Here is a 63,232-nt window from a genome sequence, read left to right on the forward strand (position 1 = left end):
TGCCCTCTGCTTCCCCTTCTGCCTGGTGGGCATCGCCAGCTCAGAAAAGACCTCAGGTGAGCTGAGGGGTTAAAAAAGAATATCTCTGAGGGGTGCCTGGGTGGCTCAGCCAGTTAAGTGACTTTTGATGTCAGCTCGGGTCATGATGTCATAGTCATGAGATTGAGCCCTGCATCAGGCTCTGCATGGAGACTGTTTAATATTCTCTCCCTCTCTGTCCCTGGCCCTCCCCCACTTGCACGTGCGTGCTCTCTCTCTCCCTCTCAAAAAAAAAAAAGAGGACCCCTGAGACCCATAGCCTGTGGGGGAGAGGGAGGCATAGGGTGGGGGGCTGGCTGCATAGGGCTACCTGGTCACTCCCACCTCTGGAGGAAACAAGAACTGTTCATCTATGGTCTCCATGTAGTCTGGGGAAGATCTGGGGCCAGACCTCACAGATGTCTGTTTGGTTTAATTCAGTCCTCACCAAATTTAATTTTTATTACCAAGCAATGCATGGGTTTGTCTTAAAAAGACAAATAATATGTAAATATATGAAGTTAAAAAGTGAGTCCCCTATTTTAGCCAGCCTGAGCAATCCTGCCCTCCAGAATCCTACTCCTAGAATTCTGACAAGAGGAAATAGATTTTCATATTGCTTTTAAAAGGAAATCAGGGGCAGCTGGGTGGTTCAGTTGGTTGAGTGACTGATTTCGACTCAGGTCACGATCTTGCGGTTTGTAAGTTCGAGCCCCACATTTGGCTCTGTGCTGACAGCTCAGAGCCTGGAGCCTGCTTCAGATTCTGTGTCCCCCTCTCTCTCTCTGCCCCTCCCCTATTCGTGCTCTGTCTCTGTCTCTATCTCTCTCAAAAGTAAACATTCAAAAAATTTTTTTAAATAAAAAGGAGATCAGGTTCTGAAACTTGGCTATACACTGGAGTCACCTAGGGGCTACGTGGGTCCCATACTCCCAGATTCTGATTTAATTAGTCTTGGGTAAAGCATGGGCATTGGGATTTCTTTAAAGTTCCCCAAGAGGAATCTGATGTTCCACCAACATTGAGGATTGCTGCCCTAATGAAAGACCTTGAATTCCCTTCCTAGAATGGTTTCTTTCCAATCCTAGCGAAGAATGGGTTCTGCCTGGAGCATGTCATATCAATTGAAGATTCACAAAATGGTACCATGGAGCAGAGTTGACCCATGAGCTCATTGTCTTAGGGGTGCACCCTTGTTGGGAGTGTACATATCCAAGTAATGTGTATTGCATCCCATGAACACTGGGATCCCGTGTGTCCACCGCCAAATAATGGGTGAGGATGTGTGTGTTGGGGCGGGGGGGAAGAGGTATACATACCCATGTTTGATAAATCACTTCATGTGATAACCAGAGTCAGATGTGAAAGGAGTTAAAATAACAGGTGATTTAGTAAAATACGTCCATGTCTTTATTTTTTCGTTACTCATGGATAGTGAATATTATTTAAATACCTTTTCCCTAGTTATAAAAATGATACTGTTCATTGTCATTTAAATGATACTAAAAATAACTAGAATATAAAAATCACTTGAAATTCTACCACCCAGGAAAACTACTACAAATACAGTGGTAAACAACTTACTAATCATCATTGCACGGTTTTATCGGTATATTTCACATCAACGGGACCATTCTAGATCTTCTTTCATTTGATTTTTGTGTCACAAGATTATAGACTTCTCTCCATGTTGATATATATAGACCAGCACTATTCTCATCCACGACTGCGTGTAACCCATCAGTCCCCGGTTGGTGAACACTGATATTTTATCCAAACTATGGTTGTTGGCAATTATAAACAAGGCCACAGCACATATCTTGAGTGAAGTTATGAGAAGATGTAGCATGCAGAGTCCGGGATTTGAAATTGGAACTGGCTTTAAACCCCAGGCCTCGACTGCTGGGTTTCATGATTTTTGGAAGATTACCAAACATCTCTGCACCTCCATTTCTTCATTTGTGGGGGAGGGACAGTAATATCTGCTCTGTGAGGTCATTTAAATCGTGCAACCCGTGGCAAGCACTTAGCGGGGGGCTTGCTGTAGAAGACATGCTTCTAAAAGAAAAATATGTATCACCTCTTTAAAAGGACACCTACGTGATAGTCCCTGTCTCTCCTCACCCCTGCAGCCCATCTCGAGCGAGAGGCTCCCCAGGAACTGCTCCAAACTCTGCCTGCCCTGTGCCGCCTCCCCCCCGTCGAGGGCCCCTGCCGAGGCCGTTTCTACCGCTATTTCTACAACTCTACAGCCCATGAATGTGAGCACTTCACCTACGGTGGCTGTCGGGGCAATGCCAACAACTTTGAGACCACAGAGATGTGTCTGAGGGTCTGCAAACCCCCCGGTGAGTCCTCTTACAGAAACGGCAGAAGCAGAGGTGGCCATCGGGTGGTGGTGCTCGTGGGAAGGGAGACGGTAGGACGAGACCGGTGGTGGTGATGCGATGGTGATGTTGCCACGGGAGGCGATGACGTCAGGAACGACCAGCACGTGTCATGAAGAGGTGCTGGTGGCAGTGGAGGGAGGGCAGTGGGGTGGAGACAGCAAGGCTGCGGTTGACGGCGGCATGGGTGGCGAAGACGAAGGCGGTATTGGCGAGTGTAGTAAGGCCTTGTCGTGTTAGCGGTGCTGCTGGCCCAGGGAAGGCAGCAATGTAACCTTCACGGGGGATGACGGTGTTGACAGAGACGACGAAGGCGAGGGTGGCAGTGATCAGGGTGAGAGGTGAGAGAGCTGCAGGGGTCCCTGGGAGGGTGGCTGTTGAAGGGGGTGGGTAAGGGGTCCAGCTGATGGCCCTGGCCCTAGGCCACCAAAAGACCGGCCAAGAAGGAAACTGACTGTTATCTCTATTACAGGGACAAGGTAAAAAGCCACGAAGACCGGGCCTGCATCCTCCTAGCCTTGACCGAAGGCTGGCTGGGCCTCCCTTCCTGTGCTCAGGCCCTGCTTGGAACCCATCCCGGAGCCCTCTGGGCCTGGGTCAATAAAGCATGCCAAGCCAGTGTGGCCTGAGGCCTTCTTGCAAGGGCGCAGAGCCTGTCCTCACAAATTGCCCACAGCCACCTCAGCAACCAAGGGTGATCAAACCTGCACCACCCCCACCCCTATTCCCTCAGGCCCTCATTGTCCTGTGCCCTCAGAAGGATGAGGACAGAGGACACAAGCTCCCTATCACCAGGGGGTCCTCCTCATGGAGGCCAGACTGAATGCAGAACTGGGGACCTGCGTGTCTGTCCCCAGGCCCTGGCACCTGCTCTTTACTGCCTGGGGCTCGACTACCAGCTCAGCTTCTACTCCACCTGTTCAGCTGGAGCCACATCCTAGAGCACGGAAAGAGCTAGAAATTCAGGGGATCTTGGTCAGTCAGGTGGGAATTTCCCCCCATGCAGAGGGATCTTGGAAAAATTAGGATTTTATATATTCTTTTAATTGTGGTAAAATATATACAACATAACACTCACCATTTTACCCATTTCTAAGGGTACAATGTAGTGGCCTGAAATATACTCACTGATGTGCAAGGGTCACGACCATCCGCCTCCAGAACATTTTCATCTCAACGGAAATTTCGTGCCCATGAGAACTGACGCCTCATCCCCCTTCCCCAGTCCCGTTACCTCCACCCCACCTTCCACGTCTGCGAATGGACCCCTCCTCCTGCGAGAGACATCCTACAGCATTTGTCCTTTTGTGACTGGCTTATAGCGTTAGCATCACATTGTCAAGGTTCATCCCTGCTGCGGCCTCTGTCAGGATTTCTTTCTTTTTAACACTAAATAATATTCTGTTGCTCCATAATTTTTGGAATGCCAGGTGGCCTCTGCCCTGACCATCGCTGCTGCCTCCCCCATACCCTGTCCTGCTGCCCCCCCTTCCTTGAGATAAACACGGCTGCCAGGGACCAAACAGCAATACTAGAATCCAGGACCTGGGATTCCCAGACTAGACACTTGTCCTTGGTGGTTTCATTCATGTCCTTGGTGTGCCCTTCCCAAATACATATAAATAATAGACAAATATTCCCACGTACATATAAATAATACATATTTGAGAGAAAGGACATGTTTTCCCCTCTATTTCCCCATTCTCTTTCACGTTCTTTACCTGAGAGATTGAGCTCTAGAAGATTAATCGAAGATAGACTTTCACTGGTATATGAAATAGTGTCTTTGCTCTGAAGCTTATACATTTTTAAAAATATGGCTATTAAAAACGATTTTAAAGTAAAAAATATATAAATCGGCATATACACAACTAAAGAATTTAATCAGTTGCTCAGATCAACTCATGACATGGGACAGTAAGAACTGAGAACCGGGGCTCCTGGGTGGCTCAGTAGGTGAAGTGTCTGACTCTTGATTTCAGCTCAGGTGCTGGCACAGCAAGAATTTCAAGGTTCAGCGCCCAGATGTTGGGTGACCCGGCTTGCTTCGCAGCAAAATTACCGCCTGAGACTCATCCTTTCATTCACTCATTCGTTCAGCAATCATTGGAATGCAAACCGCATGCCAGGCTCTGTTCCGGACCCTGCAGCTACAAGACAAAAATCCTCGTCCTTATGGAGCTTAATTATTAATAAACAAGATAAGTAAGACACATTGCATGCTGATGGCGGTGAGAGCCAGAGGGAAACCACAACAGCAAAGCGGGGAGCTAGTTGCTGGGCAGCGCTTTAGAGCTTTAGACAGGCACTGCCGGTTAGCCCTCACCATAGGTTAGCCCTCACCACAGCGCCCCACTGGGGGTGTGAAAAGGGAGTCGGCTCCTGGATTCACTTTGAAGGTAGAGGAGGTTGTTTACAGGCACACACGGCTCATGAGGGAAGAATCAAGGACGGCTGCAAGGTTTTTGGCCTGGGCAACCGGGAAGATGAGGGGTGCTGTCAACAGAGATGAGCTGACCATGGATGCGCCTGTTGAGGGTAGAAGGGGAGAGGATCGGAAGCTTGGTTTGATATTAAATCCGAGATGCCCTTAGACGTCCAAGCGCAGATGGCAGGGAGGCGGTTGGGTAAATGGATCTGGAGTTCAGGGAGGAGCATGGTGTTGTCAGTGCACGGATCACGTGGGACATGGTAGCGGAGGTTGTTCTGAGTGCTGACCCAGCTGGGGGTGTAAAGACAGCCAGGCCATGACCCCCTGCTGACTTGGCTTGCAGCCCGCTTCGGCCACCCTCCCACCGCACTCTCATCCCATTTACACCTTGCTTATTTACTGCTTGGAAGAAAAACTCAAGTGACCAAAACCGAGGTGGTTTTGCCCATGGTCTCAGCTCATCACCTTCTTCCTACACACACACACACACCTGCACACACATCACTCGTACAGTCTGGGGGCTCTTGGAAAACCCTCAGAGGCGACCTAAACAGCCCCATCTATGTTGGCTGTACAGACATCACCAGTACTATTGTGCTAAAGACCCAGCACTCGTACTTGTGGGGTTTCTAGGTGCCCCTCGCTCTTCCCCTCCCTACCCTTGAACCCCAGATCCCAGGCCAGAATAGCCTATACCCATTCATACATACGCTGGTGGAACACTTTCATGTCCCGAGCTGGATCAGGTCCGGACAGAAGACAGCCCCTGTGCCCCCAGGGACCTTAGGAGTTTAATGGACGTTTAAGAAAAAGAACAGCCGGATGATAAGGAACCTGTGAAAGTAAGTCCAAGGAGCTCTGGGAGCGGAGGGAAGGGGCACCTATAGCAGTCTGGTGTGTCAGGGAAGACTTCCTGGAGGCAGCAACATCTCTCTGGTTTTGTAAGAGTGAACCAGGCAGTAGAGGAGAGTGTGTGGTTGGAGGAGCAGGGCATTCTAACGCTACGATTGAGAGCTGGGGAAGGGACAGGCAGACTGCAAATACGGATACAACTAATGCCAAATGTGCCAGAGGCAGAGACAGAAGACTCGGGGTGGGGGGGGGGGGGGGAGTCTGCCTAAGGATCTGCTACAGGAACCCAGGGCTGTAGAACCGGAAGGGGAGGTGGGCAGGGGCAGGCCTCCATCCGATGGGCCTGGCTCCAAAGCCTGTGGGAGGTCTAAGGACCACCCACAACACGTGCTCGTGAAGAGTCTGACAGAAATGCAAAGGCGGGGTGGGCTACACTCAGGCCAACTGAATTCACAGGGTCTGGACCCCAGGAAGCTGCATTATTTTCACAAGCATCTCAAGTGATTCTAATGCACAACATGGTTAGAAAACCAACACACAGAGCTCTTCTGCCTCTCCAGCCCTACCCCTGGTGATCGAGGACTGGTTCTCGGGGCCCCTGGAAGGTGGAGGATGATTCACGGTCATGGTCATGGATATGCTTATATAAACACTCCTGGCCAAACCCAGGGAGTTCTGGGAATCACCAATGAGGGCACCAGGGAAGCCAAAGAAGGAATTTTCAGCAGGTGAAGGAACTTTGTTTGTCAGGGTTTGGGGGAAAGCGTAGAAGTCTTAGGCAGGCGCCCAGCAAAAGGCCCTAGACCCCTCTTCCCGGGCCTCAAGAACAGGAGGCCAAGAACTAAGAAAGTCACTTTTTATTCCACAACTAGCCAATTCCAGCTACCACACAGTGATACAAGTTCTTCAACGTGCCCCATTATCTAGGTCGGTACTGTCCTAGAACTTTCTGCAATGATGGAAATGTTTGTCCGCACTCTCCAATACAGTAGCCACTAACCACTTCTGGTTACTGAGCACTTGAAACGTGGCCAGTACAGCAGAGAAAATGAATTTTTAATTTAAATTAAATTCAAATGTCACATCTGGCTTGTGGCTACTGAACCAGACAACACACTCCAGGGCTCGGCCTCGTCCAGGGGCGGTTTGGTTCGAAAGCCAACTCTGTAGGGAACACGTGGCAGAAAGAGCCCTGGGAGTCACCACCGCCCCTCCCCAGAGGTTCACAGCAGCCCCGCCGTGAAGAGGGCAAACCTCAGAGCGGCGGCACGCCACGGGCACGCCGGATAAGGTTAGCCAGCCGCTTGGCCAGGCCGCCCGTGCTGGGCTCCTCGATGTGGAAGGTTCGGGTGAGGAGATTGTAGAAGGAGCCATAGCACACGGCCACCACCGTGCACGTGAGGCAGATGACGTTGTAGGGCATGCTGAAGTCCGGCGTGGGCAGGTTCACCAGCAGCGGCTCCGTGTAGAGGCGCACAAAGTAGCTAGAGCTATCGGAGACCGGGTACCTGGGGGGTCGGGAAGGAAAGGTGAGGCAGGACGAGGCTGCTCCAACCCGCCCCACCCTGCCCCACCCCGTCCCCACTCTTGGCTGCACTGGGTCCAGGCGCAGCGGCGAGGGTTTGCAAAGCTTTCTTAGCCTCAAAACCTTTTTGACAGAAGACATCTCGGATCAACACAGAAACACGTAAGACAGCACAGAAACCTGTTCAAAGGAGAGCTGCCTTGTGCTGACGTGAGGAAAGGGGCCCGGCCTTCTCTGGGCTGCCTCTTCCTTAGCCTCCGGTCTCAGCCTCGAGGCTGTCTCCTCAGAGAAGTCCTCCTGGATAAGCCACTGGAGTACTCCCCAGCACCACCCGTGACCCCATCACTCTAGACCAGAATCTCCCCTCCAGCCTCTTGACATGAGCAGGGCAGGGGCAAGGCTGCGTTATGTCCTGCCATATGCCCGGGGCTCTCTGAAGCACCTGGCATTTGATAAGCACTCGATGAAATATTCGTTAAGAGAATCAATGAGTAAACGCAGGCTAGAACTACAGCTCTCCTCGTCCCTTTATTCTCCTGGAAGCACTTCAGAATCATTTCACAGAGTCAGAACAAATATTATAGACCACTAGGATTTTTATTGGGATTGAGTTAACTCTGCACATTGCTTTGGCCAGCAGAAACCTGATCGTCCGTGTGGATGCCCGCCCAGAAGCAGGCGGCTGAGGTCATACTTACAGGGACTTGAACAGGGGGCTCTCTTCCCAGTCCACGGGCTTGGCTGCCACCGTGCTGGGCACGAGGGCACTGATGACAGACGGGCTGTGGAGAGGCAGACAGGCCTTCCGTGGGTGGGTCTCCCCCACCAGGGGCAAAGCAGCACAGCGGGGGGTCAGGAGGCTACGGGGCAGTACGTGAGGGGAGCCCACCTGACGTAGAAGCCGTGGTTGGGGTCCGGGGTATACTCGGTCCACTTGAGCAGCGCCCGCTCAAACTGAATGGACACCTTGGTGGCCGAGTTGGCCGGCAGCTGAATCAGCATCTCCAGGAGGTGCGGCTGCAGCCGGTCCTGCGCAGGCTGGTAGTGGACGTAACCTGGGGACAGGCAAGGGTCACCCACGCCTCTCTCCTGGGGTCAGACTACCTGCACCCTCGCCCCTACCCATCAAGGTCTTAGGCTCTGGATCGCAGAAGCCAGGCAGGCTCAGGGAGGGGAGCAGGGTCCTAGAAAAGGGGAAAGATGTTTCCAGGGCAGCTGTCCCGAGACACGTTCAATCTAGTTAATCCTCCCATCGCTAAAACCGGGGCACCAGGCATCAGATGCCTGATGTGATGCAACAGGAAGTTCACAGAACCGGAAGTTTCCTGACCAAAATGTGGAACCCGAATCTAATCACGTTTCTATACCTAACCACCAGCAACCAAGAAACGTAAGGGAGGGAGGAACATGTTAAACACAGGCACAAGGACAGATTCGGAATGTAGAACATTCCATATAACAAATGACCGAGTTTCTCCGAAAAACAGACTTGGGGGGAAAAAAGTGGGAACTGTTACAGATTAAGAGAGACTTAGCAGCAAACACCCCAATGCAAGGCGTTAATAATGGGGAAACTGAGGGTGGGAGGAGATGGAGTACATGGGAACTCTGTGTTTTCTGCTCAGTTTTTCTCTCAACCTAAAATTGCTCTAAGAAAATAAAGCCTATGAATTAAATTTTTTTTTTTTCAACGTTTATTTATTTTTGGGACAGAGAGAGACAGAGCATGAACGGGGGAGGGGCAGAGAGAGAGGGAGACACAGAATCGGAAACAAAAGCCTATGAATTAAAAAGAGAGAAACTTGAGAGCTTATCAAGCAAATGCAATGTGAGGACCCTGTTTCGATTCTCACCCAAAAAAACAATTATAAAGTGTTATTTTTAAGACGACTGGGGGAAACGAGAGTGCCAAGAATGGGTGATATTCTTTTAGAAGCCCTTTACCTGTTAGAGACATAGACTGAAGCATGGTGGCTATGGTGTCTAAGATCTGTTTTAAGATACTCCAGCAGAAACGCAACAAGATCGAGAAACGGAGTAAGGGCAGAGATCACAAGCGAGGGGATCTGGAGGCCACTGGCGCTTGTGACAGGCACAGGGCAGCGTGACACGCTGTGCGTCTGACACTTTCCAGAGCGAAAGGTTAAAAAACAAAAAAGTCCACAAAATACACGCGTGGGATGTCTGAAGGAGAGATTCTGAAGGTGATACAAACAGTGGTGCGAAAGAGAAGTACAACAACCCCAGGTTGAAAAATGAGGCAACAGCAAGTGTTGAGACACATTAAGTCTGGGTGTTCGGGATGTGCCAGAACCTCTGCCTGAGAAGTCCTCTGTTAGGTCTCCCTCCAGTCCAAACGACAAGCGCCCCAGTGCTATGCCTGCCACCTAGTGGAAGGCAGGCAGTAAATATTGACTCCTGTTCAACACAGAAAATACAAATACATTTTTGAAACTATAGCTCTTTACCCCTCCCAAGGAGACAAAAACCGTCTATGCCAGCTTTATCATTTTTTGTTTCTACACTGTTTCTCCTGCTGCTAACCTGTTCTCTACTGCAAGCCCATGAATCAGCACAAAAGGACGTGCCCAGGGCACCAAGGAAGGAGGAGCAAGTAAGGGAAAACGATGAGGAAATCACTGCCCTCGTAAAGCCCTATTAAGAATCAGTAGTACCACGTGTTGAAATTATTTGTCTTGTAGAAATTACTTCCGCATCTGGCACCGTGAGGCTACCCTGTCCACGTTTCAAACCCTTCCGGACTTTGTGCCGGTGCAGTGTCTCCGAGACACTTGAGGAATGACCTGGAGACATGAGGGTTTGGGGGACCCGGGGGGACAGCAAGCTGGGGAGGGGGGCCCGGTCCAGGACTCGGCTCTCACTCGGTTTGTTGTCCTTGCCCTTGGAAGTGATGGTGAGGGTGTGCACATACAGCCGCAGGTGCCAGGGCACGGTGTCCAGCAGCAGCACGGGGAAGGCCCGGTGTGGGTGCGTGTTGTACAGCAGCGTGTTCAGCTTCCCGTTCTGCAGCCCGTAGCCGCTCACGTACCGCTGGGCATGCAGGAAGGGCACCGGAGGGGCCTCTGCACAGAGAAGTTCATGGTTAAGAGCCCCTAAAGGCAAGGGTCGCTCCTCACGCCCACTCCCCTGGCCTCGTTCAGACTCTCCGAGCCAGGAGGCAGTGGGGAAGAGCTTTTCCGTCAGAACTGGGAAACTTGCATTCTGGAATCATCCGCGTCTTCCCCGGCCCACAGCATGACAGAATTACTATAACTTCCTAAGCACTTGTATGTGCCAAGCTCCGTGCCCCCTCCAACCCAAACCAGTTGCCCTTGTGACAGTCCGCACTTTTCCTTGGTAACACTGAATGCAATCACAATTAATTAATTGTCTCAGGTCTGCCTCAATCAACAGACATAATGTTTCTCAAATGCAGGGTTATCTTAGGTCTTCAAAAAATATTTGCTGATTGAATGAACGAACTCTGTGTTTTACATTAATTACGTCATCTACTCTGCTGGGTAATTATGACCCCATTTTCCAGATGAGACAGTAAGGTTAGGAAACTGCCCAAGGTCACAGAGCTTAGAAGATGGAGTTAGATCAGAACAGCTACTCAAGGGATCTAGGTGGCTCAGTCGGTTAAGTGTCCGACTTTGGCTCAAGTCATGATCTCGCGGTTTTTGAGTTAGAGCCCCACATCAGGCTCTGTGCTGACAGCTCAGAGCCTGGAGCTTGCTTCAGATTCTGTGTCTCTCTCTCTCTGCCCCTACCCCACTTGCACTTTGTCTCTCTCTGTCCCTCTCTCTCTGTCTCTCAAAAATAAATAAACATTAAAAAAAAAAACAAAAACAAAAACAAAAACAGCGACTTGGGACCTGGGTCTAAATACAAGCTTCATTCATATCCATGGTGAAAGGAAGGACTAGGAGTCTCCCCCAGAGATGAAACCTCTGTAGCCCACTGTGCCAGCGGCCCGTCCGCACCCACCGCTCTCTGGGGGGCTCTTCCACTTGAGCTGGAGGTTGAGGTTACGAGAGTTGTTGATCACGGCCGTGTCCAGCAAGTCGTAGACGGCGTAGGTCTTCCGGGCGCCGAGGATGACGTCCTGGTAGGTGGTGGTTGGGGGAGGGGTCACCTCCAACGTCTCATTGTCCTGGGGGCACAAGGGCAGGGCTGAGAAGAGAGCAGAGGCGCAGGCCGGCCTTGGGTGAAGGGGGACGGTTGTGACTGGAGACATCGGTACCTGGTTATAGCCGGTGATGTCCACATAGACTCGGCTCTCTGAAGCCAGGGGGCAGGGCTCCGTCAGGGTTCGGGAGAACATCCGAAAGAGGGACCAATCTGAGGGGCAGACGGCAGGGTTCAGCGGGGGCTGGGGACAGGCCTTGTTTGCACAGACAGGGCAGGACCAGTGATGGTGGGGGGCGATAATGAGTTGCCAGGGCAGCCTACCTTTCTTCCCCTGTCCTGTGACGAAGGCATCAAACACAACAGAAAGGGTCTGCCTCAGCTCCCAGGAGACACTGGTACAGCGTGCATTCTACCACAAGGGCCAGACAGCGGCCGTGAGGACGCATCACTCCCCGCCCCCTACCACACACACAGCCTCGGGGACTCCCACCCGGACTCAATTCCTTGTCTAGTATGTATCTTCCCACCCATCGGTTTCCTACTGTTCACTACTGAGCACTTGACCCTGTGCCAGCGGCGTTATGCACCAGTCGAATGAACCATCACCAACACCCGTAGGAACTGATCCTACTATTGTTCTCATTGGACAGAGGAGGAAACCAGACTCAGGGAAATGAAATGATCTGTCCAAGGTCATGCCCAGAGTGACTGGGCTGGCAGCTGCACACACAGCTATTGTTCTTAACCACCTGCCAGGCAACCGCTCAGTTTCCTTGGTGTGTGGCCAAATGTCCCAAATAATCAGCATCATGGCTAGCACTTACTACTGGCTCAGCCCGCGACAGACACTAGGCTACGTGCTTTACCTGCACGTTCCCTCAGGGGCCCTGGATGGCACCCCCACTGCCATTCCCCATGACTTACCCTGCAAACAGGACGGATATGCACTGCCTGGGAGTGGTAGCTAGTGTGGAACAAGCGGTCAGCCTTGAGCAGCACAGACAGGCCTGCCTGGAGGGAAGCAGGAAGAAGGGACAGGTCAGTGCCCTGCATGGTGAGACACCTGCTCCGAACACCGCCTGGGGGAGGGGGGGGGCAGGCAGAGAAGGGGCACGCGCGCCAGCCCTGACCGCTCTCCAGGGCTCCCACGCACATTCAGGGCGCTCCGGCCTCACCTTGGAGCTGCAGGGCAAGAGCTTCTTCCATGGGGTGAGGTTCTCTGTGCAGACAACCTCTCGCGGTAGCACAGCGTAGCGCAGGAAATTGTGATCAGTGCCTGAGGGAGACTCAAGCTGTCTGGGGTGGGCTTTGGGGCCCAACTCTTCAGGACCCATACTCCAAAGTTGGGGTGACCCTCCTCCTGCTCGCCATGCAATTCTCCAGCACCACCGCCCTAACAGTCTCTGTTGGGGATGGGATTCCTTCTCTCCTCGGGAGAAGAAGGCAAGGCAGAGACAGCAAGGCCTCGGGAAGCCTTCCTCCCAGGCCTGCACACCCAGGGGATTTATGACCCAGCCCAGCTGAGGAAGGAGGAAGCTGAGGAGAAAGGAGGCAGAGGTTCAGGCAAGAGGTACCAGAAAGAAGCAAAGGGCCACGGGGCTATCTCACCATTGGCCAGTCCCAGGGGTTTGAAGGAGGCAGTGGGAGTGACCGTGTTGGTGGAGTCAATGAAGTTCAGAGAGGCGCAGAAGATACCCGAGAGCACGTTACTGAGCTCCTTCCAAGATTTATCCACGCTGGATGGAGACACAAACCCACTCACTGTCACGGGGCTGCCTCTGCTCCCTCCGTCCAAGCCTGCACTTGGCTGCCAAATCATTAGACTGACTAGCTCCCGGAGCTGCCAGGGCCCAGGTGCCCTGCTCAGCCACCTCCTGGGTCTCGCCCTACCCACCTCTTCTTCCTCACTCTGGACATCCCTGCATCCCCACAGGTCTCTGTTCAGGTGATTCCTCCTCCTGCCTGGGAATGCCCTACTCACCCCTCTCTGCCCACCTTCAAGGAAGCCCCCTCCTCCAGGAAGGCTCTCCTGCCCTCCTCAACCACAGCCTCCTCCTGTACTGTGATCATTCTGACCATATGGGCCTCTCACAAGGTCCCTCCTGGGACATGGCTAGGTGGTGGCAGCATCTTGTTTTAAGCATCTTTTCTCCTCAACTAGGCTATGAGCAACCAGGGGACAAGGAGCAAGTCTGGGTCACCTACCTATGTTCCACAATACCATGTAAAGTGCCCCACATCTTCAGAGGCTGAGATCATCCCAATGAACCACCTGAGGTGTGCCCAGCTGGGCAACACTACATATTTCCCTGTGAATGCCCTGGGCGTGAAAGTAAGTCCTGGTTCCACCCTCAGAGTGGGAAGCCCTACATCTATAAAGGCTCACTGAACAAGGGGAAACAACCCTTCTAGGACCCTACAAAAACATCAAATTAAATCAGAAAGAGAAATATCACAACGGACTTGGTCTCTATATTCCTAACAGAAAGCATAAAACCAAAATTCTCAACATCAGCTCCACATTACAGGCAATTATGAGCTGAGGGGAGACAGTGACAGCAAAGCAGATGGCAAGAAGGCAACGGAGCCAGAGTTCAGGCAAGAGAGAAAGGGTTGGCAGATCTGGAAATCACCGCTTGCTCCTTAGCTGACACCACCTCAGTGTTGTCCTGGGGTTTTTCTTTTTTTTAATTTTTTTTTTTTTCAACGTTTATTTATTTTTGGGACAGAGAGAGACAGAGCATGAATGGGGGAGGGGCAGAGACAGAGGGAGACACAGAATCGGAAGCAGGCTCCAGGCTCTGAGCCATCAGCCCAGAGCCTGACGCGGGGCTCGAACTCACGGACCGCGAGATTGTGACCTGAGTTGATGTCGGACGCTTAACCGACTGCGCCACCCAGGCGCCCCATGTCCTGGGGTTTTTCAATAATCCTCTGCTCAGAGTTTTCCAATCGCCCCAATCCTGAAGCCTCAAATAAAGACTGCAAACTTGGAAGCCTGAAAGCTCTACCCAAGCCACAATCTGGTTTCACTTGGTGTGCACAATATTGGCCCACACAGCATTTCTTAAATTTTGAAATTACCGATATTTAAATTTGCCAATGTGCACACTAAAATCCAGATTTCTGGCATCTCTGGCAAATGAGAGTATCTGACAACAGTCGGCAACAATGTTCCCGCGTGGCAACAATCTACTGAGGCTGAGTGGCAGCTGTCCTCTCAAGCTCTCTAGCCACAGTCCCTACCCCTCTCCATTATCCCCCCCTTTTTAAATCATACTTGTGCTACTGATTTCTCACAGTGGAATTAAGAGGAAATTGTGATACAACAGCAGTACCTAAACCTGTCCCTCTCCCAAACAGAAGCTATTCCTCTAACATGGAGATCTGGGGTCTCGTAGGCCAATTCTGGCCCACAGATGTTTTGTTTGGCCCTCCTGGTGTGATGATGATGAGGGTAGCGAATGTCTTTTAAAAGGTTATCCAGTTTGCCACAGTCCTCTACTGCCTTACATCTAAGTAAGCTTCAATTCTTTGTTACCTGCCTCTGCAGATACATGCATGTGCTACCCTGTGCAAGTATTAAGGGAAGTAAAAAAACCACCAAAGTAAAGAATGCCACTGAGTGGTAATATCATTTCTTACTTCTGATGCCAGTTTCATCCCCCACAGAATTGCTGTCCACTGGAACTGCTGCCCCCCAAGAGCAGTGGCAGGATGACAACACCCGTGGCTGCTACGTCCCCTCTATGGCCTGCAACAGTCCTCAAGGTGGGCACTCACTCAGTGACGGTGTCTTGGAACCAGACCCAGAGCTCTGCACCTGATGGGGCCTGCAGGAAAGGTGGCCCCCAGTATCGAGTCCTCCAAAAGCCTTGCGTGAATGACAAGTGCAGCTCTCGTAGAGAATATGTGGAGATCAACTGCCCCAGGGCCTTGGGAAATAGCCTATAATGAGATACTGGAAAGGGGGAGCAAGTGAGTGATGATCCTGGAGGACAGGTTCTCAGCCACCCCAAAGAAGCAACAGAACCCAGGCGCTGGGGCCAGAGACATCCGAATGCCATACCAAACTGTCATTTACTAGTGATGTGATCTTGACCAAGTGCCCTTACCTCTCTACATCTCCAACATCTCACAATCGCTCACAGAACTTAGCACTGCGCCTAGCACCCAGGATAAACAGTAACCGCCAATAGCATCATCGTCAGTTTTGTCGACGCAGCGTTCTAACTAAAGGGTTATCGAGTGGCAGCCTGGGCCTGCGGAAAGAGCACCTGGACTAGGAGTCAGGAGGAGTCACTGCCCCTCTCCGGGCCTCAGTTTCACCACCGGTATAACGGGGTTCTTCAATAACTCTCCCATCTTTCCCCAAAGAGCTAGTTTGTCGGGGCCCGAGTCCAGGGCCCAGGAACCCTTCCCGGGAACCAAGCCCCGCCTCCCAAAGCTTGTCTCTACCCACCGTCCCAACAAGTGCCACAGACACCTTTCCAGTCTCACCCTCTCACCTTCTTCCCGCTGCAGCTCCGAATCCCAGCGCGTGCGGAACTGGAACGTGGCGGCTACGTCCCCAGAAGGCAGCGGGGTGATAACGAGCTCCTCCCTCAGGCTGTCGCGTGGGGGCTCTGCATGGCCCCTGCCCACCGGACCCAGGAGCAGCAGCACGAGCAGGACAAGCGGCAAGGCCGCCGCCATGCCTGCGGCTGCTTCCGCCTCCAAGCGGCGCCCGCCCCCACGAAAGACCGGCCTCCAATAGGAAGAGCGTCTGAGAAAGGACTTCCGGTGCCGTCCCGGAAACCGGGGTGAGATTACCGGAGAGACGGGCTAGCTAGGTCCTTCGTGGCTGGTTCGTCTAAGGGCGCTCCGTAGGGCACGAAGGGCGGTGGACGTTTGGCCTGACGGGAGTGGGATGGGGGGCTGAATGGATGACTCCCTACTTTGCGGTATTCCTACCCATTAGAATTTGCTTAATAATACCGAGTGTCGCCACTGCCGCTGTGCCTATGTGATGATAGTTGAGGAAACAGGCTGAAAAGGTTACTTTTGCTAGGTCACGTGACAGGTCTCGTGCTTCTGGTGTCTCCATTTGCTCAGTCCTAAACCTGATGCAGAGCTTTTCCTGTAAAACCCCCGAATAACTGTCCCCTTTATTATGAAAAATGTCAAACATACAGCGTAATTGAAAGAATGAACGCCTGTTAATGAACGTGTACTTCCCCATCACCTAGACTCCACCATTGACATTTTACTATACTTGCTTTATCACATATTGGTCTGTAAATCCCTCAATTCTTCTTATGTTTTGATACATTTCAAGGTAAATTGCAGACATAAGTACACTTCTCCCCCCTAAATATTTCAGCATGCATGCCATTAAATAAAGGTTAATATTTGTTGATATTTTTCTTTTGGTGTAAAATTTACATACAATGAAATGCACAATCCAAGGGCACATTCACTGAGTCTAACAAGAGCACACACCCATCAAGATCTAGAACATTCCTAAAACCCTAGAGAGTTGGTTAGTGCGCTTGCCAGTCAATCTCTGCCTCCTCCTTCCTTCCAGAGGCAACCAATGTTTTGATTTTTCTCCACAAAATAGCTTAATCTGTTCTACTGGCTCATATAAGTGAAACCATCATATAGCGCGTATACTTTCTTGTGTAAGACTTCTTTCACAGGAAGAATGTTTCTGAGAACCATCCATGTTCTTGCATGTATCAGCAGCTTTTCTTTTTATTGCTATGTAGTATTAAATTGTATGAATACACCTTAGTTTATCCTGATGATGAACACCTGAGCTCTTTCAAGACTTTAGTTATTATGAACTAGGTTGCTGTATAAATTACTCTGTAGACATATGTTTATTTCCTTTGGGTAAATACTTAGGAGTGGTCAAAGAATAGGTAAATGTTTAACTGTTTAAGAAACTTTCAGAGCTTTTTCCAAAATGTATCATTTTATACTTGCACCAACAATGTGTGAGAGTTCTGGGTACTCCACATCCTGCTCAACGTTTGTTTTTAATTTTTTGGATTTTTTAGCTTTAGCTATATGGTATACATATATCTTATTGTGGTTTTATTTTGCGTTTCCCTGGTGTATAATGATGTTGAACATCTTTTCATATGCTTATTGGCCATACATCTGTTTTCTTTTGTGAAAAGTCTGTTAAAATATTTTTGCCCACCCCTCCCCCTTTTTCTATTGGTTTATTTGCCTTTTTATTATTGAGTTGTAAAGTTCCAACATTAAAATTCCTGCTTTGGTTTTTCCAGCTGCCCTATGAGAAACACAGTCACAAAAGATTTTGCCCACAGTCTCTTGGGGAAACTCACAACCATACTTCGACAAAGAGCCAAATTTGGTGTTGGACAGGGCTACCAAGATATGCCCCAACCAACCAGAGAGGAAGTGTCAAAAAGTGTCATTATGCCCTCATTCTACTTATATATATAGTGTTCTTCTCCCACTAGACATGGAATGGAAGAAAGGCCCTGAGTTTAGATGTCAGACTGAGAAGGGTTCAAATCCCCACAGCAGCTTTTAACCCATATGAGCATAAGCAACCCGTGTCACTTTTCTTCCTCTGAAAAATAGATAAACCTACTCTCGGGGTTGTTGTAAGAATTAGAAATTATGTATATGTAGGGTCTAGAATGTAGTAAGTGCTTAATATTTACTATCATTTACTCAATCTTTGATATAGGGTCTATGATCTCCATTTTACAGAAGAGAAAACTGGAGTACAGAAAGTAAGATAATTGCCTAACATCACTTTGAGTCATGAAGCCAGGACTAGAGTCCATACCATCAACCTCAAGAAGGAAGGAAGGAAGGAAGGAAGAAACAGGAAGGAAGGAAGGAAGGAAGGAAGGAAGAAAGAAAGAAAGAAAGAAAGAAAGAAAGAAAGAAAGAAAGAAAGAAAGGAGGAAGAAAGAAAGAGAAAGAAAGAAAGAGCTGCCATCGTTATGATTATATTTCTGTACTTTGTCTCCATTTGAATTGCCTGTCCCCATCATAAAGACCCAGCCACCTCCAGGAGACTTACCTTCTCCCTCTCTGGTGTGCTATAGTCCCCTGTGCACTTCTGCTACAGCCTGTGTCATATTTCCATTGTGTGTGGCCGTGTCGGCTCCTGGAAGAGCTCTTGGTCACCTTAGTATTTGTTTCCTAAGCAAGGAGGCTAGCACATAGTAGGTGCTCGGTAATGTCTGAACAAACAAAAATCACAGCACAGTCCCATATTGTCCCCACACCGTCATGCTGTTCAGTGTCAAGTTCTGTGCATTCCTAGGGACTGCCACAGTGCACACCTTCCACGGAATCTTCCCCAAAGCTGTGGCCCCTCCTATTTCCTCCACAGCATAGGATTCTACAGGATGAGCTTGTCTTCTTCCCCTCCTCCCCAGAGTCTGTGACCAGTCTAGGCAATAGACAGAAGAAGCCACACTGTGGCTTGGAGACTGAAAGCTGGGCCACTTGCCTAGGAGTTGGCTCCGAATCCCCTTTTCCTCTCCAGGGGCACTGTGTGGCCTCAAAAAACAGTCAGCTGGAGATGCTGGCTCTGAAGGCTAGCCAAGACCCTGTGGTTTAGCAGAAGAAGAGATCATTGTCCAAGGAGGAAGTAGTCCTGGGGTCTCAGCTGACCCTCGACTTTTCCAGGCAGGGCTGGGGCTCATAGCAGCTGAACTGAAGGCTCCCCAAAGGCTCACAAACAATTCTATCTCTCCAGAAGGCTGGAGTCCCTCTCCCCAGGCAAACTCCCTGCCCTAAGCCCCACAGATCTAAACATCCTGTGCCTGGAGTACTAAGAGATTTGTTGACCTATTGACAGCAACCAAGCAAGTCTAGCTTCCCATTATTTGCCTCGGAGGGGAATAGGATGCCCTTGGGAGCTGAGAAGCCCTGCATAGCAGAGCCACGGAGCTCATAGGCTGCAGCCCAGGAGAAGGCTCAGCCACAGTCGGGCGGCTGAACTTTGCTACTCCAAAGGAAGGGAGCGGGCAAAGACAGAGACCATGTCTTTTGTGTGCAGCAAAGTCCTAAACAGCCCAGAACAACTGCAAAATTTAACATGAGACTGAGTCCCGGCCCAGTTTAGTGGATGATCTCCACTTGGACACAGAGGCTTTTAGACAAAAGGAGCACAAAACTCCCACAAGTTTCTCACCAGTGCTAGGAAAAGCACTCAAGAGCTGTCACTTACAATGGCCTCCTGCAGGGGTGGAAGCAGGCTGGGATGACTGGAAGACTGCAGGCCTGTCACTCACTCAGCCTGGGTGGCACCAGGAGCTTTGGGATTTAGGCTGAAGGTCACTGATCCCATGGGTGGTGTTTGATGGATGAAGTGGGGTGGAATGCTTTATTTATTTATTTATTATTTTTTTATTTTTTTATTTTTTTGATGTGAGAAATGCCTTGATGCCCCTTATGGCTGGGTCCTAGAACTCTCCTTTCTTCTTCCACTCCCCATCCCTCCCTGGACACACTCACATAGCACCTACACCTGGTAGCTCCGTCTATTTATTTTCCCAGCCTAATCCTCTCCAAACCCCACACTCGGGTCCGAGTGCCTACCCAATATGCCCTCTTGCATGTCTCAAGAGCACCTCAAACTCAACACGTCCAAAACCAAATGTATGACCTTCTTCCCAAGCCTGGTTCTCTCTGACACTCCCCATCTGGGGAAGTAACACTCTACATGGTCCTGTTGCATGAGGGAGAAACAATGGTGGCACCCTTAACCCCTTCCTCTCTCACCTACCTGTCAGATCTTTTGGAACTTGTCTCCCAAACATCTCTTCATTCCTTCCACCTTTCTGTATCCCGTCCACCTCCACCCTCGTCCATTGCCTGAGACGTAGCTGGCTGCCATCACCCCCTGATTCCCAGGCATCCACTCCTCCAGTCAGCATTCCACAAGGAGCCTCTCCCCCCGCCCCCACCACCTTGCTCCCCCTAGGTGACTCCTTCTTACTCTTGAGGGCTCGGCTCAGCTCAGATGCCACTTCCTCAAGGGAGATGTTCCGTGAGTGCTCCCAGTAGGCTATGAAGTCCTTCCTAGCACTGGTCATAATTACAATTTTACATTTGGGCCCCCACTAGACTAGACCCCCATAAAAGCAGCACTGCGCCCCCCCCTTTTTTTTATTCTTGTCACTCTACATTCCCAAGCCATGCTCAGTGTCTTATACGTGTTAAACATTAACATTTAATAAATATTTACTGAAGGAATGTCATTTATTTGTTTATACCCTGCCTCAACCCAGTCAAGCTGATCATTATTACCATTATCTCCTGCATGGAGTATTGTGTTAGATGTCTGTCCTGAGCCTCTCTCCTCCTCCGGTATATTCTTTCCACTGCGGCCAGAATTACCTTTTTAACAAGCAAGTTCAACCACCCGTAATTCTTCATTACTCCCCATAAAGTTCAAATTCGTTAACGTGACCTCTAACATGTAAACTGCCAGTTACCATTCCAAAGACTGTCTTCTTCTTCCTTAGTAACATACCCCTGATTTTAACAAGAGAGTAGTGTACCCCTACTAAAGGATTATCCTGCCCTCTCCAGTAGCCCTGGTGCTTCTGAGAGGTTTGAACCGTAGTACAGAAATCAGATGCATTGGTAACTCAGTGACTCGAAAAGGTTACTGTCTTTCCAAAGACCAGAATTTTCTTTCTTGTAGGTAATGTTGTTTCCCTATGTCTATAAAATATCTGTAAGTGAAACATTTCTCGTGTTAGCAAGCTCTGGTCGGTGAGCTGAAAGTGAACATCGCTGGACAGAACTCCCAAGAATGCTTCCTGAAGTGGAAACAGACCGCAGGCTGTGCTGTGCCCATCCCCAGTTTTCTCTCCGTCTTTCTGCCAGCTTCAGGGACGTGATGGCTGGCACCGCAGCAGCCATCAGACATAAGCTATCAATGAGAATCCCAGCCGTGTGGCTGGGACGGCTGAGAAAAAGAGCCAAAACGGACTCAGGCGCCCAAGAACTCTGGAGCAGTCATACAGCCCTGTGCTTTGGGCTTCTTTTCTATAAGGAAAGAAAACTGTAACTTAAGTCTCTGATCTTTTACTAGCAGCCAAACTGAAACTTGATACAGGCTTCAAAGTATTTCATGACTAACCTTTGTCAGTCTTACCTCTCCCTTCCTCTCATCCTCAAATTCCACAGTTCAGCCAAGCTGAATGTTTCAGTTCCTCGGAGCTGTTTCTCCCCATTTAAAGTCTTCTCAAGCTGCTCTTTCTGCCTGGATTACAGCCCCCATTTGGCAAACTCCCACTCAGCCTCTGGATCTCAGCTTAAAACTCAGCTCTTCAATGACCATACAAGCTATTTTCTGACACCAGAGTCGCTCGCTCATCACGCTGCTTATTACACTGTGAATTGTGGTATTTACCTGATTTTCTCCTCCAGAGACAGTAAACTCCATGCAGGCAGGGATACAGCCTGTCTTGTTCAAAACTGCATTCCAAATGTCTGGCATAGGTATTCAAGAAATACTTCCTGAAGATATAGAGTACATGAGAGATGGGGACATGGTGTTGGCTAGAGAACTGAAAAAATACAGCGGGTTTGATATCTCTGCAGTGTGATAAATGAAGGGGGATGGTTGGTATATTATTATCTGTTTATTACTTATTCCGTGCCCTGTTCCCAAACAGGGGGTGGGGAGCAGGGGTACCACCGCATGGGGAGTGCTAGGAGTTCACGTCCACTTAGAGACACTGGTATAGGAGACTCTATCAGAAGACTGCAGGATAGTCTGGGGGAGGCAGGGGCGCTAGGAAAAGCAGCGGCATCTTGTCCTACCTCATCTTCCATCTCCGCGCCTGCAAGCCCTGCCTCAGGAGTAAAGCCAAAAACTGGCGGGGGGGGGGGGGGGGGGGCGGGTCGCAGCAGGAAAGGTTAGCAGTAAAGCAGGAGGGTTGATTCCCAGAGAGGCTCACCATCCCACCATCCTTGCCTCCCCCCGGTGCCTGCTGCAAGTAAAGAGTCTGGTCTTCTCCGCAGGGCTCTGGCTGGGCCTCTCGTCTCCTGTGTGGAAGAGCCAGCCCGCTCAGTCTATACATGGACGCCCACTGCTAGCTGCAAGCTCCAGGCTCTGCCCCCCCATCGGCCCCATCCTCTTCCTCATCAGACTGTGCCAAGGGTGTGTCCGCTCCACCGTCACTGGGATTTGGGCTGTGCAGGTTGGTGGAGTCGTCAGAAGACGAGGAGGAGGTGCGGGATGCGGTCCTGTCTGGCGTGGCCGTTGGCAGGCCCAGCTCCTCTGGACGGTCGTCCATCCCTGCCCAAAAAGAAGGGTTGGTCAGCGCCACAAAAAGGGCTTCAGGGGGCTCTGAGAGATGCTCTGGCCAGCAGGGGCTGAAGCCCAGGGAGCCGCAGAGGCCTCACCAGTCAACTGAGCCAGTCCGGCAGACAGCCAGGTGTCCTCTCAGGTCCCCTCATTTCACTACCGCATGTGTGGGCCCTGCAGTCTGCTCCATGGACGCAAGCGTGCAAACTCCACCTACCCCACCTACTTGATATTGGGTAGCTTTGGGCAAGTCATTTTCCCCCTCAAGGACTCGGAATCTTCTCTGTAAAAATGGGATATGCACCTATGTTCCAGAAGGGTTTTGAGGATGAAATCGAAGAATGATTATAAAATGCCTGGCACGTAGCAGGCCATCAGTAAACAGCAGCAGTTTTAGAGAAAAGAAGAAGCCTGGGTGGTTTCATCCATTAAGTGTCTGAATCTTGATCTCAGCTCAGGTCTTGATCTCAGAGTCATGAGTTCAAGCCCCGTGTTGGGCCCTGCATTAGGCATGAAGCCTACTTTAAAAAAAGAGAGTATCTATCTTATAAGCGAAACATACGGGCTTTGGAATGAGAAAGCCATGGTTTGAGCTCAGCTCTTCCACTTTCTGGCTGTGTGACAACTTCTAATTTCTTCCTTTATAAAATTAGGATACTACCACCTGCCCTAATAGGATATTATAAGAATTGAGCTAATTTGGCACAGTATTAGCAACTAAAAAAAAAAAAAAAAAAAAGTGCTCAATAAATGTTCATATGAAGATGACTAAAACAGCTTAAGTTGTGTAATATAAAAATTATATTTTGGGGCGCCTGGGTGGCACAGTCGGTTAAGCGTCCGACTTCAGCCAGGTCACGATCTCGCGGTCCGTGAGTTCGAGCCCCGCGTCGGGCTCTGGGCTGATGGCTCGGAGCCTGGAGCCTGTTTCCGATTCTGTGTATCCCTCTCTCTCTGCCCCTCCCCCGTTCATGCTCTGTCTCTCTCTGTCCCAAAAATAAATAAACGTTGAAAAAAAAAAATTGAAAAAAAAATTATATTTTATATTATTTTAATTACATGAACTAATTACATTAATTTCACAAATGTAAAATTAACAAAGACTAAGGGGGGGGGTTGGGGCATTCCCATAAGTTTTATTTATTTTTTAGATAGATTTATTTATTTATTTATTTATTATTTATTTATTTATTTTTAGATCATGTGCGGCACCCAACACATTTAAATGTTTATTTATTTTGAGAGGGAGAGAGAGAGCGTGCAAGAGCATGTATGCGAGGGCCGGGGAAGGGGCAGAGAGGAGAGAGAGTCCCAAGCAGCCTCCTCGCGGACAGTGAGGAGCCCAATGGAGCACTTGATCCCACAAACTATGAGATCATGACCTGAGCCGAAATCAAGAGTCAGATGCCTAACTGACTGAGCCACCCAGGCGTCCCCACCTCAGAATTTTAGATTGAGGATCTGTCATCCAGTTCCCCTCAGAGTCAACGTCCCTAAAATCAGAACAGACAGCTGTTTTATTGGTAGAAACACCCACTGCCAGGCCCTACGTGCATATTTCCCTGGTCCTGCTTGCAGCCTCATTTCAGAGCCTGACGCCTGTTTCTGGCTAACTGGTGCCCAGGTCCCCAAAGCCAAGGGGCATACCAGACGTCTGGGGGGTTGGTGGAGGGTCTTCGCAAGGCAAGAACACATCTGCTCCATCTTGGTCCCCAAGGTCAATAAGTTCTACCTGCTCCAGGGCATCCACATTCACTTCCATGGATGAGATACTACCTATGGGGGCTGCAGATCAAGAAGGGGGCAGGTCAGGAGGATGCGGGCCAGAGCACATAGGATGGTCAGAGATATGTGTCAGGTCTAGAGACAGAAGTCTCGAGGGCCAACAAAATGGGGGGATGAGGCTCCCATACTTCAGGACGTACAAGACGTGCCTCCCCTACCCCACCCCAGTCCCTCTCCCCAGGACTCAGAGCTTACGTCTCTGCGACTCGAGATGCAGGTGGGACAGGGGGAAGACAAACTCTGTCTCTGGCTGTAAAATGTCCTCAAAGAATTTCTGCCGCTCCCGAAGGCGGAGCTGCTGGCGCTCCAGGGCTGCCCGGGGATTTGGGTCCATGTCAGCTCCTGGAAGGTGAAAAAGCAAGTACAGCTATGAAGGTTTGGGGGGGGGGGGGAGGCTGGGCCTGGGGAGTGTGGGGAGCTCCGCTGCAGCTGGCATCCCAGCCGTGGGGCCTCCAGGTGCAGCTGGACACCTCCGGTCTTGGCTACCTCCTTCCCTTCCTCGAAACAAAGTCCGTTACCACAAAGTCCATTACCACAAGTCTCCTAAAGCGACAGCGCTGACCCTGGCTCCACAAAGGGGATGCCGGTTCCAGGCACGGCTAGAGAAGCTCCTCTGTATTCAGGGAATGGGGCCGATGGCCAAGACTCAGTATCATGCCCTCGTGAGAGGACTGGTCCAGCCCAAATGGGGGAGGCACTTTCAATGGACCCAGCCTCCCCTCAGAAGGCCAGGGAAGGGGGTGGGCTGGGGATCTCAGTGTGGAAGGTCATCTTCCTCTAATGCTGCAACTCTGGTTCATGCCCTGCCTTCAAAACCCAGACAAAGGCTAAAAGCACCTCCTCCCCACCATACTCCCCATCACCACCATCCCCTCCAAACCCTGCTCTGAAGTCACAGATCTGACTTCCAGACTTGGCTCTGCCCCTAAGGAAATCATCTTTCCAGCCTCGGTCTCCCCATCTGAAAATGGCCTAACAGTCCTACATGCCTCAAATGGGAGAGGCTGCGGGTGCAGGTGCGCTGTAAAATGTAATGCCCGGATACTGTACTATCCAGAGGCCACCCATCTCTTCTCCGCTTTCCCCAGCTCGTTATTTGGGCGCCTCTCCTCTGACATCTCAGTCTTACATCCCTACTAGTCAGAGTAGCAATAGGAAGGGCGGGGCCTGGGTCCAATTCAGGGTCCCCGAACCCCCCAGTGCTGAAAGCTTTCCAGAATACCAGAACTCTGGGCTAGCCCAGGCTCTACACGTTCACTCCCATTTGCTCGTCCCTCTGAGCCCATCACCGGAGGCAAGAGCTTGAGGACCAGCTCATCATCCTCTGCAGCCTGCCTCCTCGACTCATCTGGAATCAGTGTCCGAGACCCCGGCCAGCTCCACAGGCGCTGCTGCGGGCCGCGAGGGGCCCAAACCCAAGCGGGCCAGCCAGGGCCAAAGGCAGTGTGCGGGACCGGGTGGCCGCCGGCTGGCAGCGAGGGGGGGAGGGGGGGGAGGGAGGCGCTGACGCCGATTCCTGGGAAAAGCTTTCCGAGCTGCCGCCCAGGTCACAGCGCTAAAAATACCCGGGGCCCCTGGGGCCGTCTGCTCCAGCGGCCGGGTGGAGGGGGGGGGGGGGGGCAGGGGAAGGAGAGAACGAGGGTGGGGGCGCCCACGGGCTGGGGGCGCGGGGGCTCCCCCTTCCCCCTCCCCCAGCCCCATCCTTCTCCCGAGACCCAAGGAGCTGCCCCCAGGGGGCATCGGAGCCGGGGCCAGGGAGAGAAAAGGAGTTGTTTACGAGACGAAAGGTGCTGGGAGAAGGGAGTCCAGGTCTGGGGAGCCCGGGGTGCCCGTGAAAGGCAGAGCGCCCTCCTGGTCTCCGCTCCACCCGCCCTTGAGTCCGCAGGAGCTAGAGAATTCCCTAAAAAGGGCCGGGGCGCGCCCGCCGGTGGGCGGGCGGTGAGGGGTGGGAGTGGAGAGGAGGCCGAGGGCCCCGGGGCGTCCAGTTCGTGCCGCCGGCCCCCGGCCCCCGGCCAGCCCGTCGCCCCTGCGCCCCTGCCGCAGAGCCCCTACCTGCAGCGCCCCGCGCCCCCGCTGCCTCGGTGGCTGGGCTCCGGCGAGACGGCTGCGGGGGCGTGGGAGCGAGACGCGCCGGCCGGGGTGGGGCTGCACTGCCGGGGCTCCCGCGGGACGGCCGGGCCCTGGGAGCCGGGAACGAGGAAGCGGCGGGCGGCGGAAGTGGGGGAGGGGTGGCGACGGGCACCCGCGCTCGCCTCCCTCCCGGCCGCCGCGGGGAGCCCCCTCGGGCGCGGCCGCTCGCACTTCCAGGCCGGGCGAAAAGTTCCCCGCGCGCATCCTTGCCCCGCGGCCGGCCACGCTCGTCTGCACTCCGCCTGCAGCCCGCCCGCAACCCGCCGCCCGGGCGCTGGGCTCCGCACGCTCCGATCCACTTGCTGCGCCGCGCCCCGGCGGCGCAGCCCCGCCGCGGGGACACGCGCGGGTTCCCGGCCCACGCGCACTTGCTGCTGGCGACTCGTGGGCAGCCCCGCCGGAACGCACCCGCACCCCGGGCGAGAAGGCGCACGCGGGGAAAGGGGCCCGGCGGAGCCGGGAGGGCACTGACCCGGTGCCGCGACTCAGGGCAGGTGCGCCGCGGCGGAGGGCCTCCTGAACCTGGGACTCACCCGGCAGCCCCCGGTTCTGGATCCGGGACCGGACCGAGCCGCCGCCCAGCCTTCCAGCGCACTGGGCGGGGTGGGCGCCGGGACGGGGCGGGTCAGGGCTGCAGGGGTGGGCCGCAGCGCCGCGCCCCGAGACGCCGGCGAGAAGCCAAGCCCTCCAGGGCGCGAACAGGGGCGCTGTGCATCCGGGCTGGCGGGGGTGGAGGGGCGACGCGCAAACTGAGGGAGGAGAGGAGAAGGGCTTGCCCCCCTCGCCGCGCCTCCTGCTCAGACCAGCGCCAGAAGTGTCCAATCTGCTTAACTCCTGGACGGAGACTCTTGCCCATTCTCTTCCTCCTCCCTCCCTCCCCCCATCCCCTTGTGCTCGTGCTCGCAGCTCCAGAAGCCTCGGGGACGGGACGGGACCGGGTCGGGGGTGTCTGTCGGGGATGCTTCTGCCGTGGGGTCATTCGTTCATTCACTCAACAAACATCCGCGAGCAAGCCAGGAACTAGGAGTCATCCTTGGCACCTCTCTGTCCTGCGCTAAATACACCTCCATTTCCTGTCGATTCTCCTTCCTGAATAACTTTCCAATCCACCAACCCTCTCCATTTCCACCACCATCTCTCCCTTGGCTCTTCCAGTAGCCTTCTGTCTGGGTACCCGGTACTCGCTCGGCCCGGCTACACTCCATCCCCGCCCCCCCCCCCCGCCCCAGCCGTCAGCCATCATTTCAAACCGCCAACTCTGGTGTTCCGCCCCCTGCTTAAATCCCTCCATTGTTAGAATAAAATCTAGGTGCTGATATCTGAGCCGAATCTTGAAGCAATGAGTTCAACGAGCGGAGAAGAGGGGCGGGGGTGGGGTGGGGAGGGGCATGTGCAAAGAGAGGGATGGAGTCGTGATACATTCGGGTTTCCCTGTCGGGGACCAGCGCTCTGTACACGTACCTGAAGCGCTGTTGCTTCTCTTGTTAGTGGGATCCCAAAACCCTGGGAGAAACACAGCCGGCGGCTTTCCCACTATTTTACAAGCAAGGAAACTGGTTTATGGGAGGCAAGTGGTTAAGGGCACAGGCGTGGTCGTCAGACCCTCCTGGGTTGCAAACCTAGCTCTCCATCTAGCTGGTTGTATAAACACTTAATTTCTCTGTTCTTTGATTTCCTTGCTTATTAGGTAGGAATAATTAATCCCTACTACTTATGAGGTAATTCGCATAAAATGCTTAGTACCGGACGTGGGCACTTTGGAGATGCTTAATAAACATTAGGTGTTTTGATGGTAATGGGTTCTGAGAAAGGGAGGAAACTGCTTTCTTCCACGAATTTCTGTAATTATAGGAAGTACACCCTGATAGTTAACACTTCTTCAGAACTTATTATATATCTGTTGCTGTTAAAAGTGTTTTGCCTATATTTATTAACTCTTTTAATCCTCTTAACAATCTTGTGAGGTAAGTACTATTATTTCCATTTTCCAGATGAAAACTGAGGTACAGAGAGGTCAAGGGACTTGTCCAAGGCCATACAGCAAATAATGGATTTTGAATCCAGATCAGCTGCTCCAGAGACTGTGTTATAACCACTGGCCCCAGCCTGTTCCCCTTCAGTCCTGTTGCAGTTTTCATCTTCCAAGAAAGGTCTCAGTCAGTTCGATTCTTATTCCTCGTTCATGGGTGGAGTAGACACTCGGTCCCATTTCCTAGCACAGAGGAATGAGGCCAGCTTGGAGTGTGGTGGGTGAGAGCTCGACTCCCAAAGCCGCTTCCCCCCTTTCCAGGCTTATTCCTGGGAACAGGACTCCATGAATTGTTTTGAGCTGTCCCCAAATGGTGACAGATCTGGAACCTCTGTCTCTTCTCTTTGCCAGATAGTTGCCTCATAAAGGGGTAGAGAGGGGAAAGCGTCCAAGCTAGAGAGAATTCAGGGGGCTAAGCCGGAAGGGTGCCAGCCCAGAGAAGGAGCCAGGCAGCGGACCCAGGAGCAGATGGCCAAAGGGGGTAAAAGGAGCCGTGGGAAAGTAGATGGCCAAGACTTCAGGCTCCACGCAGGATGCAGAGAGCTGGGGACAGCATCATGACCACACTAATCACAATTTTTAAAAATTGTTAGGTAGTCTATAAAATTACAGCTTTTGTCAAACCCATCAGAGAGCTGAGTTTGCAGAGCAACCAATTAACCTGAATTCCAAAGAAGGACAGGAGCCTCCGAGAAGAAATGGGACACAGGCGCTGGCACGCTCGTGAAGCAGGAGGAAGACGGGGCCTCCATTCAGACAGGTAAGAGTTCATTTCCTTCCTAGATGCAGGTTGCTCGCCGGTATCATATTCTTTCTGCCTCCAGAAAGATCTACATAAACAAGTAAAGATCTCTGGAAATAGACAGAATGAAGGTAAATACAAGAGACATTTTTCTGTGTTTAATCACCTTAAAAGACAATTGACTAAAAGCAAAAGAGTGGCAATACACTCCTCTTTTGCTTTCGAAGTCATGGGGATGTAAAGTCCGGAGTAGGGAATATAGCCAATAACTGTGTGGTGAGAGGTGATAAGTACACTTACCATGGTGAGCATTTTGTAATGTATATAATTGCCGAATGACTATGTTATACACCTGAAATTAATATAAAATTATGTCACTACATTAAAAAAAATCTATTTTAGAGAGAGAGAGCACAAGTGGGGGAGAGGGTCAGGGAGAGAGAGAGAGAGAGAGAGAGAGAGAAAGGGAGAGAGAAAGAGAGAGAGAGAGGAAATCTTAAGCGGGCTCCATGCTGACTGTGGGGCTCGATCCCACAACCCTGGGATCATGACCTGAGCCGAAATGAAGAGTCTGACACTCAACCAACTGAGCTACCCAGGTGCCCCTATATGTCACAACACTTCAATTTTTAAAACAGCAGCAGTACGTTGTGGGTATATAGCATATATAAAAGTTAAATTATGACAATAACAATAGTTAAAATGATGGGATGAGTAATTGGAAGTATACTATTTAAGGACCCTCTGCTGTATAAGTGGTATGACATTATTTGAAGATTGCCTTTGGTTAATTGAAGACATACACCATAAATGCAAGGGGAACCACTAAAAGAATTTTTTTAAGAGGTATAAATAACAAGCCAATATGAAGATAAAGTGAAATAATAAAAATATTGGGAGCCAGGGCATCTGGGTGGCTCACTCGGTTAAGCGTCCGACTTTGGCTCAGGTCATGATCTCGTGTTTCTTGAGTTTGGGCCCACATCGAGCTCTGTGCTGACAGCTCAGAACCTGGAGTCTGCTTTGCATTCTGTGTCTCCCTCTCTCTGTGCTCCTCCCCTGCTCTCTCTCTCTCTCTCAAAAAGAAATACAATATTAAAAAAATTTTTTTTTTAATATTGGGAGGCATTCTCCCTGGCCCTTTTGGTGTTCAACGTGTCTTGTTGACTATGTCAAGATTGCAAGGATTTGACTTCTCTTCTGCACCCTTGCTTAGGATTGGTAATTGTTAACAGAGCTTGAGAGACCAGATCATGTCTTTCTCAGACCAAGGCAGGTTTGCTTACTGCTTACTATAGAAGTTCTGGGCCTGGTTCCCCAGCCACAGGGTAAAGCCACTATGTGTGTGCTATGCATCTGGGACCACCATATCAGTTATTGGACCTGGGGCCAAGTGAACCACAGACAGACAGCTATGCTCCTGTTCATGTTGTTTGGTGTTCTGTGAGTAATGTTTCAATCAAATGGAATAAGTCTTATTGTCTATTTTTGGTACCCAATAGGTTGATGTTTTTCCCTGAAGAAATGTAATTAATCCAAAGTAAGGAAAAAAAAAAAAAAAAGGAAAGAAAGAAAAAAATGAGAAAAAAAAATGGATGGAAATATAAAACAAATATGTAAGATTTTAATCCAATTGCCAATGAAAGAACCAATTAAAGGACAGACTAGTACGTTTGGAAATAAAGCAAAAGGCAATAATGTGCTGTCTATTGAAACCGAATTTAACTATAAAGAAACATGTACGTTAAAAGTAAATGGATGGAAGGACGCCTGGATGGCTCACTCGGTTAAGCACCCGACTTTGGCTCAGATCACGATCTTGTGGTTCATGAGTTTGGGCCCCACGTCGGGCTCTGTGCTGACAGCTCAGAGCCTGAAGCCTGCTTCGGATTCTGTGTCTCCCTCTCTTTCTGCCCCTCCCACTCACACTCTATCCCTCTCTCTGAAAAATAAATAAATTAATTAATTAAAAAAAAAAAAAAAGTAAATGGATGGAATGAGATGTACCACACAAACAGTAATCAAATCAAACTGGAGTGGCAGTATTCATAGCAGACAAATATAAACCTTCAAAAAGACTATTAGCAGTGATTGAAGAGGGATAGTGATAACAATAAAAAGTTCAATTCACCAAAAAGACTTCACTATTATAATGCGAATACATCTAATAACAGAGTTTCAAAAACAGATGAAGTAAAAACCAATAGACCTAAAATAGAAAGAGAAAAATCTATATTTCAGTTCGAGAATTCAATACTGCTCTCTCAGTAATCAATAAAACAAGTAGGAGAAAAAAGGAAGGAGGTAGAAAACCTGAACACTATCAACTGACTTGTTCCGACTGCCACGTTGCTAACACTTTAACCCGACAACAGCAGGATAAGGATTCTTGCAAATGCACATAAAGCATTCACCAAGCTGCATCATAGCCTGGGCCACCAAACGAACCTCAACAAATTTAAAAGAATTTAAATCAGACAAAATGTTTTATGACTATACAAGAATTAAAATGTAACCAATAAAGGCATCTGGGAGACACCCCCAATCCTTGGGAATAAAACAGGACACTTCAAAAAAACTGAGAGTCAAAGGTGAACTCCAAAAGGAAATGAGAAAAATATCTTGAATTGAATAAAAACTGAAACGCAGCTGCCTGCCACCAAAATAGCCCCGGGTGCTCCCTGCCTTTCCTTTATTCTTACCTTTGTGTAGTCCTCTGCTACACTGTATCGAGGCGACTCTCCATACAGTCACAAACGGTGGTGGGTCCCGTCCAAAACTAGGATTGAAAAAACAAAAGACCACAGCTCCCATCTCGGGTGTGTGTCCTCTGTTGCTTGGCTCGCTCGCTCTGGGGGAAGCACCCTACTGTGTCATCAACAGCCGGGCAGACAGGCCTACGTGGCATGGCACTGAAGATTCCAGCCAACGGCTAGGAAGAATAGAGACCGGCCGGCAACCGCATGCGGGCGCAGGGAAACGGAACCACCGGGCCTGGTGGAGCCTCGAGAGAGTGGACTGCGGTCCTGGCCGGGGGCTTGACGGCCACCTCGAGAGATGCTGAGACATCACCACCTCAGCTAGAGCACTCCTGGATTCCTGATGCCCCAAATCCCTGACATAGTAAATCCCTCTTGTATTAAACTGCTACACTCAAGACTAGTTTGCCATGCAGCAGGAGACAGGGCCTAGACTTTGGTACTGCGGGAGAGTGCTGCTGTGTCAGCTCCGAAATGTGGCAGTGGCGTTAGCACTCACCACAAATTGATGAGACTGTAGGGAAAGCGCCTTGGAAACGCTGTTAATAGAAGCCTCGGGCCTTTGAGAAAAAGGCAGGGCCGACAGCAAAGTGGGTGAATGCTACTGGGAACTGGGGAACTGGGGGAGAGGAAGCTGGTTATGTCCTAGCACAGAGGTTAGCAGCCCCGTTGCCCGCAGTACAGTGGGCAGCAGAAAGTACGCCTGATGAGCTGGGTGGTCTAGCTGAGGACATTTCCCAGGAAGGCGTCAAAGGCGCCACCTGGTCTCTTCTCGCTGCTGACAGTAAAATGCCAGCAGAGAGGGCGGAACTAAGGCAGCAGCTCCCGAGTGACAGGGAGGTTGCCTCCTGCGGGGCATTTGGCAATGTCTGGAGACATTTTTGGTCCTCGAAACTAGAGACGTTGCTCTTGGCATCCAGTTAGTAGAGGCCAGGGATGCTGGTAAATAGCGTCTAATTGCAAGACAGACCCCTCTCCCTACCTCCCCCCGCACAAAGATTCATTCTGCCCAGAATATCAGTAGTGCTGAGGCTGAGAAACCCTGAGCCAAAGGGAAGCAGTGGTAAATATAAAAGAGCCAGAACTTCATGGTAGGAAATTCTCAGCCTCTCCAAACGGCAAATGATAGTAACAGTAAGAAGTGCTTTCCTAGCAAAGCTCAAATAATCCAGGGCATTGAAAACCTTAAAAACAAAAACAAAAACAAACAAACAAAAAAACCCCACCATGGTCCAAAAATGAAACAGGTTGTGACTGTTAAGATCTTGAGTTTACATCTCAGGAAGATGAAAGGCAACGCCTCAGAGTACTATTCAGTCAGATAAAAGACCTCTAAGATTATAGGTGGGCTTTACAGATCCTCTAAATCAAACAATAGAGATTCTAGAAAGCTGAAGGGTGTTGTCCCTTAGCCATTTCAGCAGAAGCCTAATGCAGAGAAGGGCTTATCTCAAAGAAATTGTGTCTAGCCAAGTGGACCCGGATAAGATTCAGAGTGACCTACAAGTTCTTAGAGGGATAATAAATCCAGAAACATCTCCAGTTTGGATTTATAAGAATGAAGAGGGTATAAAATAAAAAGAGGACTTTGGGCTCTGAATAAAATGGAGTAGATGCATTCCTCTCTCTTTCCTTCCCACAAGTACAGGTTAAAATGCTGGACATTTTATCTCAAACAAACATAAGAAGGCAGATCCCCCCCCCCCCCCCCCCCCCCCCCCGCCAGTAGGCTTTCTTTTTGCTAGGGTCTGGAGAAGCCTGCAACCTGGAAATGCCAACAAGGCACAGATTAAAGTCGCCTCCATGAAAAGCCTGTTTTCTCTTGTCAAAGGACTGAGAAAGGGGCACCCTAGCAAGACAGAAATCTTCTGACGTTAAATGGCCCACTCCAGCAAAATACTAGAGGAAAAGGCACTCCTAGCCTCCACCTGCAGACACAGGGGGACAGCCTAGACTTCAATGTTTGTCTTGTAACAGAGGTTACAGGGCACCTCCCCCACTTCACCTCCAAGCGGTGTTGGTGGGGGGAGGCTTCATCATTGCTCAACAGTAACAAGTACCTCTCTCCAAGTACCCTTCCCCGTTTCCATGGTGTGAGAGGAGACCATGGGAGGAGCTACACTACCCTCCCCATCCAGCAATGATGAGGCCCCACTCCCTTCCCCCAATGTAAAGGAGGCCCAGTACGGAATCTAGATGTCCACCTCTGCCCAGCAGTAATGAGGCAACCCTACCCTACCCTTCCCCTACTGCGTGGTGTCAGGGGGGTCATGTGGGTAGTACAGGTTTTCACTCTCATCTGGTGGTAAAGAGTTGGTATCACTGGACCAGGTCATCCAAGGCCTACTAAAACAAGGTTTAAATGAAATCCAGAGTCTCATAACATAATTTCCAAAATGTCCAGGTTATAACTGTAAATAATTCATCATACATAGAACTGGGAAAATCTCAATTTGGATAAGAAAAGACAATCAACAGATACCAACAGATCAGTGTTGCTGGATTTATCTATGATTTTAAGACAGTCACTATAAAAATGCTTCAACAAGTTGGGGCACTTGGGTGGCTCAATCGGTTAAGCGTCCAACTTTGGCTCAGGTCATGATCTCGCAGTTTGTGAGTTCAAGCTCTGCCTTGGGTTTTCTGCTTGTCAGCACAAAGCCCACTTTAGATCCTCTGTCCCCCTCTCTGCCCCTCAGTCACTGTGCTCTCTCTCTCTCAAAAACAAATATTTAAAAAAATTTTTTTAACTTTTATTTATTTTTGAGACAGAGAGAGACAGAGCATGAACGGGGGAGGGGCAGAGAGAGAGGGAGACACAGAATCGGAAACAGGCTCCAGGCTCTGAGCCATCAGCCCAGAGCCCGACGCGGGGCTCGAACTCACGGACCGCGAGATCGTGACCTGAGCTGAAGTCGGCCGTTTAACCGACTGAGCCACCCAGGCGCCCCAAAAACAAATATTTTTTAAAAAGCTTCAACAAGCAATTACAAACATTCTTCAAATAAATGAAAACAAATATCAGGGAGGGGCATCTGAGTGGCTCAGTTGGTTAAACTTCCAGCTCTTGGTTTTGGCTCAGGTCATGATCTCAGTTTGTGAGTTCGGGCCCTATGACAGGCTCTGTGCTGACAGTGCAGAGCCTGCTTGGAATTTTCTCTCTCTCCTCTCTCTCTCAAAATAAATAAGTAAAAATTTTTTAAAAATTATTTTTAAAAATCTCAGAAAAAGAAATAGAAGTCACAAAGAAAATAGAAATGTTAGAACTGAAGAAAAAAATTACTGTGCTGGATTGAATCGTGTTCTCCAAAATACCCAATATTACAGAATGTGACCTTATTTGGAAATAGAGTCTCTGCAGAAATAATTAGTTAAAATGAGGTCATACTGGAGTAGTGTGGGCACGAAATCCAATAACTGGTGTCCATTATAAGACAATGTGAAAACACAGAAAGATACCCAGGGGAGACCACCATGTGAAGATGGACGCAAACACTGGGATGATGGGTCTATAAGCCAAGGAGCACCCAGGATGCCTGGTGATCACAGGAGCCAGGAGAGAGGCATGGGACAGGTTCTCCCTTGGAGCCTCCAGAAGGAACCACCACCTTGGGTTTTGGACTCTTGGCCTCCAGTACTGTGTGAAAATAAACTTGTTGTTTTAAGCCATCAAGTTTGTGGTCATTTGTTACAGCAGGCAGGCCTGGGAAACTAATACAGAAACTAAAATGTAAAATAAAACCACCTCACTGGGTAGGCTCAATAGAAGGATGGAGATAATGTTTGAAAGGACAGGTGCATTTGAAGATAGAACAGTAGAAATGATCCAATCTGAAAGAGAGAGAAAATTATATTTAAAAAGGATAAAAAGCAAGAACAGAGCTTCAGAAACCTGTGAGACAGTAACAAAAGATTTAACATTTGTGTTACGGGAGTCCCAGGTGGAGAGGAAAAGGAAGTGAAGCTGAAAAAACATTCCCGAAAAGAATGGCTGAAAGTTTCCCAAGTTCGACAAAGACCTGAACCTACAGATTCAAGAAGCCGACTGAATCTCCAGCATAAGCCCAAATAAATCCATGACAACACACACTATAATCAAACTTCTGAAAACTCAGGTCAAAGAAAGAATCGTGAAGGCAGTCAGAGAGAAATGACACCTTTCCTGTGGGGGAACAACAGTTCAGTTGCAGCAGATGTGAGCTGCCAGAAAGAAGTGGGACAGCGTTCAAGGAGCGAAGGAAGATACGGTCAGTCCAGAGTGCCTGACAAAGATTCTCTCCTTGACCAAACTCTAGCTTGGCTCCTCTGAGCCCTCTTTTCAACATGGCCTTAAACTTGGTCTATACAGACTTGAACAAACACTAACATAGTTTCTAACAACTCAAGGCTGAATCCCTAGGATGACCCCAGACCCCTTAAAGTGCCTGCCTGAGAAAACTCAAGGCTGCCAAATGAATTTACTGTTTGCTTTAGCCAATGCCCCCCCTCCCAATATAGGGCCCTGTCTCCCAACAGCAAGATATGCATCTTTCGTGGAAGTGTAGGAGCCTAACTTCAATAGTGTCAGTTAGCAAACCTAGATAGGTCTCACATGGACCAATACCCCCTTTATACTTTTTGTAAATTTTCACTTCCTTGGCTCTACAGAGCCCCCACTTATCCCCATTCCCTATTCCTGAATTCAAGATGCCAAGTTGTCTATACAAATCAAAGTTGAATTCAGTTCACACTGGATTCTTTTCCCTATTACAAGAGTATATTAATGATCAAAATCTGTCCTTTCTACCTTAGCTAATTTGTTTATCTCTGACATGCTATACCCAGAAAGAAGACCATTTAGGACTGAAGATGAAATTAAGACATTCTCAAATAAAAGAAACACAAAGAGTATCTGTTGTCTGAAGACCTACCCTAAAAGAATGGCCGACACAGTTGGTAGAGTGTGTGACTGGATCTTGGAGTCGTGAGTTCGAGCCCCACGCTGGGTGTAGAGATTACTTTTAAAAAATGGCTGAAGATGGGGCGCCTGGGTGGCGCAGTCGGTTAAGCGTCCGACTTCAGCCAGGTCACGATCTCGCGGTCCGTGAGTTCGAGCCCCGCGTCAGGCTCTGGGCTGATGGCTCAGAGCCTGGAGCCTGTTTCCGATTCTGTGTCTCCCTCTCTCTCTGCCCCTCCCCCGTTCATGCTCTGTCTCTCTCTGTCCCAAAAATAAATAAACGTTGAAAAAAAAAAAATTAAAAAAAAAAAAATGGCTGAAGGAAGTTCTTCAAACATAAAGGAAACGGTAAAAGAAGGAAACTTAAAACATCAAGAATGAAGAAAGATAAATGAAAAGAATGGAAATACAGGTAAATGTAATAGACTATCCTTCCCCACTGGTGTTTTCTAAATTATATTCAATGGCCAAAGTATAAATTGTAACATATAACATTGTCTGATGTGGTTCTCAGTGTATGTAGAGGAAATATGTAAGACATTATAAAATGGAAAGTAAAGATCTAAACAGAAGGCTTCTGTACCTCACTTGGAAGTGGCAAAATGTCGATACTGTGACTCATGTAGACGGTGATAAATTATGAATGTATAATGAAACCCCAGAGCAGTCACTAAAAACTCTGCACAAAGCGATACACTTGAAAACGCCATAGATAAATAAAAAATGGAATCCTAAAAGATGTTCAAGTAACACAAGAAGGGTGGAAAAACAGAACAGAGGAATGAAAAATAGAGGGAACCAACAGAAAATAGAATGGCAAATGGAAACACTAAGACATAAATAATTACATCAACTGGAAATGGCCTAAATAAGTCATTTAAAAGTGAGAGATCTGAAAAACAGAATACAAAAATGTGACCCAGCTATAAGCCATCAGCAAGAAATTCACTTCAAATATAATGACATAAGTAGGTTGAAAGTAAAAGGATGTAAAAGAAATATGCCATACAAACATTAATCAAAAGACAGCAGAGTCTGCCATCTTAATATTAGGTAATAGCAGATAAAAGAAAATCACCCGGAAAAGAAGTTACATTACATAATGATAACAGGGTCAAACCAGGAGGAAGACAAAGTAATCCTAAACGTATAGGCACTAAACTGATAAAACCCAAAGGAGAAACAGGCAAATACACTATCAGAGTTGGAGACTTCCACACATCTCTGAACAACTGATAGAAATACTAGGCAGAAAAACAACAGGATCTGTAAGAACTTAACAAAACCATCAGCCAAAAGGATCTAACTGACATTTAGAGACTACTCCATCCAACAACAGCAAGATACACATTCTTTTCAAGTGCCCATGGAATATCCACCCCAATAGACAATACCCTAAGTAAAAAATCAAAACACCAAACCACACACAACCTCAAGAGATTTAAAAGATTGAAAGAGATTTAAAATTATACAGTGAGTATTCCCTTGACCACAGTGGAATCAAATAGGTCCAAGTTAGCAACAGAAAGGTGACAGGAAAAATCTCCAAACACATGAAAAGTAAACAACATATTTCTAAATAATCTATGGGTCAAAGTGAAAATCTCAACGAAATTTTTAAAAATTTTGCTGAATGAAAGTACAAAGTATCAAAATTTGTGGGGCACAGCTAACTGGATGCTGAAAGGAAAATTTACCGCACTAAATGTTTACTTTCAAAGGAAGAAAGGCCTCCAACCAACAATCTAAGCTCCTGCCTCAAACTAGACTCAGAAGAGCAAAATAAACCCCAAAGAACTGAAAATAGAAAAACAATGCAGAAAACCAAGGAAAACAAAGAGCGGCTTCTTTGGAAAGATCTGTAAAGTAGACAAACCTCTAACAAGATTGACAAAGGAAAAAAAGAAACAGGAGACCTAAACTATCAATTTCATGAGTGCAACGGAGGATATCCCTGCAGACTCCCAGACATTAAAGAGATAATAAGGGACTACTAAGAACAATTCTACACACATCAATTTGGCAATTTAGATAAAAAGGACTAAATCCTCAAAAAGTACAAACTGCCAAAACTCACCCAACATGAAATAGATCATAAAAACAGCTCTATAACTATAAAAGAAATTGAATCTGGGGGCACCTGGGTGGCTCAGTTGGTTGAGCGTCCGGCTTCAGCTCAGGTCATGATCTCACGGGTTTGAGTTCAAGCCCTGCGTCGAGCTCTGTGCTGACAGCTTGGAGCCTGTTTCGGATTCTGTTTCTCCCTCTCTCTCTGCTCCTCCCCTGCTCGTGCTCTGTCTCTCTCTCTCTCAAAAATAAATAAATAAACATTTAAAAAATTAAAAAAAAAAAAAAAGAAATTGAATCTGTAGTCAATGCAACACACACACACATCTCTTAAAAAAAAAAAAAGAAAGAAATATCTAGGCCCAGATGGTTTCACTGGAGAGATCCACCCAATGTTTATTAGGAGAATTATGTAGAAGAATTAATACCAATTCTATACAATCTCTTTCAGAAAATGGAATAGGAAGGAACACTTCTCAACATATTTTAGGAGCTTGGTATTACCAGACCCAGACAAAGACAGTACCAAAACACAACACAATAGACATATTTCATCTAAGTTATCAAATTTGAGGGCATGGAGTTGTTCATGATATTCCTTTATTATCCTCTTGATGTCCCTAGGATCAATAGTGGTGGTCCCTCTTAAATTTCTGATATTGGTAATTTGTATCTTCTTTCTTTTTGTTCTTGGTTAGGTTGGCTAGAGATCTGTTTACTTTTACCTTTTCAAAGAACAATTTGTGGGGTTCATTGATTTTCTCTACTGTTTTCCTGTTTTCAATTTCATTGATTTCTGCTCTAATTTTTATTATTTTTCTTTTGCTTGCTTTAGGCTTAAATTGCCCTTCTTTCTCTAATTTTATAAGATGAAAGCTTAGATTGATTTCTGATCTTTCCTCTTTTCCAGTATATGCACTAGTGCTATAAACTTCCTCCTAAGCACAGTCTTCACTGCACCCTACACTTTTGATAACTTGTATTTTCACTTTCGTGTAGTTCAAAATATTTTAAAATTTCTCTTGAGATTTCTTCTTTGATCCATGTTATTCAGTAGCAGATTGTTTAATAATATCCAGGACTTTCCCAACTATCTGTTATTGGCCTCTAATTTAATTCCATTGTGTTTTGAGAACATACTTTGTATTTCTATTCTTTTAAAAATCTGTTCAGGTGTGTTTTATAGCCTGGAATGTGGACTATCATGAATGTTCCATATAAACTTGAGAAGAATGCGTATTCTGCTATTTGTTGGATGAAGTATTCTATAAATGCCAATTAGATCAAGCTGATTGCTGGTGATGTTCAACTATATCCTTACTGATTTTTCTGCCTGTTTGACTTATAATTACTGAAAGAGAGGTGTTGAAGTCTCCAACTATAACAGTGTATTTGTTTATTTCTCCTTGGAGTTCTACTGGTTTTTGCCTCACATGTTTTGACACTCTATTGTTAAGGGCATATATATTAAAGATTATTATGTCTTCTTGGATAATGGACTCCTTTATTATTATTTAACAATCTTCTTTATCCAATAATGTTTCTTGTTCTGAAGTCTGCTTTATCTGAAATTAATATAGCTATTCCAGCTTTCCTTTGATTGTGTGAACATGGTATGTCTTTCTCTATCCCTTTATTGTTAAACTATCTTTGGCTTTATATTTAAAGTGGGGTTCTCGAGGCACCTGGGTGGCTCAGCTGGTTGAGCGTCTGACTTTGGCTTAGGTCATGATCTCACAGTTCACAGGTATGAGCCCCACGTTGGGCTTTGCGCTGATAGCACTGAGCCTGCTTCGGATTCTCTGTCTCTCTCTTTCTCTGCCCCTCCCTGCTTGTGTTCTCTCTCAAAAATGAATAAACATTAAAAAAATTAATAAAAAATAAAGTGGGGTCCTCTTAGACAACATATAATTAGGTCTTGGTTTTTTATGTTTTGTTTTATTTTGTTTTTTGTCTACTCTGACAGTTCCAGTCTCTTAATTAGAATATATTTAGGCCATTCACATTTAAAGTCATCATTGATATAATTGGCATAATATCTACTATGCTTATAACTATTTTCTAGTTGTTGTACTTGTTCTTTCTTTTCTTTCTTTCCCTCTTTTTCTGCCTTCTTTTGCTTTGAGCATTTTACATGATTCTATTTTCTCTCCTTTCTTAGCCTACCAATTATACTTCTTTTTAAAAAAAAAATTAAGTCATTTCCCTAGAGTCTGTAATATATATTTACAACTATTTTAAGTCCCCTCTCAAATACTACTATGCCAGTTCAAGAGTAATACATGTAACATATAAAGGACCCATAGCCCTCACAAAAATAGACACAGAAATCTTCAACAAAATATTACCAAATATTCAACCCAAAATTACATAAAAAGTGTTAAACACCAAAACCCAGTGGGGTTTATTCAGGCATGCAGGCCTACTTCAATATTCAAATATCAATTAATATAATCTACCATAGTAATGAACTAAAGAAGAAAAAAAATCACATGACCATATTGACTCATGCAGAAAAATCATTAGACAAAAGCCAATGCCATTATTATAAAAACTCTCAACAAACTAGGAATAGAGGGTAACTTTGAACTTGATATAGAGCATCTACAGAAAACCTACAGCTAACATCATATTTACTGGTGAAAGATAAGATCAAGAATAAGGCAAAGGTAACTGCTTTCATTACCTTTATGCAACGTGGTGCTGGAAGTTCTAACTAGCAAAATAAGACAAGAAAAGGAAATTAAGGTATTACAGATGGGAGAAAATATTTTCAAATCATACACGTTACAAAGGACTTGACTCTAGAATATATAAACAACTCTCAAAACTCAACAGTAACACCAACATTCTTCACAGAGTTAGAGCAAACAATTCTAAAATTTGGATGGAACCAGAAAGGATCCCAAATAGCCAAAGTAACATTGAAAGAGAAAACCAAAGCTGAAGGCATCACAATTCCAGACTTCAAGCTGTATTACAAAGCTGTAATCATCAAGACAGTATGGTACTGGCACAAAAACAGACACATAGATCAATGGGACAGAATAGAGAACCCAGAAATGGACCCACAAACATACGGCCAACTAATCTTCAACAAAGCAGGAAAGAATATCCAATGGAAAAAAGACAGTCTGTTCAGCAGATGGTGTTGGGAAAACTGGACAGTGACACTGCAGAAGAATGAACCTAGACCTCTTTCTTTCTTTCTTCTTTTCTTTCTTTCTTCTTTTCTTTCCTTCTTCTTTTCTTTCTTTCTTTCTTTCTTTCTTTCTTTCTTTCTTTCTTTCTTTCTTTCTTCCTTCCTTCCTTCCTTCCTTCCTTCCTTCCTTCCTTTCTTTCTTTCTTTCTTTCTTTCTTTCTTTCTTTCGTTTTTAAATTTTATTTATTTGAGAGAGAACACAAGCAGGGGAGGAGCAGAGAGAGAGAGAGAGAGAGAGAGAGAGAATCCCAAGCAGGCTCCGTGCTGTCAGCGCAGAGCCCGACATGGGGCTCGATCCCAGGAACCATGAGATAATGTCCTGAGTTGAAATCAAGAGTTGAATGCTCAACCAACTGAGCCACCCAGGTGCCCCTAGACCACTTTCTTATACCATACACAAAATAAACTCAAAATGGATGAAAGCCCTAAACATAAGACAGGAAACCATCAAAATCCTAAAGGAGAAAACAGGCAACAACCCCTTTGACCTCCATCTCAGTAACTTCCTACTTGACATGTCTCCAGAGGCAATGAAAACAAAAGCAAAAATGAACTATTGGGACCTCATCAAGATAAAAGGCTTCTGCAAAGTGAAGGCAACTGTCAGCAAAACTAAAAGGCAACCAATGTTGCAATGGGAAATGATACTTGCAAGTGACATATCAGATAAAGGGTTAGCATCTAAAATCTGTAAGGAACTTATCAAACTCAACACCCAAAAAACAAATAATCCAAATGGGCAAAAGACATGAACAGACACTTTTCCAAAGAAGACATCCAAAAGGCTACCAAACACATGAAAATATGCTCCCCATCACTCATCATCAGGGAAATAAAAATCAAAACGACAATGAGACACCACCTCACACCTGTCAGAATGGCTAAAATTAACAACTCAGGCAACAACAGATGTTGATGAGGATGCAGAGAAACAGGAACCCTTTTGTACTGCTGGTGGGAATGCAAACTGGTGCAGCCACTCTGGAAAACAGTATGGAGGTTCCTCAAAAATTAAAAATAGAACTACCCTACGACCCAGCAATTGCACTACTAGGTATTTATCCAAAGGATACAAAAATGCTGATTTGAAGCACATGCACCCTAATATTTATAGCCGCACTATCAACAATAGCCAAAGTATGAAAAGAGCCCAAATGTCCATCAACTGATGAATGGATAAAGAAGATGTATCAATATACATTATAGAATATTACTATATTACATTATAAATCTTACTCAGCGATAAAAAAAAAATGAAATCTTGCCATTTGCAACAACATGCATGGAACGAGTGTATTAGGCTAAGTGAAATAAGTTTGTCAGAGAAAGACAAATATCATGTGATTTCACTCATATGTGGAATTTAAGAAACAAAACAGATGAACATAGGGGAAGGGAAGGAAAAATAAGATAAAAACAGAAAGGGAGACAAATGATAAGAGATTCTAAAATATACAGAACAGACTCAAAGTTGCTGGTGGGGTGTTGGGTGGGGGGATAGGCTAAACAAGCGATGGGCATTAAGGAGGGTGCTTGCTGGGATGAGCACTGGGTGTTATATGTAAGTGATGAATCACTAAATTCCTGAAATCATTATTACGCTGTATGTTAACTAACTTGGATTTAAGTAATAATTAATTAATTAATTTAAAAAAACTCAGCAGTAGACAAACAATCCAATTAGAAAATGGACAAAAACCAGATGTTTTATCAAAGAGAATACAGAAATGGCAAATAACACAATAAAATATGTTCAGCATCAATAGCCATGAGGGAAATGCAAGTTAAAACCATGATGAGGTATCACTACACACTTATGAGAATCATTTTAAAAAATAGTGACCATAGTGGGGCGCCTGGGTGGCACAGTCAGTTAAGCATCCAACTCTTGGTCTCGGCTCAGGTCGTGATCTCACAGTTTGTGCGTTCCAGCCCCACATTGGGCTCTGTGCTCATGGCGTGCAGCCTGCCTGGGATTCTGTCTCTCCTTCTCTCTGCCCCTCCCCTGCTTGTGCCCTCTGTCTTCTCTCAAAATACATAAATAAACTTTAAAAAGTTTTAATAAATAAAAATAAAAAATAGGAACCATACCAAAAGCAGATCAGGATGCAGAAAAAACTGATCATTCATACGTTGCTGGTGAGAATGTAAAATAATATAGTCACTCTGGAAAATAGTTTGTGTCTTCTTAGAAAACTAAACAGACACTAGCAATCGCACTCCTTATGGAGAAATGAAAACGATGTCCATACAAAAACCCATACATGAATGTTCACAGCAGCTTTACTTGTAATAGCTCTAAATTAGAAACAACTCGAATGTTCTTCAGTAAGGGAATGGTTAAATAAACTGTGGTACATTCTATACTCTGGAATAAAACTCAACAACAAAAAACCCAAACTATTGATACATGCAATAACTGAGTGGATGTTGAGGGCATTCTTCTGAGTGAAAAAAAAACGCCAAACTTGAGCCTGAGCAGGCAGAGGAGCCAGGAGTAGTGGGGTGGACAGAAGGGAGAGGGGAGAGCGAGTGTCCTTCACAGCTTCCCTCTCAAGCCACCTCCAGGTTTCTGGCCTGGGTCACAGCATGTTAACCTCCCCCCTTCGCCCTAATAATAAAGGACGTTGACATGCACGAAGTTGTTCTGCAGCCTAGGCTTGGTCCATCACCCCTAAAAGGCAGAGCTAAGCACCCTCTACGCACGTGTCTCCGCCCTAGAGGCGGTGTATTGGAGAGTGGTTCTCACACTCGGCTGGGTATCAGACCGGCCGGCTGAATGGGGTGGTGCCCGGGGAAGCTGTGTTCCACAGGCTCTTCCAATTCCTGATGTGGCCAGCTAGGCAGATCCTTCAGAGCAGCCCTCATCTCTCCCTGCTCTTCACCACAGCCCTTCCCTGTCCTCATCTCCTGCCGCCACTAGTCTCCCCTTCTCTCACCTCCTTCGGGCCCTTGCTCACATCTCATCTGGTCAGTGAATGCTTCCCGTTCCATCCATTTTAATATGGCAAACATTCTGCCTTTGCTCTCCCACTGCCCTCTGCCCTGTTTACTTTTCTTCCCACACTTATTTCCCTCTGACAGGACAGTGGTGTGCTGGAACTGACTCATAAGAGCTTGCAAAAGCCTATTACACTCTTACAAGCTCTGCTGGCTGGTTGTTACGCCTAGCCATCATTAAAAATCAAATTACACAAACTTAATTAAATTAATGATATTAAAAACAAAGGCAAAAAATGCTCAAACTCATCACTTCGTAATTGTTTGCTACCTTTTGCTATTTATTATCTATGTTCTTGAGAGTCTTCACTGTTGTGGAAATATATAATCATATGCAACTATGCATTTCCATTCAATTCTCTATTCAGTGACATCTCATTGGTAGCTTGAATTCAGCCCTGGTAGGAGTATTCACACCCAAACATAGGTACGTTATAAATCAGGTTTATTATTTTGTCGATTGTCTGCACCAGGGGTTGATCATGGCCCAAATCCAGCCCAACTACTTTTGTAAATAAAGTTTTATTGCAACACAGCCATGCCTACTCATTTGCATACTATCTGTGGCTGCTTTCACCCTACAATAGCAGAGCTGAGCAGGTACAATTATATGGCCTGCAAAGCTTGACCTGTTTACTATCTTGCCCTTTACAGAAGAAACTTGCCCACCCATGGTCTAGCCTTAACATCTAACGGAGGAGATGTTAATAATGCAATTAAATGTAAACACATATGTCCTGTCTCTAGCTACTACATTGTAAACAGCACACACACCAAAAAAAATTGAGAAAACATACTGCCGGTATTTGAAAACTGATCCAATACAGCAAATAAGTCGATATGTCATTGGTGAATAAGTGAAATTCCAACATTTTATTCTTTCACTTTTTTACTTTCTTCCTCCTGAAAATGTCAACATTTATGTTGGAGCTACATTTGTTCATCCATAACAACCATAGATTGGCTATGGATAGGAGTTAGGCAAGACCCAGGAAAAGCATACTGTTAAGAATGAACTGGCTCTTTGGAATTTACAATAAAGAGTATTGTAGAATTTTATTATTTTATATTTGTATCGGTAAAACTTATAATACACACACATAGGTAAACACATTTTTCTTTACAAGCACGCGTACTGTTTTGTTTCCCCTCCAGCAGAACGTAAACTCCTTGAGAGGAAGAATGTTCTTTTATCCCAGTGCTTAGAACAACACCTGACATGTAGCACGTGCACAGTCAACATAGGACGGGAGAGAACAGATGAGCATAGTTGGGAACCCCTGGTTTCATGCATTGACTGTCAGACCTTCAATTTCCAGCTCCACCATTATCCACATGTGTGGCCTTGAGTAAATTATTTAACCCCTTTGAGACCTGGCTTCTTTATTTAAAAAGAGGAGACAATTCTCTTACCTCACAGGGAGGTAAGAGAACGCCTCTACCTGGCACCTACTAGGGTTTTCCACAAATGGGAGTTTCCTCCTCACCCTCCACCCCTGCCACACACATACTCCTTGGAGACTCAGCTCTGCTGCTGTCACAAATTTCAGTGATGTCACAGCCCCCCTCCCTGGAAGCTCCAGCACAGCCCTCCTGACAGCCAGCCTGAGTGCTGGCCGAACTGAGAGGGGCAGGGTGCAGGTGGTGCCTGATTCCAGTCTTGCCCCAGATATCTGTCTTTGAGGCCTCACGGCCCCAGTATGAGTCCATCAGCAAGGAAAAGGCCCAAGGATAGAATGGTTTCCAAGGTTGGACTTGGGAACGGACATGGAGGGGGTCCAGCCACACCCAGAGCAGGGGCCATCCAGCCTGGGGGAAAGGGAGAGGTGAAGGGTGAAGAGAGATCAGGAGAGTTAGAATGGGCTCCCCATTTCTGCCCCAAACCAAGACAAAAATCCCAGGCTAAGATTGGTCAAACCACGCTCAGCCAAATGGAACGGCATAATGGAGGTGTTCAGGGGGATTCCTCCTATATTAGCGCTCTCTCTGTGTCTCTCCGTCTCTCTGTGTCTCTCTCTCAGCTACAAGATGAAGAACCACAGGACAAGATACCGCAACCTGTCAGCAAAGCAATTAGGCGGAACCGACTTAAGATGGTGAGATGCCCCATTTTGGTCCCTCCTGGTTGCCAGGCTTCTAGTGACCCAGAAGTCACCAGGCCCAGCCCTGACCTGAGTTGAGCCAAAGTCTAGGTGGGTTGTGAGAGACTACAGAAAGCTGAAGCTTCTCTTTTCCTTGTTTCTTGACCCCGGCAGGTATTAAAAAACTTGTCGCTCTTGAAGCTGCTCAAGAGCTCAAACCCCCGGATCCAAGAACTGCATAACTTGGCCAAAAGGTGTTGGAATTCGTTGCTCAGAGTTCCGAAGATCCTTGGGATCTCCACCAGGTGAGCTTGGCCCACCATGCCCCCACCACAGACCCTACAGCTATCTTTACTAGGAATAGGCACAATCTATATATGCTAAGAAATTAAGGAAACCTAATTTTTACAAAGGCTCTGTGAGAAAGGTATTTATTAGCCCCATTTTACTGATGGGGAGCTGAGGCTCAAGAGATAAAGCGACTTGTCCCAGCTACCTGAGCTGGTAAGTGGCAGAGCTAGGATCTGAAGCCATTCCTGTGTGATATCAGAGCTGTGGTCCTAATCATGGTCACAATCATCCAATTATGGGACTAACCACCAGCCAGGGCACCACCCGAGCAAGAGGGGCCGCTCATCCTCCTCACCCTCAAGTCCACACAATGCAGAGATTCACCTGCAGACCAGTCACCTTACTAAGGCTTGGCTTCCTCATAAATCACACCAGAATATTAAGAAAGTTGACATTAGGCACCTGCTAAGTGCCAGGTATATGCTAAGCACTTCACAAGCATTTCCCAGTTACATAATTCTTCACAATTAGGTAGATAGAATTATCCCAGTTTTACAGATGAGAAAACTAAGGCTCTTAGAGGTTGAATTTCTTTCCCCAAACGCACAGATGGTAAGAGGCAGAAGCGAATTTGAACGCCAGTTTGTCAACCTTGAAAACCTTTGCTTGCAAAGCCACTCGGCCACTTCGCTGCCCCCTACTTTGGGGAACTGGTGTGAGAGAGTCCTGGGCCTGGCGTGGAGCAGGCATTCCAGTCACAATGGTGGCCGTTAACAGTACTGTCATTCTCTTGAGGCTGAGTCCTCACTGATTCACACACTGAGCTAGGACAGTGCCACCACTGTGCAGAGAACCCAATGGTTCTCTACAGAGAACAGACACCCTTGGGGAAGGTCTCCTGCCAGCACTGAATACCTCTGGTTAACACCCCCTCTCTGGGCTCCTCACTCTGAGCTGGCCTCCTAGATGCTGGCAATCAGGAAACACTGAGCTAGTAAGGTCAGGCCTATCTCATCCCACAGTTTCCCAACCTGTTCAAAGCAGCACAACCTCTCTTCAAGTATCTGTCCTCAAGCCCCAGCTGTGTTGTTGGGTGGAAAGGTATCCTGCCCTCACCCTGCCCCTCTCAGAGCGGAGAGGGCATTTGAGATACCTCCCCAGAACCTTAAGGTTTCTTGGAACACAATTTGAAAACACTGGACTAGTTCACCCCTTCACCTGAAATCCAGAAAGGAAGAACCCTGGCCAGCAGCCCATGCAGACAACATACAGTCCTAGGGGTCCTAGCAACCTCTCCTGGCCCTTCGCCCATCCTTATCCCATCCTGTGCCTCCAGGCACATCCCCTGGTGGTGAAGCTTCTCTTCTGGTCCTCTCTAGCTTTCCCCCCTGAGCTGGCCGCATAGCAACTCTCTCAGGGCTGGAGGGTCAGGGCCTTGGTCCTGCTCTGCTGACTGTCTTCCCTCCCCCTGCCAGGAGCAGTAATGTCTGCGATAGAGTGGAACAAGATAATGAAGAGCTCCAAGAGGCTGGGTGCCCCGAGAAGACACTGGAATCCAAGAAATTACAGTCCACAGGGGAGCTCAAGCAGGGGTTGGGGGAGAGGAACAAGGCACAGGAATCACCTGCAGCAGTGCTCCAGGGCAAAGAGCAGATGAAGCCTGAGCTCCCACAGACATCGAAGGATCATGGCCTAACCGCTTTCCCTGGAGCCCAGGGAAGGCAATCACCTAAAGGAAAACCCCGCGTCATCTTCCTGAAGACCTACCAGCACAAAACTCCCATGGGGGACAAGCAGCAGCTGGAGGCAGCTGACCAGTGGATCTGGTTTGAGGGGTTGCCCACCCGAATCCACCTCCCCGGGCCTCGGGTGATGTGCAGGTCGTCCACCCTGCGCTGGGTCAAGCGCTGCTGCACGCGCTTCTGCTCTGCGTCACTCGAGCTGCCCATGTGCCATCCGTACAGAGTGTGACGACACCACTGCCAGGCCGGGGTGAGACCTGGGCCCAAGGGAGGCCTGGAGATGGGTCCCGGAGTCAGGGGCTCATGATCCAGACTCTTGGGGACTGTGGCTAGCAGTGCTGGGGGGGCTCCTCCTGCATGCCCAGAGAGTTGGGGGGAAGCCATTGACCAAGGCCACATGGCAGGGAGATGACTAGGCTGGGGCCTCTCAAGATCCAAGCAGGGGTTCTGGGGAGGGGCACTGGAAGGTGAGTTCTAAGGTGGGTCATCTCACTGCCTGGAGGCCTCAGGAGGGTCCACAACTGCTATGGCTCAGAATCTCAGTCAGGAGTCTGAGTAAGGGACTTCAGGGATTTCCAAAGGGGGGGAAGGGAGGGCAGTCAAGTAGATCTCTGCTGTATCCTTTCCCCTTAGACCAAACTATCACCCACATTTGTTGCATTTATTCATGCCTCAAATAAGATTGACTCTGAACAAAAAGTTCCTTAGTGAAAAGAAAGAAAGAAAGAAAGAAAGAAAGAAAGAAAGAAAGAAAGAAAGAAAGAGAAAGAACAGAAAAGAAAAAGAAAAAATACTTCACCAGTTGAGGTCCCAAGAGAGGAAGGGCGGATGGGCTTGGGGATCCAGCTGAAAGGGAGGCTTCCCCTTCACAAAACCCCCATCCCCAACCTGCTGGACTTGGGGCGCCCTGGTCCCTGAGCCCGCTCCCGGGGCGGCAGCTCCCCCTAGCGGCCGTCTTGGCTCCTAACACCAAGGTCTCTGCTCACAGGTGGTGTGACCTTGGACAGGAGCCAGAGGTGTGACAACGGAGACGGCAGACGGCAGACGGCGCAATCATCTGAGCGGGAGGGATGGGCGGGAAAATTCACGAGTGTACAAATAAAATCTCCCATAGGGACTGAAGAATATTACCGCCAGTTCTTCCTGTTTGGGGCTGGAAAGGATGGAGGAAAGAGGCCCTCGGCGGAGGTGGGGAGGAAAAAGTGTGCATCACGATTTTACGTTTCTTCCACTCCATTCCCAGGTCCCTATGGTCAGTCTAGAACGTGGCACCCAGAAGCCAGCGAGCTACACCCCTCCCCACCTCTGTGAGCTGGCCTCTCGAAGGATGCATTCTATGAAGTCACAGAAAGGGAACATCTGTCAGGTGCTTTCTGGGTGACCGGTACCTCACAATGGCCCTGCAAGCCAAGGAGATGAGGAGACCGTGACGCCGAAACAGAAGGTGATTTGGCCAGGCTCGCACGACTAGGGGGTGGCAGGGCCAGAACTCTAATCTAGAAGTGCTGGCTGCTCCCCATTCCACCTTCCGAAGAAAGGAAAAGGCACAAGGGAGCATCCAGCCCGTATTCACGCGGATTGCGGCCCGGTTATTGCAGCATCGGCTGTCAACAAACCGGCAGCAGCTGAGCCTCTAAGTGTGCCCAGCCTGGGTCAAGGAAAGCACCCAGTCAGGCCCCGAGTCAGTACTTCCCTACAGCTCCCAGGTGACACGGCACGCCCACCCTCCAATCCCAAGCCCGGTCGCCCCCTGTCTGCAGAAGCCATAGCCCTGAACACGCAGTTGGGGAGAGGAAAAACCAGGGAGCCGAGGTTTCTGGGGATCTTCCCCTAGAGGCGGGCTGCGCGGTGTGGCACCCTCAAGAAAGCAGCGCAGCGATCGAGGGGCGCAGAGCCCTTCCGGGAGGGACCCAGACAGTGGTGGAGAGGCCTAGATGCGGAGGAAGGGCAGGAGGGCCTCCCCGGGACACGCCTGCACCCTCCTAGGCCCCAGCGCTCCACTCCGTGACTGCGCCCAGCGGGCCTGCACGGGCCTGCACAGGCACAGAACGACCCCGTAGCCCTGAGCAGCGCGGCCACGGCCAGCCTGAGCCTGCGGGTGTGGGGCTGCTCGGTGCCGCCCCGCTCGGCTCTCCGCGAGCCGGCGCCTGGGCGCCACGATCCCCACTCCCGCCTCCCCTACCTCTACAGCGCCACTCCCCGTGCCGCCTCCACCCCGCAGCCTCCACTCCAAGCTCTCTCTCTGCCCGGCTTGCACGCCGGCCCACTTCCTGCGTCGTCGCCATTTTGGTTCTTTTGCTGGACATCCTCAATCCCATCAGTCTTCAAAAATCACCCCTACTCGATCTTTCCCCCCCCAAGCCCCTTCCATTTCATCAACCTTCGCCTGAAGGTTTGTCCCAACCGCTGTCAGCAAGCAATCAGGGCAGCGCGCTCCCAACCAAAACACACCGTGTTGGGGACCCCCTGCACTCGTCCTCATGGGAGCCCGCCCAGGGGACCCCAAGTGGGTAAGGTGTGAGCCTGAGCAAGACTGGCAGCTACCGCTTTGCCGCATAGACAGTCAGAGTTGGGTCCAGGGTCAGCGTCAGCTGATGGACTGTGTCTGTGTCCATCTGAGGCTGCAGATCTGTCATGTCCAGGGCACCTCTGGGCGCTGGGCGGGGGTGGGGGGTGGGGGGTGGGGTGGCAGGGAGGCAAGGATGCAGGCACTTGGGCCTCAGGCAACGTGCCTCCCACAATCCCACAGCTGGGTTGTCCCCTTACCACCTTCCCTGTGCTTGACCACTCCAATCTGAGGCTTCTCTTCTGGGCTCAGTTAGATCTTGCTTTTTGGGGGCAGGAGGCTGCAACAGATCTCAGAGATCACAAACCACTCCAGAAATGAATCCCTACCAGTTAACTGTGGGAAAAATTAAAGTGTTGGACCTCTCTGAGCCAATTTCATCTTTTTATAAAATAGGGACAGATATGGGGCGCCTGGGTGGCTCAGCCAGTTGAGCGTCCGACTTTGGCTCAGGTCATGATCTCACGGTTCATGGGTTCCAGCCTCACATGGGGCTCTGTGCTGACGGCTCAGAGCCTGGAGCCTGCTTCGGATTCTGTCTCCCTCCCCTTCTCTCTGCCCCTCCCCTGCTCATGCTCTGTCTCTCTGCCTCTCAAAAATAAAGAAACGTAATAAGAAAAATTTTTTAAATAGGGATTGATACTAATATCCATTCCAGAGGGCTATGTGCAAATCAGGCTTGATGCAGGTAAAGCCAGTTTGTAGGGTGTTGAACAAATGTCCTTTTTTTCCTGCCTTCTTCCTGGACCTGTGCAATAATAAAGCCCCTTGCTTCCCACTCGAGCACTTACCTAACTGCTCACCTTTAAGGGAATTAGCTGCTTGTTAAAAAGCCAATCTTAGGTTCACGTTCACGACATTTTGATATAATGCCACCTGGATTCCAGAGACTGTCCCTCTCCTACTCTGAACCACCTGCCACTAAACATGATTGGAATGTGCAGAGGATGAGGCTGTTGAGGCAGACAGACCTAGCTTCTCACCAGCTGTGTGATGCTAGGGAAAGTAGTTTACTCCTAATCCTCAGTTTGTCTGCAAAATGGGGAAATAATGGTGCCTCGCGCATTGGATTAAGTGAGAATAAGTCACTCTGCAGTGCATGGCACATAGGAGTGCAGTACTCGGTAGGTATACCCTGATCACAGGCAAGCCTACCTCCCCATCTAACAGCTGAAAACACTGAGGCTTGGAAGAAAGGTGTCTCCTCCATAAAAGGAGGAGGGATGGGGCAGTGGCCCAGTAACTGCTTAGATTTCTGGATGCCAGCCACTGGTTAAATGCTTTGCACATATCTCATTGAATCCTCACAACACAGAGAGGTGTATCTTATCCTCATTTTAGAAACAAGGAAAACTACGCTGGGGTGGGGGCGGGGGTGGGTGGGAGTTAAACAGCTTTTCCAAGGCCTCACGGCTAGTAACGCAACCCAAGACTTCACCCCGCACTCCAGTGCGGCTCTCTCGTCATCTAGCCTTGGCCCCTACAATTCTGCCTTGCCCTGGGAGTGGAAGGACAGGGATCCAAACTCTCAGAAATCTGGACCCACTCCTGGCTCAAGGCTGTTTTCACCACCACTTGCCACTTTCGTACAGAAACCTTCAAGCAAGGCTTTGATTCCCTCTCCACAGAGGGCCTCTTTTGTGCTCTGAATCCACCCCCACTTCCCTTGCCCCTAAGGCTCTGTGCTCCTTGGGCTACAGATACAGGGAGGAGATCCATGTCTGTGCACAGACTGCCCCTGGGGACTGCCAGAGGAAGTTACTCTGATCTGGGAGTCACTGAGCAGTCGAACAAACTCTGCGTCCACAGGAGCTGTGCCCCCATAGGATTCATGGGGACCTGGAGCTTCCCACCCCATCACCCCCCACTTGCTGGCTGCCATCCTGGCCCCCATTTAGCTCTGATCTGGAAAGAGCTGCCTAGAACTAGGGGTTAGGGGCACCCTCTGAGTTAGACAACCCTTTCTCCTTTCCCATCTTCCTTCTGGGTCATAAATGACTTTGAGCACCACCTATGTACTCATCTCCACTTCTCTTCTCCAAAGGGAAGTTGGGAAGTGGCAGGGAAGGGGGGTGGGATGAAGAGAGGTTCAGACTTTAGACCCCTAGAAAGTCAAGAGATAACGCCATCTCCGTGGCTGGGTGGTGGTAACTCTCCCTTAGCCTCTGGAAATAAAAACTTCCTGCAGTTACCTGTTCATTTGGAAATGTGGCCATATTTCATATGTCGTCTACCAGTTTTTCTTAGAAGGCTCGCAATGTTTACAAAGCACTACGTATCCTTTGTATTTAAAACGATACAGTAGGATGCAGAGGTAGGATTATGAAGTGACAGACTTGCACGTCCTTTAACTATTAATGTCTTCAGAACGAGTTTATTGTCAGAACCAGAGCCCAAATCCTGGGTCTGCCAGCTCCTAACACATAACCTTGGGCAAATGCCTTAGTTTCCTCATCTGTAAGACACGGACGGTTCCTTCCTATTTCCAAGTGTTGCCATGCAGACTAAGTGAGCAACATGTGAAGTACTTAGCCCACTGCCGGACATCTATTAAGCACAGCTACTTGGGGAAACAATGGTGTCTCGCTCATTGGACCTGCGACCAATGGACAGCGACCTGCACAGCTACTTATTACTAACATGACAAACGTGTTCCTGCCACTGCCCAGTTCTCTCAGGAACTTGCCTCTAGACACTGCTTTTATGGTCACTTTAGAAATCGTAACAATTTCATTAAGGTCACAGATTTTTCACCCCCAACTGTCATTCAGCTCAGTCACTGTATTGTTGGAGGAAAGAAATCGGCTCCCCTGACTCCGGGCAAAGTTTGGCCAACTTTGGCAAAAATAAATTACCACTCAAGGGGCAAAGATTCATCATTACAGAAGATATGCAGAAGAACAGGCACAGTTCTCTGAAGGAAACTCCCAGAGAGGTGAGCCAACACAGTTGGGGCAACCAGCCCACAGCTGACCAGGGGAGACTGCAGCCACATGACATGTGCTCTGGTGCCCTACCCGAAATAACATTAGCCACATGCCTTTATGGTTTGCGATGTCTGGGGGAAATCCATCCACCCGAGGGGAGTCTTCTCAGCTGGTCCAACCTCCGGGACCCTGTAGCCAGGATCCGAGTCCCATTAACCAGCTGCTTCCTTCCAGCCTGGCCAGAGCACCAAGTGACTGAGGTGCCTCACCCTCGCACTTTCCCGTCTCCACTCAGGCACGTTCAGTCTTAAACCTTCATCCTGTCAGCCTCACCTCCCTTTTCTGCAGGGCTGGGGCCCAGGAGGCTAGAAAGGCTTCCTGGGCAGAGAGCAAAACCCATTTGTGAAGACCTAACACTGTAAGCTGCAGGCTGACTGCTCTCTTGGGCAGGCTCTGGGCAACCCAAAGAGGAATACTGATGGGTTCAATACAGAAGTGGGTCTAGACCAAGTGTGTTCCACTGGACACATTCAGAAATCAATGGCAAGAGAGAAAGGACACTGAGTCATGGCACTTCACCCAAGACATAACACAGGAGGCTGCAGATGAAGGGGGTAGGACACAGGAGTTCCCCACACCTAGTATTTTAACCAAATGAAAGAATAATCTGGGGTCTAGGAGAGAAAGTGACCTAGTCATTCTTTACAGCTCCCCGTCCGACCGTGTGGGTCTCTCGCCGGCCCACATGCAGCACTACAAAGTAAGCACAGGCAGAACCGTGGAAAATACTGTATTTATGTACATAGGAGGGACAGCTGCAAGCCCCTAACAGAGGACAGGCCACCCCAAAGAAAAATCTTAGCAGCAAATTTCTATCTCCCTCAGCACTCCCAGCACAGCTCAAGTTGGAAGGCTGGGCCTCCTGTCTCTCGGCACCCATCATACCCTTCCCACTGTAGAATTCCCAGTAAGGCAGGGAAAAGGAACTATTGCCAGAAGTGAGACCCGGTGGGAGCTGGGGTGCCTAGTCATTCCTAGAGAAGAGGCAGTGACTCTATCGTGAGGGGTGGACCAGGAGCAATGCTGGGACTTCTCCGGGTCCTATGGCCTGCTCTGTTGAAAGCTGGCAGTAGAGAGAACTGGAAGAAAGTTAGTCATGGATTCATGGGCGTGTGCACACATGCGTGCAGCAGGACACGGGTTGTGCGTCTTCCTTGTGCTTGATGCCTCCGTCTGCCGTCCTCTCCGTGACGGCAGCCTAATCCTCTGCACCTCTGCCTCTCTGTGGCTATGGATCCAGAAACCAAGTGTTTCTCCAAACAGAATAGCTGCGGTTCAGCAACATGGCAAAGGTAACAGCTGTCTCGGGGGAGGTAAGACAGATGACTAGAAGAGTGGTTTGCTCCAATCAGATATCCTTGATTTGGTTCTTTTTTAAAATAACAGGCTGGTGACAGGTATAGTGGCTCAAGAATGACATGGTTCCAATTCTGTTATTACCCTGAAAGAGGTCCCCTTGCTGACCTCCCAGATAGCAACGCTTCAGCAGGCAGAGGCCATTCTTGCGGCTGTGGTTCTGACTGCTACCTGCCTTCTTGACAGGGCCTCACTATCTCTCCACCAACAAGACTTCACATTTCCAGGGTTCCTCTCACACCTGGGCTGGACCTCGTCTGGAGAGTCTAAACAGCCCAAGGTGTTGGGGGGCAGGGCGGGAGGGAAGGGCGCCAAGTGCCCAGCAGGGTGTCCAAAGGACCCGATTCTAGACATTGGATTTAGGGGCTGAGTTGAGGGGGATCTCCTTGAGCTCCGTCCGCATGCACAGGTACTCCCCGATGACAGCCATGAGCGCAATGCACACGGCTTGGACCAGCCACCAGGTCAGCGCCGAGGGGAAACGGGAGCTGTAGAACCAGCAGCCCAGGAGGTGAAAGAAATGGACAGTGACAGTGAAGTCCAGACACTGCTTCCCTCGCCGGATGAAGTACAGCAAGCCCAGAGCACTGTGGGGAGAGGACAGCAGTGAGTTGTCACTGGGTTGTCCTGGCCTTAGATCATTTGGGGAGTAGGGACAATTAGGAGAACAGCATAGTGGTGGGAAGCAAGCAAGAGAAGCGTGAAGCGGGGGTTCCACTATCAGATGCCTAGAGAGAGCTGGCAGGCAATGCGGGGGGAGGATCGGGCTGGGCAGAAGAAAAACCAAAGTACAAGCTTGATGAGAAATGGCGACTGTCACCCAGGGGAATCCTAGGGACTGGTGGGGACTGCAGCACCCTGAGGCACACGTGGACCATCCAAAGTGGGGACCACAGCGACCTGCAGCTGGGCAAATCCTCATGCCGGAAGGCTGGCCTGGGATCAGTCAATCTTCCCATTTTCCAAGAGAAGCCAGAAATCTGGATTTATTTTTTTAACATAAAATATCCTGACTTTCAACTCAGTGGAAAAATATTTTAAATGCCACTTGGGGGATGGTAAAACAGAGCATAATCTAGGAGCCAAATTCAGGTCATAGTCAGCCCACCCGTTTTTCAGTCTCCAGTGTGAGGTTAAGAATAGTAATGTGCAAGGTACTGTTTTAAGTATTTCCCACGAATGAATTCGTTTCACCCTTAAAACTATGAAATGGGTAATATTATTCGCCTCATTTTACCAAGGAGGAGACTGGGGCTTAGAGAGATCAACCTGTCCAAAGTCACGAGACTAGTGGGAAGCTGAGATTCAAAGCCAAGTAAGTCTGCCTCTACAGCCTGAGATCTTAACCATTATGCTAAACTGCCTCTCAAAGGGCAGGCAATGGTCACGGGTGACCTTAAATGTTACCCAGCCAAACCCCTCAGTGTACCAACGAGGTGCCCGAAGCCGAGAGAAGGGAAGTAACTTGGCCAATGGCACACAGACCAAGAACAGAACCGACTTCTCCTGACCCCCCAGTCCCACCCCTTCCTCACCTCGTTCCACAACAGGGAAGTGATCTCAGATGGAAGCTAACCCCCAGGCGGCATGCAGAATGATGTAAGAGCTTTCCAGCTAAGTCAAACAGCAATGGAAGGAGCCCTATAATGGAGCCAGTCCCAGAACCGGCCTTTGCCACCCACTTTAGTCCACCATGCCCCAGGAATAAGTGCCAGCCTGTCTCATGTCCAAATTGAGGAAGTTAGTTCCAGTGCTAGGACCCCCAAAAGCTGGAGAGCAACACTGGTGATACTCACCAGGTGAGGGCGTTGAGGATGAAGGACATCATGGAGAGCCGGCCTGGAGGGGTGGAAAAGCCCAGGATCTGAGGGGGAATCACAAATGGAAATATGCTGGAAAAGTGACTTGGCTTGGCAGAGCTCCAGGCTCCAGGACCTCCCAAGGAACAATCATTCTTCCCAGAACACAAAAGAAAATAGGTCCCTGCATCTGTGTGTCAGCTTATTTCCAACAAGGTGCTTTCACAGACCTCCACTAGAGTATCTCACTGGACCCCAAACAGCAGCCGGGAAGAGACTTACAAAGGAGAAGCAAAAGTTCAGAGAAGTAACTTGCCCAAAGTGATACAGTCAGTAAACTGCAAGAGTAAGGTCAATTACAGGGTTCAGTAAACTGAGGCCCCACCAGCCAGACACCTAGTTTTGTAAATAAGGTCCCAGGGAAATGCTACCACACCTATTTGCGTAGTACGGATGCTGGCTGCTTTTGCACCACAATGACAGAGGTGAGTTGGTGAGAAATCTCCTGTTACCTTGCCGAGGGCTACACAGAGAAGCAGCAGCAGGAGCAAAGATTCCATTCCGGATCTCCTGGCTCTGAGAGCTGTGCTCATTACCATACACCACAGCTGCCTCTCAGATGCGAAGATCTCATAGCCCTCCTTGACTATAAAGCACTTTCATCTTCCTGGGCACCTCTGGGGTCTCTGGGCTTCATAACATTTTGCTGAGAATTATTCTGCCCAGTTTCCAGAAGAGAAAACCGGCTCAGAAAGGTGAAGCAACTTGCCCAGAGTCCCACAGCTAGTATATCTGGACCTAGATTGGACGCTAAACCTCTCTGAATCCAAAGTACAGGCTCTCTGCGTTGCAGTCCATAACCTCTCCACTACTGGTCTCATGAGTTTGCAGACAGGAAAACTGAGGTTCAGAGGGGACAACACTTGGCCCACATCACACAGCTAGTAAGTGGAATTTCAACGGAGGCCTGATTCCAAAGTCTAAGCAGTTTCCATTATACCTCCGTGAATGTTCTTTTATCCACCCCCCTCTTCCGTTTGGCACCTGAGAATTTGGGGCCCAGGGAAGTGAAGTCACTTTCTCGGAGTGTCAGAGAGGAGATGCATCAGGTTGCCTGGAACGCAAAGCTGCTCCTTGACATCCAGGCCCTTTCCTTTGAATAATCTGCTTCTGTTAACAGTCACTAAATTTTATGGATAGGGCACCTGAGGCTCAGAAAGATGAGATCCCTTCCCCGGGACCACAAAGGAAGATGGTGGTCCAGCCAGGTCTGGAGCCCAGTAGTGTCGGACCACAAAGTACACCCGACGAGGCCGAGACTCCGCCCGCGCTGGCCCAGAGACCCTACCTCGGCGTCGAACATCTGGTCCAGCGAGGGACTGCTGCGCACCAGCCCGTCCACCAGCGCCAGCCACAGGCCCAGCGAGCCGTAATAGACTGTCTGCATGAGGACGATCTGCGACAGGATCAGCAACGGGTCCCACACGTAGCTGCGGAACTGGCCCGCCATGCCGGCCCGCGGGGCCCGGCCGCCACCCGGGGCCTGGGTCAGCGCCGCCGCGCCATGGGCCCCGGGCCGCCCTGGCACCTGCGAGGACACACGCCGGGCCTCAGCCAGGGAGCCGTCACCATGGCAACGCCGCCCCGCCCGGGAGGAGGCACTGGGACGGAGGGGGCGAACCCATTCCGGGAGCGGGGGTGAGGGCGGGGCGGACAGACCCATTCCCAGAGTAAGGGGAAATCCTGCCCATTCCGGCTGCTCGGGCCCCGCCCGTCCTCAGGCTTCTTCGGGGTCCACTTACCGGTGACGGACTCGAGGGTCGAAGTGTCCGAAGACGGCCCAGCCTCACCGACTGACCCCCTAAACAGCGCTGACAGACAGGATCATGGAGGAGAAGCCCTACCAGCCTAGAGAGGCAAAGATCCAGCTACAGCGGCGGAGCCGCGACCGCGTAGGAAAGAAGCGTTTCCGGGGAAGGCGGTGGAGGGGCGGGGCTGAGGTTGCGCAGGCGTAATGGACGCAATCTTCGGCCGAGCCACCTAAACTGGGTACGGGCCGCGGGGGAAGCGAAGTATGCACATGCGCAAGATGAAGAATGACGGCGAACGGAAGTGGGGCACGTTAAGCGGTAGAGCTTGCGTGCCCTCTACAGGGGAGTCTTGAAGAGAAGAGGCGCAACCAGGAGAGTAGGGAGCGGGGTGGGCAAGAGCAAGGGAAAAATGTTTAGGAATTAACAAGTAGATAAGTGCTGACTCTACCTTCCCTCTCCAGTTAAAGTCTGGGATAACTTTAAATGAACCTGCCAGGTCTTCCACACATGATTTTGCCACGGTTCCCGTTTGACAGATGAGTAAGGCTCAGAAAAGGAAAGCAAGGTACCGCCTCAAAGAGTTAGAAGACAGAGTTAGTGGCAGTCAGGATTAGAATTCACGTGCCAACATCGCAGCATTGATTTCATGCTACTGGGTCACAGCAAGGTTTGGACACGTACGAATGGGAAAGTCCCTGCCCTCTGACACAACCTAATTATTAGAAAGGCAAAGTAGTGAATGTTTTATAATGTGGGTATCAGTTTGTATTTATATGTACATATAAACTTAAACTAGAAGACAGGACAGATTCTGAAATCATAACCTAGGAGCAGATTCTGACCCTGCCTTGCCTCCATGACTGCTTTCTTTCTGCCTTTTCTGAGTCCACATAGTGTAGACGGTCGGTAAATATTTGCTGAATGAGTCAAAACAGAGGAAGAATAACAGCAAATTGATGAATCACGTTCTTCCTGCCCCAGCAGATCAAAACCCCTTAACCTCATTGAGTCTAGATCCCCCTTCTCCAGAATGGAAAGAAAGGAAGTAACCGGTTCCAGGAAAACAATCTGGGTTTTAGAGCCAGCTCTACTAGCTGTGTGACTAGCAAGCTACTTCCTTCTTTAAACCCCAGCTTCCCTGATTATGAAATGAGGAGTTAGACAAGATTAACGTTTGCCAACATTCAATCTACCCTCCACTAATTAGTTTCCCATTAAAAAAACTTCTAGAAGACTGATGTAACTGCCAATCAGAACTTCTGAACAGCATGTGATAAGCATATTATCACCTTGAGTTGATACAGTTCCAGACAAAAGTAAAGAAAGGTGAGCCCTTATCAAGAGTAAGTATGTGATTTCCCTTATCATTTAGGAATACTGTAAACAGTTCCCTTGGACTCCAGTTTGGAAGTCATTAAGGCCCAAAGACTTCTGAGGTGCTTTCCAGCTCAACCATTCTTTTTCTTTTTTTTTTTTTTTTTTTTAATTTTTTTTTCCAACGTTTATTTATTTTTGGGACAGAGAGAGACAGAGCATGAACGGGGGAGGGGCAGAGAGAGAGGGAGACACAGAATCGGAAACAGGCTCCAGGCTCTGAGCCATCAGCCCAGAGCCTGATGCGGGGCTCGAACTCACGGACCGCGAGATCGTGACCTGGCCGAAGTCGGACGCTTAACCGACTGCGCCACCCAGGCGCCCCTCAACCATTCTTTTAGGTGCCTCAATTCAGATCAACAAATATATATTCAAATCCCTCCGGTCCACTGATTACTTGTGTGATCTAGTGTTCCCGAGAAAACCTCTTCTGTTTATCAAGTACCTACATGATCGTGATCTTGTTTCATCCTCACAATCTGAGACAGTTGATATTATCCCTCTTTTTAAAAGTGAGGAAATGGAGGCTCAGAGAGGGGGCGTGCCTCTACGTAGGTAAGAGAGCTCATAAACTGAGCCGAGATTCAAACCCAAGACACCTCACTCCAAAACCCAGATAACGATTTCCGAAGAAAAAGATAAGGGTGAGATACGTGGTGGAGTGAGGAGGTCAGGAAAAGGGCTTAAGAAGTTTTACTTTGTTCCCGCAGGCAGCTTGGTTTTCCTTCCAAGTGCCAGAATGTTTGGCTTCTCCTGAGTCAGGCCCCCTCACGTCATAGCTGGGCTCTCTCCACCCAGCTCCTCCCACCTCCCACGGAGAGAAGGCCCTCCCTACCTACTCTCCTGAAATGGAAAATGCAGGTAGCCTGAGGTGTTAGGGCGCGGAATAGCTGGAGTCTGACGTCATTCCTGGAGCCCTGAGCTTGCCTCTGGGAAACCCCCGTGGGCCTGCGGGACAGCCTATTGCACTTTCCTTTTCACCTGTAGGATTTCAGCTCTTGATCTCCCACCTTTCAAAACTTGGGAAATGGGGCACCATCCCGTGTCTTAATTTGGATACAACAAAGGAAACCAAGAGCTGGGGAAAACCACAGTAACTCCCTTGGCCAACCTCCTTGGCCCATTTTGAGAATCTGACCACAGGAAGCCTGGAAAAGAAGAATGAACTTTGAATTCAGACCACAAAGCCTGAACTAGGGCCCCAATGACCTGCCATGTGTCCTTGGGTGAGTCCCATGCTGGGTCTTAGTATCCCAAATTACAAAATGAAAGAGGAGCATTGGACTTCAACTTCCAAATGCAGTCCATGGCCTTGTGCCATCTGAATCACCTGAGGAACATATTATATTGTCAGATTTCCAGGCCTTGTTGGAAGCCAAAATCTGAATCTCTAGAAGCAGAATACAGAAATCTGGATATTTAAAGAGCTCCCCAAGTGATTCAGAGATAGCCAACATTTGGTAATTACAGAACAATATGATCTGTAATTGACCTCAAACCAAATCCTCCTTCTAACAGAAAATTGCTCTGTGACCTTGCCGTGTCCATGACTCTCTTTAGGCCTCAAGGTTTTTTTCCATCTGTAATCTGAAGGGTTTGGACTAGAATAGCTGATCTCCAAGGGCCTTTCCCACGCTTTGTGGTTCCAAACTTATGAATGAAATTTTAAACTTTAGGTCAGAGACTGAATGACAAACAGCCACAAGCTGGGACAAACTGTCCTCTGGGTTGAGAGAAAAGGAGTGCCTCTGGTTACTTGGTCACTTACGTCACTTCCCGCTGAACTCCCACTGTGGGTTTGCAAGGTCGACTCTTATTGGGATCACTTTCCTGATCGATCCCCATAAATCCCTTGGGAAATGTCCTCATACGGGTCTGTGGACTTTGAGCCCTGCTTGTAGTTAAATCCTGGCTCTACTACTA

The 63,232-nt window shown here is 48.8% G+C and overlaps 5 protein-coding genes and 1 long non-coding RNA gene across 16 annotated transcripts in view; 3 read left to right on the top strand and 3 right to left on the bottom strand.

Annotated features, from left to right (window-relative positions):
* Positions 1–3,266, top strand: part of LOC123580136 (early lactation protein-like) — a 3,286-nt gene extending 20 nt beyond the window's left edge. The window contains exons 1-2 of the mRNA XM_045444461.1: positions 1–56; positions 2,151–3,266. The exon at positions 1–56 is cut by the window's left edge and continues 20 nt beyond it. Coding sequence (XP_045300417.1) covers positions 1–56; positions 2,151–2,461 — 367 coding nt within the window. The 3' untranslated portion in view covers positions 2,462–3,266. The remainder of the gene's footprint in view (positions 57–2,150) is intronic.
* A 1,004-nt stretch (positions 3,267–4,270) lies between these two features.
* On the bottom strand, positions 4,271–16,096 carry PIGT (phosphatidylinositol glycan anchor biosynthesis class T). 9 transcript variants are annotated; one of them, XR_006703140.1, is made up of 14 exons: positions 15,856–16,087; positions 15,131–15,308; positions 12,956–13,083; positions 12,523–12,653; positions 12,272–12,358; positions 11,669–11,756; positions 11,460–11,557; positions 11,204–11,369; positions 10,096–10,296; positions 8,103–8,268; positions 7,912–7,995; positions 6,943–7,196; positions 4,732–4,875; positions 4,271–4,555 (listed from the first exon to the last, which is right to left on the bottom strand). XR_006703140.1 is itself a non-coding variant. In XM_045444455.1 (13 exons), exons 1-12 carry the CDS (start codon positions 16,040–16,042, stop codon positions 6,944–6,946), a joined length of 1,767 nt encoding a protein of 588 aa, XP_045300411.1. In that variant the 5' UTR covers positions 16,043–16,087; the 3' UTR covers positions 4,271–4,555; position 6,943. The 9 variants fall into 9 exon arrangements, 4 of the variants coding, with proteins under 4 accessions (XP_045300411.1, XP_045300412.1, XP_045300410.1 ...); XR_006703139.1 differs by having other exon boundaries at positions 4,749–4,934; XR_006703138.1 differs by having other exon boundaries at positions 4,732–4,934.
* A 5,873-nt stretch (positions 16,097–21,969) lies between these two features.
* Positions 21,970–24,771, bottom strand: DBNDD2 (dysbindin domain containing 2). The gene is made up of 3 exons (XM_045444458.1): positions 24,633–24,771; positions 24,300–24,437; positions 21,970–22,643 (listed from the first exon to the last, which is right to left on the bottom strand). Exons 1-3 carry the CDS (start codon positions 24,769–24,771, stop codon positions 22,438–22,440), a joined length of 483 nt encoding a protein of 160 aa, XP_045300414.1. The 3' UTR covers positions 21,970–22,437.
* Positions 24,706–60,116, bottom strand: SYS1 (SYS1 golgi trafficking protein). Of its 3 annotated transcripts, XR_006703143.1 has the most exons (5): positions 59,927–60,116; positions 59,473–59,712; positions 58,122–58,189; positions 29,258–29,448; positions 28,478–28,779 (listed from the first exon to the last, which is right to left on the bottom strand). XR_006703143.1 is itself a non-coding variant. In XM_045444460.1 (4 exons), exons 2-4 carry the CDS (start codon positions 59,632–59,634, stop codon positions 24,773–24,775), a joined length of 237 nt encoding a protein of 78 aa, XP_045300416.1. In that variant the 5' UTR covers positions 59,635–59,712; positions 59,927–60,115; the 3' UTR covers positions 24,706–24,772. The 3 variants fall into 3 exon arrangements, 2 of the variants coding, with proteins under 2 accessions (XP_045300416.1, XP_045300415.1); XM_045444460.1 differs by lacking the exons at positions 28,478–28,779; positions 29,258–29,448 and adding an exon at positions 24,706–24,779 and having other exon boundaries at positions 59,927–60,115; XM_045444459.1 differs by lacking the exons at positions 28,478–28,779; positions 29,258–29,448 and adding an exon at positions 55,684–56,912 and having other exon boundaries at positions 59,927–60,113.
* On the top strand, positions 36,032–36,987 carry LOC123580137. Its single transcript, XR_006703144.1, has 2 exons — positions 36,032–36,344; positions 36,922–36,987. It is a non-coding gene; the product is annotated as an uncharacterized LOC123580137 (long non-coding RNA).
* TP53TG5 (TP53 target 5) lies at positions 43,637–50,835 on the top strand. Its single transcript, XM_045444457.1, has 6 exons — positions 43,637–47,050; positions 47,324–47,398; positions 47,558–47,688; positions 49,150–49,666; positions 50,405–50,604; positions 50,729–50,835. Exons 1-4 carry the CDS (start codon positions 47,003–47,005, stop codon positions 49,643–49,645), a joined length of 750 nt encoding a protein of 249 aa, XP_045300413.1. The 5' UTR covers positions 43,637–47,002; the 3' UTR covers positions 49,646–49,666; positions 50,405–50,604; positions 50,729–50,835.
* Positions 60,117–63,232: the final 3,116 nt, after the last annotated feature.

The sequence above is a fragment of the Leopardus geoffroyi genome, chromosome A3 (assembly GCF_018350155.1).
Source record: "Leopardus geoffroyi isolate Oge1 chromosome A3, O.geoffroyi_Oge1_pat1.0, whole genome shotgun sequence".
Taxonomy (NCBI): Eukaryota; Metazoa; Chordata; class Mammalia; order Carnivora; family Felidae; genus Leopardus; species Leopardus geoffroyi.

Excerpts from the sequence above, each read along its gene's own strand:
- PIGT (XM_045444453.1), bottom strand. The coding sequence starts at position 16,042 with ATGGCGGCGGCCTTGCCGCTTGTCCTGCTCGTGCTGCTGCTCCTGGGT. Across the intron at positions 12,624-12,955 it reads ACCCCTGGGACTGGCCAATG|GCACTGATCACAATTTCCTG; the intron begins GTGAGATAGCCC and ends AGTCTCCCTCAG. Across the intron at positions 10,297-11,203 it reads GAAGAGCCCCCCAGAGAGCG|AGGCCCCTCCGGTGCCCTTC; the intron begins GTGGGTGCGGAC and ends TTCTCTGTGCAG.
- DBNDD2 (XM_045444458.1), bottom strand. The coding sequence starts at position 24,771 with ATGGACCCAAATCCCCGGGCAGCCCTGGAGCGCCAGCAGCTCCGCCTT. Across the intron at positions 24,438-24,632 it reads GCATCTCGAGTCGCAGAGAC|CCCCCATAGGTAGTATCTCA; the intron begins GTAAGCTCTGAG and ends CTTGATCTGCAG. Across the intron at positions 22,644-24,299 it reads ACCAACCCCCCAGACGTCTG|GGATGGACGACCGTCCAGAG; the intron begins GTATGCCCCTTG and ends CTTTTTGGGCAG.
- SYS1 (XM_045444459.1), bottom strand. The coding sequence starts at position 59,634 with ATGGCGGGCCAGTTCCGCAGCTACGTGTGGGACCCGTTGCTGATCCTG. Across the intron at positions 58,190-59,472 it reads ACCAGATGTTCGACGCCGAG|ATCCTGGGCTTTTCCACCCC; the intron begins GTAGGGTCTCTG and ends ATTCCCCCTCAG. Across the intron at positions 56,913-58,121 it reads ATCCTCAACGCCCTCACCTG|TGCTCTGGGCTTGCTGTACT; the intron begins GTGAGTATCACC and ends CTCTCCCCACAG.
- TP53TG5 (XM_045444457.1), top strand. The coding sequence starts at position 47,003 with ATGAGTCCATCAGCAAGGAAAAGGCCCAAGGATAGAATGGTTTCCAAG. Across the intron at positions 47,399-47,557 it reads GGCGGAACCGACTTAAGATG|GTATTAAAAAACTTGTCGCT; the intron begins GTGAGATGCCCC and ends TGACCCCGGCAG. Across the intron at positions 47,689-49,149 it reads ATCCTTGGGATCTCCACCAG|GAGCAGTAATGTCTGCGATA; the intron begins GTGAGCTTGGCC and ends TCCCCCTGCCAG.